At 38.2% G+C, this 72,089-nt stretch overlaps 2 long non-coding RNA genes across 2 annotated transcripts; one reads left to right on the top strand and one right to left on the bottom strand.

The window, feature by feature from the left end:
• The first annotated feature begins 5,869 nt into the window (after positions 1 to 5,869).
• LOC134168126 (uncharacterized) lies at positions 5,870 to 15,456 on the top strand. Its single transcript, XR_009966440.1, has 3 exons — positions 5,870 to 5,940; positions 14,046 to 14,146; positions 15,304 to 15,456. It is a non-coding gene; the product is annotated as an uncharacterized LOC134168126 (long non-coding RNA).
• A 4,802-nt stretch (positions 15,457 to 20,258) lies between these two features.
• On the bottom strand, positions 20,259 to 30,122 carry LOC134168127 (uncharacterized). Its single transcript, XR_009966441.1, has 3 exons — positions 28,928 to 30,122; positions 25,960 to 26,148; positions 20,259 to 23,007 (listed from the first exon to the last, which is right to left on the bottom strand). It is a non-coding gene; the product is annotated as an uncharacterized LOC134168127 (long non-coding RNA).
• Positions 30,123 to 72,089: the final 41,967 nt, after the last annotated feature.

Raw genomic sequence — 72,089 nt, forward strand, 5'->3', positions numbered from 1 at the left:
AAAGAATTTATTTTACTTAGCACAGTCTTCCAGTGAAATAAGCTCATACTAATTTAGAGGTGAATGGACATAAAAATTTATGCTGTCCTCGTTACACCCTTAGTGCCCATGGGAGCCCTGAATTATGGAGTTATAATGAAGATAATTAGAATAAGATCTATTTTAGCTGAAGGCAAAAGGCCTTAAATCTGAAGGAGTATGTTCTAGTAACCTTGAAATTGGGGTGAGGATTACAGACTGCCTACTGGCATAACAAATATCTAAACTCGTTGTTTAAAAGAGATGAAAATCACCATGGGGGTCAGTGTTCTGTCAGGCCTAGGCTTGCTTTTGGTGGGCAAGATGTGCTTGCTATTCCTTGACTCCCAATTCTGCCAGCAGCATTTCTGATGATTGCAGTGTGGGCTGGGGTTCATTCTCCTACATGATTCCTTGAAATATATCTCAGTCTCTTTCTTGATGTATGGGTGGATGAGGAACTGATGTGACTATGACTCTGAATGAATTTCCAGTAAAGATTTTTCTTACCCTTTGACCCTAAATGTTCTTGTGTAGCAAGCCTTTGCATTCCAAAAGCTGTTGCTATGCAAAACCCATTCTGAGTGTCTCTTTCTCTTCCAGGAGGGTTTGGGTTTTTTTTAAATTACTGAAGCAAATCAGCTCTGAGCAGCATAAGACTGTCTGTATTAGGGAGTGTGTCACAGAATCACAGAATCCCAAGGGTTGGAAGGGACCTCAAAAGATCATCTATTCCAACCCCCCTGCAAGAGCAGGGTAACCTAGAATACATCACACAGGAACTTGTCCGGGTGGGCCTTGAATATCTCCAATGTAGGAGACTCCACAATTCTTAAAAAAGTATACAAGTGTTTGATTTTCTCTGCGTTCATTGCCTCAGCCTTTTGCCTTTAGGAGTAGTTTTTTCTTATGTGAGATGTTAGGTACCTACTGTCCATTCTTTCCCCTTAAGTATTATATTTTGTAGGTATGCCTAAAATGCAGTTATTTTCATCTGTGCACTATGAAACATAGAATCACAGAATACCAGATTGGAAGGGACCTCGGGGATCATCTGTTCCAACCTTTCTTGGCCAAGCAGAGATGAAACCCATGTGTTCACTGAGTTGACTTACACGATGTGGTCATTTCCTTCCCAGGAACAAGACTTCAGACAGACCTTCTTTCTCTGATGTCCAACTCTAGTCATGTAACAATGGCTTTTGATTATTCCTGAGCCAAGCTGGATGCCGACGGGTGAAATCATTTGTGGCATGTTATCAACTACTTCAGTTCACTTCTGCTAAATAATGAAATCCAGTAATAAATTGAACAGACAAGCAAAATCTCTTAAACATGCTCTGGGGGCTCTACCTATTTTATTTCTTCTCTCATGATATTTCTTTTCTCTATGTGTGAGCTGCTGCCAGCACCAGCATTTGAAATCAGCCAACCAAAGAAACTCAAAAATACTGCAGTGTGTCTGATAAAGAAAACGTGTGAAGCTGATCACAGTGTTCTTGACTCCATTTTTTCTGACTTATTAACTTGGAGCTGGAACTGGAATTCCTGCAGGATTGACGCATAGTGAATTCTGGCTGTATACTGGGGCAAGATAAGTAATTTCCAAAATCTGAAAAATTGTTGGACTTTTTCTGCTATTTTTCTTTCTTTTTTTTCCATTCCTTTTTTAAATTATTATTTCCTTTCCCTTTTTTTATATTTTTTTTAATTTTTTTTAGCAAAATTTGCATCTCCAGCTTGTTGGAGGTACTGTTTTGGATAGTTCAAAATCTTAAAGGAGACAAGGTTTATCTCTCACAGATGAAGAAGAAAATCAGCATTGCATGGGAAAGCATAATCTGTAATGCAGCCTGTCACGGCATGAGCTCTTTGGCACAACATATGGCAACAGAATTACCTTTGTACTACCCAACTGTGGGATATAATTTATCCAGTCCAAGGGACTGTGGTGACAGGCAATAGATTTGCTAGCGCATGTTCAGCATGCTAAAATGCAAGGCTGTCCCTTTTTCTCTGAAATGCAGAGCTCTGTGGCACTGCAGAGCAATTCCGACTATTCCTGGCAAATCCTTGTTCTCCCCTTCTGATGTCACTTATATAGTGACACCCTGCGATAGTAATAAAAGGGGATGTGGTAATGTAACTGTTGGAGAAGAATGAAAAAAGAGTGATAAACTGCAACTTTTACAGTGTGCACTGTCAGCTAAAGAATGAAACAATTTTAGGCTTGAACATCAAGGACATGGAATGTGCTTGGAGATTTATGCGACAGCACCACTCCAGGTCATTTTATGGTATCATTGTTTCAAATACCTGGAATTAAAACAGTGTAGTACAGCATTACTTCAATAATTCTGCTCACTGGTGAATTGGGATTTTTATTTGGGAGATAAACTATCATCACTGCAAACATGACCAATAGAATTTTATGGTTGGGTTCTGGTATTTTTAAGATTATTTACTTGCCTTTTCACTTTTTGCCTACTCTAGAGGTTTAAATATGCAGACTATATTGACCTTCAGTAGGTCTATTAAAACTAAACAGAGTTGCCATCTTATTTCTTGTCAGTAAAACAAAATTCTGAGGTGCAATTTCTCTGAAAAGTCCTAAACTATCCATAAATGTGTCTCAGAAACATTGGGAAAGATCTTTAAAATTTCTCAAAGGTAGGTTCGATGTCATAGATCTAGTACTGAATGTCTAATAATAATCAGTCATCAGCTAAAATCCAAATGTGCTTTTTGCCTTGGCAGTAGTCTTTTCTACAAGCTTGGAAGATTTAATTTGAAACAATTGTACTTGGTATTCTTCATTGAGAGTACTTTAATGCCATAAAAACCATGGCTGGTTCTGTTAGTGTATAGGGGCTTGCTAGTTTTTCTGACATTGTATTTTTCATGCTTGGGAAGAGTGCTGGTCAGCCTTTTGATGAGATGGGTATTAGTAGATTTTACTAACATTGGATCTCGAGTAGAATTCTGTTGGTGGTCAGTTGAGCCCTCTCTGCTGAATAATGATTTTAGTGTTAATATGAACCATAAATAGAGTTTAATTGAGAAGCGGAATAATATGGAGCAACTGTCAAGGTGTGTTGGGGTGGAAGGGAAGGATGATAACAGAGAAGCTGATAAAGCATTCAGAAAACATCCGTGTGAGCAGCATGTCGTGGCTTGCTGCAGGCAGTGTTCTGTTCTGAATTGGGAAGAGGAGATGGAGATGGGTGTTGCTGGGGCTACTTTGAGGCTCAGAGACAGCAAGTTCAGGCAACGGAGCAGAAGGGTTTCATCTTCACACTGGGCTTCTTGCAAAATGCCCAGCTTAGTATTGACCTCCACCCTTAGGTCAGTATTGAATCAGTACTTCTGGGTTTTTAAGACAAAAATAACAACAAAAAAAGTCATTTTTTTTTTTTCTTTGTCTTCTTGAAGATGTGTTTGCAAGGACGAATTGGGTTAGTCCAGAGGAAGAGCCCTGTGACATACTTTAATTTAAGACAGGGAATTAAGAATTGCTGTCCTGCTTGAAATAATATAAGCACAAAGAATCTTAGTTTGGAAATGAGATTTATTTTTTTAGAGGGGAAGCTTTTACTTCTTATTGGAGGTGAACATTCTGTGGCAGTATTTTTGATTTAGTACACGGTGATTTTCTTTTTATGGCACTCATCATGTGGAATGCTTTAAGTCTTTTTTAAGCAGCAGATACTTTTTAAGCAGCACATACTGTGGGTTTTCTTAATCCTTGATTTTGAGATAACTTAACAATATAGAAATATTGTTGCCTTGTCAATCAATACCAGACTTGATTGTCTAATAGTCTTGATTGATGCTCAGCTTCAGGACAGATAGTATATTTTGAGAGGACAAAAAAGTTACTAACAGTTGAAGATGGATATTTCCATTTCTTAGGTCACTAGTGATGCCAATGCCAAGCAGGTTGGCAAGCATGTTCAGAGGGCTTTTAAACTTTTTTTTCCTGCAGTGATGTGAGTGATAGTAGTTCAATAGCAATTCCTTAGCTGGAGTTTGAAGTTGAGAGATTTCCAAGTGATCCTCTGTACCTACTCTGGGGGTTTTATTTTCTAATTTCTGTTAGTATTAGATCCATTCATTCTAGTGTGGCCAGAGTTAATAGTGAATTACGGTGAAGCAATTACCTAGAGAACAAGTACTTATAGTTGGTAGGTTATAAGTGGGAATAATGAGGGATAGACGAGAGCAATTCTGGCAGTGCTTATGGGTGTCAACCTGTTAGCAGAATGTAATAGTTTCAGGACACTTGGGAAACATTCAGGCTGCCATACAGCTGCTTCAAAGGGGTAATGCAGAAAAAAGTCTGTACTTCCCAGCAGTCGCTCATTCTGAGTCAGTTTGCATTCAGTCTAACCCACTGGATGGCCAGAATCTGTGTGTTAATAAATCATTTTCCTAAATTAATGTATCCTAGTTGTCGTGGTTTAAACCCAGTCAGGTAACTCGTTCACTCACTCCCCCCCTTTCTTGCCCTCCCCCTGCTCCCGGAGGGACGGAGAGGAGAATCGGAAAGAATGCAACTCCCACGGGTTGAGATAAGAACAGTTTAGTAACTAAGGTATAACACAAATCACTACTGCTACCACCAGTGATAATAATGATAAAGGAAATAACAAGGGAAGAGAATACATCATCTCACCACCAGCCAACCGATAACTCGCCCCCCCCAGCCCGACCACGCTCCGACCGATACCTCCTCCAACCCTGCAGTCTCCCAGCCCTTCCGGCTAACTCCCAGTTGCATCCTGGGCATGACGTGCTGTGGTATGGAATACCTCTTTGGTCAGTTTGGGTCAGGTGTCCTGTCTCTGCTTCCTCCTGGCTTCCCCTCCTCCCTGGCAGAGCATGAGGCTCACAAAGTCCTTGGCCAAACCAAAACATCGCTTGTTATCAGCTCTGTTCCCGAGCTGAAAGTCAAAACACTGCACTACACCAACTACCAAGAAGGGGAAAAATGACTGCTACTGCTGAACCCAGGACACTAGTGTTAAAAGCTTGGCTTCAGGACAGTCTCAACGGTATCTCTACTCTGACAGTGCTAAGTTGCTTAGCATATCTCACACTTAGTTTTAATGGGATTCATGAAGTAAATGTTCATTATTTCAGCTGAGCTAGAATACGTTAAATGTGTCCCCTGGTGTTTACTGTTACCCTTGCACTTCAGGTGCAACACCTTTGTAATTCAGAAGTTTCACCAGGATGTGAATCCCGATAGGCAAAAGATAAAGGTGTTGCGAATTTATGTGCCTTATGGAGTACCTGCTACCCACCAGGAAGGGTTTTTTTACCCTGATGCCTTCCTCTTGTATAGAGAGTTGGTCACTGGACCCAAGGGAAGTGGGAAGAACAGTGATGCCACTTAGACTACAGAATCTCCTCATTTTCCCAGACATCCTTTTTGGCCAGCAAAACCAGGGTCGGGTCATCTCACCATAGCAAGGGATTTTGGCTCTCTGATAGTCATGTGCCCACGGGATTACCAGGTCCAGCAGCTGTATTTTCATAGCTTTGTGATTACAGCACTTGCTTGGTCAGGGTCAGCCTAGTCTGTAGTACTGGATCTCTCTTTGGTGGGTTCTTTTTATCCAGGTCTTACTGTGCTAAACACACAGACCTGTAACTCCCTCCCTACATGAATAGCTGGATAATCACCCTCTGTCTGGTCTCCCTGCTCCTCTCTCCCCTTCCTTCAGTAAAACCAACCAACCAACTAGTTTTCAATGGGAGGCATAGAGACAGAAATGGTAGAACCTTTTTTTGTGGTGTTTTTTTTTTTTTCCCCTGCAGTGTATGTGTAGTCCTATTTCCAACATGTCGGATGTGAGTGTGATCAGAAGAACATGAGCAAGTTCAGATAATTCCCAGATGGCTTGGCTGTGTTCAAAGGTTTGTTCTTTTCACAGTGTTTGTGTTAAGAGGTCAAAATTTCCATCAGTTTATACTTCAGACACCTGAATCTGAGGATGTGTGTGTGTTTGCATGTGCACACACGTGTGTGGGCATAGTATGTGTTTTGTCTTGTTAAAAAAAAAGGCAATATACAGTATTCACTTAGTTGTTCAATAGCCATCAATTCACATTAGGTTGCATTCAAGGACAACAGTCTTCCTGGTTTGGTGTTTTTTTTCATCTAAATCCAGTATTTAAATAAAATACTACAATCTCGTCTTTAATCAGGAAGGCACATGGGCAACATACAGGACTATAGAGGGTGCTGTTCTGAACTTTGACTTAGCTGACCTGCAAGAGACGGTTCCATTCTCCATGCAGTTACTAGAATACCGAGTGCTGTTCCATATTTGAGTGTAGGAGCCATTGTTGAGGCAGCATCCTGCCTGCAGCTGGCTCATGTTCAGCCGGTGTGAACATTGCATAAAAGAAGCTTGCATGAGCTTGCAATATGCAATACAGAGATACCTGAAAAGCCAGCGTGATATAAAAAGGAGAGAGACCAGAAGAATTGAAAGTCTTTGGTATATTTGGAAACCAGGCCGCTCTTGTTTCAATTTCTGTCTGTAGATTGAATTTAGATATTCATATATGAAAATTGGGAAGCATTTATATCTTCTAAGCCTGCACTGTGAGATGAAAGGTTCTTCTTTAAAGAACTATTTTCCCTGTCCTGCTGCTTTTAAATAAAAGCAACCCTTTTCAGTTTATTGGCTTTTTTTCCCCTTGGTTTCCTCTAACAGATGATACCCCCTTCACACTAACTACCTGTATAATACCTGTTTGTGGTGAAAGATAGCAGTCTCAAGGGATGCACATCAATCATGTGAGACAGAGATGGGATCCTGTTATGACACACAGCTGTCAGAACATACACTCTACACATATTAAAATGAAGTCAGCTGCAAAGTGCTGTATGTACATGCATTACCCCAGAATTAATATTGGTACCCAGCAATATCTGTCTAATCACACTGCACCCTACCACTTCACTACATGGTATTGCTTTGTGTTGAGGTCTTCTTTCTGTGTTGTTAAATCAAACTAAAACAATAAATAAGCTTAAAATTGATCATTACTGCTCTGGAAACAGTTGTTTAACTCCTTCAAAGTCTGTTTACATTTGACATTTCTTGAGCAGAGTACTTTAGAGATAGATATCTTTTTGTAGATCTTCAAACTGAAACTCAAGGCAAATTCAAAAGACTGCAGCTCTTATCAGGGAACTTTGAAAACAGGATTACTCTGCTTTGGTCTGAAGTTATAGTCCTGCATTTTTGAACACTTCTAGGTGACTTTTATGGTTTTAGATCAATAAGAGCTGTATGGCTGAATCTGTGCATGCTTGTTTTGAAATTGTGCAGGCTTCAGCCTATTGCTTCTGCCTCACTATAGTGAACCATGCAGAGCAGGGCATTGAGATCTGTTGGTTTTTTCGTAGTCTCAAAATTTTAAAGCAGTTCAGGTGTTCCTGGATTATACTGTCTGCAGGCAACGTCTCCATTTGGGATGAATGTGGTAATGAATTTCTTCTGGAGATGTATTCTGTGGTTGAACCTGGAAGGCATGTCATGGGGCTTGTCCAGTTTTAATTTGAGCGCTCTGGAGTTCAGCCATGTCTTGTTGCACTAGAATAGAAAATAAGCATTTATTCCCTTACTGCTTTTTCTGAAACTGCTGCTGCTTGGTTTCCAATGAGGGAGTTAGAGAAAATGCTAAGTAAATACAGACTTAATGGGACTTTCAAGAGCCTTGTAAAGAGCACGTTTTCCTACTAATTGTTAACTTTCAGGTGCATCTCAGCCATAAATAACTTGGGAACTACAGTAAAACTCCTTGTTTATGTTTTACTCTGCCACTAACAACTAAAATATTGGCCATTTACTTGGACTGCAGTGTTCTTGCTGTCTTGCTGTCCTTCCACAAAGATGGCAGTGGTCCAGCTGAACTCATTTGCTGGAACTGTCTTTCCTATAAAGTGCTCATTCTGTACTGGTGCGTGTCACTGGGAGCTACTTGTCTTGGACCAAACTACTGTTCCCTTGCTCTAAAAAACCAATCTGGCTCTATTGAAGGAATGTGACCTCAAACTGTGCATTGGCACCAGGGCACATGCAGGGGAGAAATGCTGGCTCTGGAGCAGAACTTAAAGTCCAAACTGGGTGATTCCATTCCTTTGTATAACCAATCTTCCCCCTGCCTTACAGATGATGCCAGAACTTTAGATATCAGTTCTCAATGAAAGACTGTAAACATCTATAAACAGATGTCAGTGAAAACAAAATATTTTTAAAGTGAAAAAATGAGAACAAATACAAGCCACATAAATCACTGTTACCATCACAGATTTACGTTGATACTTTTACTATCAGGATTTTACTGAATACTGCATATTTCCTCTCAGATCAACGGGTTTACTGATTTACACCTCTGGAACAGACTTTTGATTGCAGCTTCCCCAATACTGTGAATATGTATTTGTTTCAGTAAGGACGCGGGTGTGTGTAAAGCAATGCTTTCTAAACCATTTTTATTTGTTGTGTCCAAGAAGACAAACAACTCTTGGGGATACTGTGGAGTGTCCCTTAACAAGGTTCAATATATTCCAGCTTGCATTGCTAAGCTACTCTTGTAGCCGTCCTTGGGTTGCCAGTCCTTCAGAGCTTTAGAGCCCAGAAGCTCTTTGTTACATTGAAAATATAGGTGGGCAAAATGTAATTTAATATTTTTTTATGAAAGTGTTCAGAGAGCTAATATTGCAAATGTGCAAACACGGGGAGGGAAAGGGGAGAGCCGATGAAAGGAAAGAATCGTAAATAGGCTACTCAGTAACTGTTAATTAGAGCAAAAATATTAATTAAGTATTAGGACAGCATGGTGTAAATTAGAATCTTTTACATATTTCTGCGTAGGGAATTTTGTGCATTGAAGACTTTTGTAATAGTCAAAATCTCAATAGATTTTTTTAACGTTTATTAGAACTTGCAATCCATGGTGGCCAATGTCTGGCATAGCTTGATTTTAATAGAATGAGATCTGGATTGAATTTCGTGCCATTGTCTGTTTCATAAAAGATTATACTAGAAGCATTCTTTTTAGTGTGTTTCTGAATTGTTGTAAAAAGGAAATAGTAAAAAACCCCATTACTTTCAAGCAGAAGAAAACAAATGTTTTGCCTACAGCAAGAAACATCATGAGGGTGCTTGTTAAACTATTTGCAGCATCTATAAACAATCAAAATACACTACAGCTTTCCACACAATTTTATTTTGGTCATACATTAAAGAAAAATCACTCCAAGAATAAGCTAAAATGCAGGACAGGTTTGTCAACATCTTTATGCAAATGCAGGGATACCCCACCTCTAAAACAGCTTTCAGAAATGCTTGGTCAAGGGAAAAAGGGTTCCTTAACCCTTTTCTATTTTCTGCACATGTGTGTGCTGGTATTGGTTTATCCAGCACTACTAACCCCTGAAGAATTTCATATTTTAATATATCTTAAATTTGATGTAAATAAAACTTTGAGATGATGTTGTTTACTACCTACTTTAAAGAAATCCGCTACAAGTATTTTGTACACACATTGTACACAGAATTGGCCTCAAAGCAAGTCCTTATGTTTGTCAATGTATACGTACAGTTTGACTTTGTGGAAGCCTGCTCTGCTTGATGGGAAATACAGTGTCATGTGTTCAGGCAAAGAGGACAACCACAGAGAAAAGAGCAGTTGCACTCTATTTGTGCAAAGCCATGCCTGTTATTTGCCCTCGGTTCCCTCCATCTGCCTTGGCCTGGGAGATGGACTGAGCTCTGCCTGCAGGCAGGGTATGGTCTCGCTTTGTGGGTAGTGTAAAAACTTTGGCTGGCCTTCCCTGCTGCCAGCACGGTGGCTTCTCCTCGCCTTTGGGGACAAGCTGTGTTTCACACCCTGCTGTGCCCATTGCCAGAGGTGATACAAGAACATGGAAAACCTACACTGTGTTTAAAAGGGATATATGAAATACAGCTTTGACAATCTGCCTTGCCTGAGTGAGGAATTCTGTTTAGTTCATTTATATGTTTGATTTTGAAGGAAGGGAATATTGTTGTTTAAAGGTGTTGATCGACTTCCTTTGTTAGTAGCCCTAACAGCGTTCACTGCCTGCTTCTGAAGGCCATCCTGAGCAGATTTACCCATGCTCTCCCCCAGGGAGCCGCCAAGGAGGGAGTGCAGGAAGGCAGTCTGCCTTCTCCTGTGATGATGCCTTGGCAAAAAAGATGCTGGGAGGAGAGATGCGCAGTGGGTTAGAAGGAAGGGAGGTTTTCTTCCCTGGTAGGGAGCTTCTCTGGGAAGGCAGGTACTGCTGTTAAAGCACTTGCTTCCTTTCACTGTGCTAGCAAGGGCTTCAGGAGAAATAAGGGGCATCATCTGGGACTCCAGGGCAACAGAAAGGCTTTGAATGGAAAAGGATATATTCTGCGTATGGTTTTCTAACATCTTGTTTGTTGTTACAGTTCCTGTTCAAGCCCTTCAGCCTGGATTTTGCTCATTACTAGGGTGTTTTTTTTTCTTTGCTTTTTTGTTTCTCTTTCCAAAGCCTTGCCACTTCCACCTGCCCAGGTCAGATGTGAAGCGGAGCTGCAGTATCTCTGATTTTCATGGTATATTACTGCTTTCCAAAAATTGGTATAAAACTGCAGGACTGTCTGTCCCATTTGAAAAATGTGTCTGCTGCGCTATCTGTCGAATCCTTTCTACAGTATTTTCTCCTGTAGAAAATCATTATTTCTTCAAATGACATTGAGGGAATGTTGGGTCTGACAGTGCCAAGTACACCACCCTGCCTCATTGTTGAAAAGCACCTTGAGAAAAGAGATTGATCAAGGGCAAAGAGAAAAAGTTAAAAAAGGTCCTTTTTATATTTCTGGGAAGCCTGCCTTCATCTTCCCTTCCTCCGTGCTCATTTTAGGAGGGCTCTGGTCCTTCCCTGCACAATCTGAAACAAAACTATTGTTCTTGGAAATGATAAATATGCCTCTTTCATCTCAAGTGAGGACTGGAAAATTGTAATGCACAATATAAGCTATAAAATATTAATTCACAAGAAACAAGCAGTGTGTTCCCCTGCGAGATTGAGAGATTACCATCAGGCTGAAAATCTTGCAGGATAACCAAGGCTTATTTGGGAAGGAAAAGTACTTTCAGAAGGCACATTCTATTTGCTGTCTCAACTCTTCATATGATCGATACTTGGAAATGCATTTAGTTTTATGGATGAAGTTTATTGATTAGTGAAGACTTGCCACTAAGGCCTGGAGAAGACGTCGTTCAAAAATGTTGCTACAGGCTTTCTCCTTCAATGTGTTGGCTGGATAACAAGCAAAAACTGTTACAAAAATTGCAAATGATGGTACTTGACACTAATAAGAAGCCTTATTTGGGAAAAAAAATGTGGGTAGAAATCAGTCATTAATGGTTATTATGTTTAACAGGTAGCAAGATCATCTCCAGGCTCCAAAATCTTGTGTTCCTCTGGAGCGCACGAAACTGCAGCAGTGAGCACAGAGAACATTGCCTTGTTCAGTGTCTACTGGCAAATGTATCAGAGAATCCCAGATTGCCAAATCCGGGGCTTTTCCTGAGAATGTGGGAGAGGCTCAGCTGAGGGAGGTGTTTCTGCAGGTTGTCTACAATGTATCAGAAAAGTCCAGGCTGTTGAACAGGTAAATAAAAAATTATCTTTTTTGTTTCCTGGCAAGTTAAAAAGAAAAAAAAAATAATCTTGGGAGGTTGTTACCAAACTGATTTTGCTTTTCAAATATGTTTATCATTAGGGTTTATTAAAAACAGTGGTGAAGTTGGACAGAAAAGGATGATTTGGATAAGATGTAGTAAGAACGTAATTTTAAAGATTAAAATGAAATGTTTTGTCATTTTTGGAAGAGAGTTTGCATTAGCATTCCAGTGTGAACACTTAGATGTATTTTATGTAGATGATGTATCCCAGAATAAGGGTTTGGCTCCAACTTGCGGTATGGTTGGTACCGGCTAGGTCCATAGGTTAGCCAATATTAGGTCTTCTGCAGGTTATTTCTGTCAAGAGGCAAAACTAATGATAATGCTGTTAATTTAAAAGGAAACACAGGAACAAATGTAGGAATCCGTGTCCTCTTCTCCAGAACTGACAGTCGTACATCTGTATGCTTACTCAGCCCTATTCTGTCTAATTTACAGGCAATATATCCCGTCCTGCTGTGGCTAACATATTTTAGATGTTTTTCTAAAAGGAATTTAATTTCCTGCAACCTTCCCAAACATGTTACATTCTCTCAGTATTAACTTTTCTGTATATTTAAGTAAATAAATGTGTTGGGCTTGATTCATTACAGCATAGCTTTACAGTGGTAAAATTCAGTTGTGGTGGGTGTACAGTAAAGTGAAACAAATGCTGCAAATATGCTTAGGTATGTTGATCAGAAAGGATGAAAGTTAGAGAAGCACAAGGATTTTGGCGAGTAATTATAAATATTCCAAAGCAGAAGCCTTGGATGCTGAGGCTTCTCAGTGAACTTCAATACTAACCTCGTTCTTACTTTTGACGTGTTTCATCTTTTTTGCTCAGCCTACTGCATCTGAATAATGAAATAGTGACTCTGACACTGAAGCACTGATTTACTCTTCTCAACATTTCACACATTTTCCTCAATTTTGCATCTGTTTTCTTGCTGGCAGCAATGTCTTCCATCAAAACTGTCAGTGTTTCTTAAAGCCATGAATTTAAGAAAAAAAATAGGGGAAAAAATCTGCAGAACCTCTGAAGTGAGTTTCTTTACTTCAGAAGCACTTCATCTGATAGTTTTCTATCAAGAAGATATACAGTAGAGATAGTTGAAAAAGAAAAATGGCAATTTGGGAGATCACTAGCTAACGTTACGTGCTGCCTGCTCTCAGCAAGGTGTCAGTGTTGCCAGGTACAAAGCTTTTGGGATGGAACCATTATGCTGTTTATGTTACAAGAGGACAAAAAGTGGGGAAGGGTTAGGGCTAAATTTCCATTTCTAAAATGTGCCTGTCAGGAAGCTGATGCAGGAGAGAACCAAGTGCTCTAGAAAATGCTCTTAGTTCTCTCTTGGATACAATAATATGCTGTGCTATGCTAAAAGCTTATGATTCCTTTGATTACTGGAAAGAACATATTTTAAGTAGGGTGTTCTCAACACAAACTGTAGCCGGGACACAGAACGCCACAGAAAATCATGCTGATTAACCAACGAGAGCATACCTGCAACTGGTGAACTGTGTAAAAACTTCCATTTCCTCAGCTCTGTGCAACTTTTCTTAACTCTCTTAACCTGTGAGAGTCTGCCAGACAGAAAGAAGAAACAGGAAGGATATTTGGGAAAGTTGTAATAGCTGTGAAGATCAGAGAGAATTTATGAAATATATATAATTTGAATTTTATAACCTATAAATCCTTAATGATAATATTGTTCTATGCTTCTCAGTTTAATAATCTACTATAACTTTTACAGTTCATTACAATAGAAACTAATTACACTATTCTCACATTTGTCATCAAGTAGAAGACGTGGGAAATGAAAACAGGCAGACCCTTTAGTGGCATAAATTTAGAATATATAAGTTTAAACAAGAAACTTTCAGGGTGTTGGAGTACACCTCGGTGGGTGTTCTTTTCAATTTCAGGATGTTTCTTACTGTCTCTAAGTGAGGAGAACTTTAAAAGAAGTATAAAATAGAACTCCAAAAGTAGTTTCCAAATACCTGAATTCAGGAAGTAATAATACTAATAATTTTCTTCCTTGCTTGCTAATGATAGCAAAAGGAGATACCAAATAATTCTTTGGGAAGAGAGAAACAGGGTGATTAGAGCTGATGTGGAGAAGTGGCTGTGAAAACTGGAAATACATTTCTCCAGAGAATCAGGTTCATAAATCAGAATGTCAGGCAAATATTAGGGAACTGGTCCACAACCATTCATTTGCAAACTGTATTAAAAAGTTTTGACTTGTGATGAGACATCACATTCTTCAATTCTCTAGTATTTTCAGATCACAGATGATGACAGCTGTTGTAACAGAAAATGATTAAGTAAATTGCCTGGAAATGTCATTAGAGTGTCCAGCCTCAAATGGCAGGAGAGGTGAATGGCATTTTTTAGAATGTCCATTTTCATTACTGTTATAACTTTGCTGTAGCTGAGGCTGCTCCTAATCTTATTGTGTCCTAGTTGTCATTTCAAAGTTGGCAAGAAAAGGGTCACAATTCGCACATTCTTAGATACGTATTGGTGTGGATATGTAACATTTTCTTGATCTGTACTATTAGATTGTGCTTATTTCATTTTCAGCTTGCAGCTTAGAGTTGGAAATTTGGGTTTTTTATGACCTCTGGGATTTTAAATTACTCATTTTCTCATGGGAAGGTATGTTGTCAAGTGCACCTTGAATATATGTTAATAAATTTGATGGACATTTCTTTCTATTCTCATAATCAAGAAGTGAATTTCCCTCACCTAGAAATTACATCCTTCCTAAAGAAACTAGAGACAATTGGAGATAAAAACATACTTTTGGAAATGTGAGACGTAACTGACAAATTATTGTTGAGATTCACATTGAAAAAGAAGACTCATCTTAAAAAGAGCTTCCAAATTAGTACTGAAACCTAATGCCTAAAAGAGCTATTGCAAACTGTTCCCACAAAATCTCCTGCTGCTACTATGTTTCAAGAGACAGAAAATGGAGAAGAATTAACTTCAGAGAATAACAACACTGTTTTCTGGAATAAAAAGGAAGGAGATTCTTAGTTCTTTTAAGTGTGAACTTCACTCTGCTGTTTCAGGGCAGTGTTAGTCATGTTACTTCAAATCTAATTTTGTGGAGCATAGTCACATGCACCATTTTGCCACTTAATTTTTTCCTGAAATGGCTGGCATGGATAAGATAAGGTTACTCATAAGATCATGTTCTGAGCCAACCTTACAGACCACACAGAATTTTGTACAGAAAACTACAACAATGTAAACCCAACATCATTACTCTGTGTAACCTCGCTGCCACGGCAAAGGTTTTCTTTTGTTCGAAACTGGCTGGTTTATCTTATTCTAAATTTCTGAGCTGTACACAGCCTTTCACACGTTCAATGTGAAGGTGAAAACCAGGATCTCACAAATGATCCTACCGTGCCTCTGCTCAAAGAACAGGGAGATCTATAACGGTGGCAACCAGCAAAGGGTTAGAGAAAAATCCTAAAATGTCAGAGAGACATCTCCACTGACAGATAAATTTTCCATTGCAGCTTTTGGAACCCCTTTGCTTTCAAGGAGCACCAAGCCATGGGATCACTGAAGCCCGTCCCGTTGAAAGAAGTTAGTCTGTATTTTACCCTCTTGTCAGTGTATTACTTAACTGTCAAAAGATGCTGAGTGGCCAGTGAAGTTAATTTTAGCAAATCCACAGAAGGTGAAAAACCCTGTGTATTCTATGCTTTCTATGTCATATGTTGTAAAGAATCTCCAGAGTTAGAAATGCATTTGTTATACTTTCAGAAATGAAATCTTTTGGACTGTTTAGCTGTTATCAGCTTTAGTGCCAGCAATTTTTTTCCCCTTGGTGATTTTAATAGTCATAAAATTAACATTAATGACTCCATACCCACTGAATTTCTATTACTGTTTGGATTCATTACATCTATAACATATTCAGCTCCTCAGTCATTTTTTCAGTCTCATTGGTATGGTGTAACATTTTTCCAGTAAATTGAATAGCTACCTAATCTCTCTTTGATCATTTTATAGTAAACTATGAAGTTTATTTCCAGAAAGCAGATTGTTAACTGTGAAAACCCTTAAATTATTTTATCTCTGAGAAACTATTTTTAATGCTGATTTAGTTGTCAAGTCTTATTTTTATATGATAGTTTTAAATAAGCTTTTCAACAGGTTTCCAAGCATGCGCCCCTACCTCATGTGGCTTTTGAACTAAAAATATGATGGTTGGTTTGTTTCCTGATGTTTTTCCTGGAGTACAGGAGATGCTGTATGTTCAGGAATAATGCTTCTCACTGACTTCTTATTCCGTTCTTGTTGCAAGGGCGTCTCCCTCACCCAGTTATGTTTGACCCTGGCAAACAATGGGGAAGGTGGAAAGAAAAAGCCATCTGAGGCAAAATGTACACAGTGGTTCTTTGTGTGTGGGGCTGAGAAAAGATGAGGGTACTGCAATGAAAGGCTGATGAGAAGAATATGCCACAGAGGTGCTGTAGAATGCTGAAGTGTGATTCTCTTTGTTAAAGAGACTACTTGGCTCAGCAAGAGTAAGCTTTGTATTCTTTATTCCAGAGTTGGAAGAGTTGGTTTTTTTTTTTCTCTTAAAAAGCAAAAAAAAAAGTAGTGGAGGATGGAATAGGACTACATTTTATTGATAGTTTACATTAACCAAACCTATCCATGATAACCATTTCAGTGCATCCAAGGCTGGATGCAGGTTTTCCAGCTGTCTTGCTGTTGCAAAATATTGTTCCTCCGTGAACACATTTCCTCCTCACATTCCCTTTTTCCATTAAATCAACTTTGCTGCTTCTTTGTACATCTGTACAAGAGCTCTTCAGACTGGGGCAACTGACAGTTGGTACATGCTAACCCTCAGTAAGTCTGTGTATAGGAAAGTGAAATGTACAGGTGCATCTCTAGCATTTTGAATGCTCATTTACTATGAGTGATTACCGCAATGCTGCTACCCTAATTTATATACTGATAGGCTGTAGCTATCCTAATACATCCGAGGCATGGAACAGACTGTTCTCACTATCAAGCTCACTGAAGTTGCAGAACAAATTCAAAAAAGTCAGAATATCTCCTGGGAATAGTCCCTGGTCTGAGCTAAATTCTGATATAAGATTTATTTATAACTCTACCAGAACTATTTTAGCAATTTCATAGTATAGGCAATTGAATTTCAGTCCCAGTAATTGTTTATTCCGTTGAGCTGTTAAATTTAATACTGTATGTGTAGCCCTTGGGTCTATGTGTGTGGAACCTTTCCTGTGGCAACCATTCCCAGGAGTGAAGTGTCTTTATACATGAGTCCAACAGCACAGTGGTTGTATGGATAGCAGATGTGATAAAAATGACTGAAAGGCTACAGAAATTTAAATAACTCTTACAGGTCCTGAAAATCTTGTTGATGGAACTCTAAAGCAGTTTGAAGTACTTCAGTGAATCCTACAGTTATAACTTAATAGAACTGTGGAAATACTTAGAGACTGTAGAGGAACTAGTGCGTGTTCAGTGAGTGCAGGCTGGTTTGCTGTGGCAGGAATGTCTTTTGTCTTACTTCACAGTTCCTTTACAATACAGAATCTTCGAGTACTCCTCACAGTGAAATGCACTGGGCAAGACTGTGCGTAGGAAAAAGAATGAAAAATTAATACTAAGTGACTGGGAATATTTTGTTATTATTTCTTCGTGTATTAAAAAATGTTTTAGTAACAGAAAAAAAATGGGATTTTAATATTTCCACTCAAAACTACATAACAAATATTCAGCAGCACTTCTGCCAGCAATGAAGGTGTTGTCATTCTTTGTTACAGGGTATCAGGATATCTTTTAAGCAATTTTCTGTGATGATCTGGAATAGTTCAGGTGTTGCCAACATTTTCGGTGTTAAGGTGATATACTGGAACAATTGGCTGTGGGTGCATGTAGCAATATTTCTTGCAGCCCTCTTTTGGTTTCATTTTCTAATATACCTGGAACAGTTAGTCCTTTTCTTCTCCACTCTTAGCCATCCTATCCATGTCTTAATGCGCAGTGCCATTCACTGGTAAAGCAAGCTGGTAAATTTGGGCAAAGTCCCAAACACTTACGGCATGGTGCCCTTTCTAAATGTGAATAAATCTGAAACATACTCTCTTGGAACAGAAGCCACTGCTGACTGTCTCTGTCCCATCTACTAAAATGTTAATACAGTTTGGTTGTCCTTCCTTTTTATGCGCAAGCATGTAAATTCTTTCTTCCTACATCTCTTGTTGCAATTCATGGTTTTGCTTTCACCAAGCCTGCTTCTATCAGCATTCATCTCTGTGTCATGTGTTAATTCCACACGCTAACCTTTTCTGCAGCTTGCTCTGTAACACATTTCCAAATAGGCAATACTTTGGTATTGCACATGGGCAGGAGCAACAGGCTAAAGTTTCCTCAGCTGTGCATGGTTCTTGACTGATTGTACCCTAATGCTTGGCTTTGCATTTAGTTCTCTGTTGAATCCTTTTGGAGGTCATCTGAAGTTTTATTGAGGTTATAACACGCTCCTTAAGAGGAGGCAGACTTTGCTGCTACAGACAGTGAAATAAGTAGGATCTGTCTGCTTGCCTTCTTTTGGCTAAGAGCATGATAAGACTGATTTTCTTGCTGCAATTCAGTACTGATAGTCAAGAAAAAGGGAGAGTGTTGTGGACCAGAAATCTCCATTAATTAGGCTGGAGGATGTATCACAGTAATACCAGTATCAGTATCACTCTTTGTATCAAGCAATTTCAAAGACTGAGATTGTGTTCTGAGAGCAGTAAGGGATATATGCAGGCCTATTTTGTAATACCTTGGTATTAAGATTTTAACCATGCTTGTTATTTGTGAATGTGCTGAGAAGGTGATTAATTGGTAGATTAAAAAGAACTCTTTGATCTTGGAGCATCTAATGCCTGCTGTCCCTGGAGACTGATACTGAAACAACTAACTTCTGTAAAAGTTCACCTAACACCAGACTTCCCTTATCTTTACGTGGGCCCTTTCATTAATTGAAGCAGAAAGAAATCAAATGGTTGTAATTCAGAGCCCAAAGACCCTCAGAGGTCGTAACAAGTAGCAAAGCAGTACCATGCTACAGGAAGGCTTCAGTTGTCTGCTCACCTCACTTAAACCCTGGCACAGACATAGAAATGGATTGAAACAGATGAACTCAGTAGTGAGAGTTGTCTCTATGCAGGGCAGGCATGTAAGGCACTAACACTGAAGTATGCAGCCAGCCAGCCTGGGGTTTTGAGAGGAATCTACCAGAATGATGTTTGTGAGTTCTGGTTTTAATGCAGTTGGCAGTATGCTCTCTTACAAGTCGAAAATTGCTACTCAGTTACCCATGTGAGGATGAATGTTGAACAGAAAAGACTCTGCACCTGGATACATTGTATCTGACAGTGGGGCTGATACATTGTATCTGACAGTAAATGCAGCTGGATACATTGATCTGGCAGTGGGGCTAAAGCAAATCTAGTGCTGGTAAGATGTATTAGCATGGGAATTCGAGGTGTCTGTTTCATTCATAGTTTGTACAAGTTGACAGTCAGTGTAGCTTTGGTCCTGAAATACGGGAGAAAGCTGAAAGAGAGAAGGTGATGTCACGGGTTTCATTTTCCTCTGCAAGAATGGTAACATCTGTCCAAGTTTTGATGCACAGCTGGGTGAAGTACAGCTTTCCATTGCCACAGCTGTTTGCTTAGTGAACGTGAGCTAGAGCCTTCAGTCTCTTAGCATGCTATGAACTCATGCCTTCACTAGAAGGAGACTTGAGATTTCTAAATTACTCTTTCCTAGGCTTCCTGTTGCCAGCAGGAACTTCACTTACTTTTATCATCAGAATGGTCTAATCTCAATCAGGGGTTTGTACCACTCTGCTGTGTTAAATTTTAATGGACTGGAGGGGAGGGTGGCATGGCAGCGTGTGTGTGTGTGTGTGTTTGTTAAAATGTGAATGCTCTCTAGAGCATGCTCTAAAACATGCCCTTTAAACAGACAGCTTACACAGTTCTGCATATGTATCTTATTTGCGTTTGGAACATTTGTGAACATACAGAAAAATCAAATACAGAAGGGTAAGGCCAGTGAAGCATTTTGCCAGACTAATAGCGCATTTAAGCTTTAGCCTCTTCCTGTAATGGCAAGGTGTAGTTGGCATTTGTAGGTTCATCTCCAGGCACATCACTTGTGCTTCTTGCACTGTAGATGCTTCTGGCATATCTGGCAGCTCGGTCACTGACATTTTGGTGAAAACTGTAAAGCTCCCTCTCAGAGCTCTTCCTGAAGAGATCTGGCTGAGATGTGAGAGCTAATGACTGGAGATGGGCAGGAAGCTAGATCAGATGAGATAATAGTCTTTTCTGACCTTAAAATCTTGCAGTAAAAATAACAACAATAAATCAAAATACCTCAAAGTTTCAAGTATGACTATTACAGACTAAAATTTACTTTGCTTGCTGCCACGCTGACGTTGAGTTTTAAAAGCTTACTTGGTTAATTCATAATGCTCAAAGGATTGCATATTATGAATGCTAAGTCTTACAGGTTCTGAAGACAACATAAAACTTTTCTGAATCCTAGACTTTAACTGCAGTGCTTATACCCCTGCGGTTTTGATGTTCTGAGTATTACTTCGATCACCTTTTTATATAAAGTCTGTCAATCAGCATTTAAAAATAGTTTTTGCTTAGAACATTACCTCCTGTGGCTGACTGCTTGTGCACACTGATATTAGTTCTTCATCATGGAAGTGGTCATTGGGGTGACCATCTACATAATCAGGACATTAATTTTGTATCATAATGTTTAAATCAGGTGAGAATGAGTACATGCATTTTCAAATACTAAAACTAAGTTGTGAAATAAAACCACTTTTTTTTTCCTGCATTTACTGACTACATTGCTGCGTTTTCATGTACAAAAGGCATAGGATCTTCTGTTTGCCTTTGGTCTTGCTATAAGTGATGTGCTCTCTATTTTTTATTTCTCGTTGTTTATCTTTGTGCTCTGTCTTGCAGATTCAGCAAAGATGGGCAACTGAGACTTGAAGTTGAAATAGAAAGCAATCATTATTTAGTTTTTTAACACTGAACCTTCCTGTCTTATTGATCTATAGCTCATTGATTGATTGAAATAGATCACATGCCTCCCACATCAGAAGCTGAGCTGTTGCTACCTGCTCTGGGGACAACTGTGTCCTGTTCAGGAAAGCCGTTATTGGAACAAGCTGGGATGAGTTATCACATGCATTTATTGGACATTCCAGAATGAAGGATGAAATTTTTGCCCCAGTGAAGTCAGTAGGAGTTTTAAAATAAATTTCAGTGGGGTTGTGTGTTCATAGAGGCTTCCCATTTCCAAACCCCTGGACATTCAATGTCATGCTATTGCTCTAGTATAAAGAAGAACTGTTCAGGCCCATATGAGACAGAAAACACAGATTTAAGCTGCCCAAAAGATCATTTCTATTAATCAGAATCTCTTCAACATTTATTAGGAATTAGGTCATTTTGTAGCTTGGGAGGTTAAAATTAGTTTGTCACATCTTCCATGTAGGAGCACCTCCTGCTGGACTGCCCAGCAAAAGATCAGAATACAGATGGCTTCAGAATGCCAAGACTTGGATTTAATACTCACAGAGTATTAACCCAGGACAGATAAAGATGTTTCCAAACTGAAGTTACGAGGATTTTTGTGCTTCATGGACTCCCAGGCATTCCTAGGATCTCATTAGAAATGTGTTAATAATTAATATAAATCACCCAAACCTGGATTAATAGACTGAACATTCCTTTCTGTCAGAAACACAAGCTATCTTTATAGTAGCAATCTTACCTGCTTAAGAAGCTATTTTGTTTTTTAATGGGGTTTAACCAATATCCACAGGTGAAAATTTCCAAAAGGACTTGGAAGAAGGCGAAGAACCAACTGTGTAGTTGTAGTAGTTCCATACTGTGTGTAGAAAGGTGAGTAAATACATCTGTATACAGCCATACATTTATGATGTACACTTCCTGTATTTAGCTTTGGAAAATGCAGAAGCACAATCTCCTCCATTCACATGTAGCATACTAAGCATCATTTGAGCAGTAGCTAACACTATCACACTAATAGCAAAGCAATATTTGAAGAAAATCTGTTCACTCGATTTTCATTTCATTCCAAGGTGTATGCATATATAGTGGGTATCTCAGGATTCATCTTTCACACCTTTGCAGCCTTTACTCTTATATCAAGGAAGGATTGCAAACAGGCTGTATAATCCTCATTGCTGTGATATTATTATGCCTGTACAGAGAAAAGCTTCTGAGCACATGAAACGATGTTTTCTGGGCCCTATGGTTCCCCTGCATAGCTTTATCATTATTCCTCTCAAATGTTACATTTTATGCTGCTACTTTCTGACACTGAGATTGTTATCTGGGTGAAATCAGCCCACATCCTCCTAAGGGTTAAGGAGAGGGCAAATGTGTTAGCTTAAAAGATGTTCAGTGTCAGTGCAAGCATGGAAAGCAAAGTCAGTAGGTGCAAATCACAATCACTTGTAAAGTATAAAACTCAATGCATGAGAATAGTAATGAAACATTATTTACAAAATATTAGAAATACAGATTAATTCTTTCTGTCACCTTGGTTTAAAATCTAATGAATGTACACCAAGACAAAATGGCACTTTTCCAGAAACCCATCCTGTCATGTGTTCACCCTCAAGTCTTTCACAATGATTATCTCAAGGTCCAGACTGGTGTCTGTGTCAGGCAGAGCAAGCAAAACGACAGAGACTTCCTCTATTGTTCTCTGGAAATTGCTGTGGCCTCTGCAATGTCATTTGCTCTTTCCCTTCCACTTGAACTCTCAGTTCCTTCGCCAGCACTCTGTAGCCATGTCCCATCTTCAGTAAGGGGAAGCTGTGATAATGAGGGGACAGATGGGATTTTCTTCATGAACTCTAATCTCTTTCACTTTCATTGGTGACAGGTGGTGGAATGAATTCAGTGCTAACGGGAGCTCCTGAACTACCGGGTAAAATTTAAATACCTGGCAGAGGAAAATTATCATGTGGTGAAAGTACCAGACTTTGGTTCAGGAGCTCTTCTGAAGACTTCTCTTTGATTTGTGGCATGACACTTAATCTTCTGTGCTTCATCCATAAAGTGGGGATAATATTGCCTTCTTTTCTTAGTCCAAGAGAGGGTGATGATTCACACAGGCTAGAAAGGAAAAGACATACAAAATTATAGCTTGAATTTCAAAAGGCTCATATTAATGCACTGTGCAGAGGATCTGGAGCAATATTGAATGAATTATTATTGTTTTCACGTCCTATGAGCCATCATTTCTTTTCAGCCCTTGAGCATCCCAAGTTTCTGATACAAAGTTTACTCTGAGCAAACACCTCTCAGAATTGCTTTTATTTCAGATTGAAGGAGAGAAAGGGGAATAAATGTATTAAGGAACTAATAGAAGATCAACATGAGAGAGAAGGCAGAAACCATTCTCTTTATCTCAGCCATTTTGAGTAGCTGTTTTGTCCTGTATGGAAACAGAGAACATGGGACTGCATTATTTAAACAGATGCAAATGAAACAGAGAATCAGGTGGCCCGCTTACACCTCCAGAACCAAGAAACCAGTATTTTAGCACAAATCTCCATCTCTCTCTGGGGCAGCACTGTATCACTCTTTCTCATAAAGTAAGAATTGTCTGCTGTTCATGTGTGAACTCCTGTCTTCTTTCCTTGTCAGCCAGGTGAGGTGGAGGTCTGCAAAGGGAGGAGGTGTCATTAGGAGTGCAGGGGGGCACAGGCTGATGACCCAGACCTCCCTGCCTCTAAGATGTGTGAGTGCAAGAGAAACAGGTTTGGCAGATGGCTGCTTCCTTAGTCGTGCAACAGGGTAACTTCACAACTCCACTGGGGAGGTCCCTCAGAAGAAATAGCTTATTCCTTCATGTAGAAAGTATACTGTCTTCCCCCTTCCACCCCAGTTTCCCCAGAAATGCCCTAGTTAGTAGAATTTCTTCATCCATTTAATCCAAATATTTTTTGTCCTGTTTCCTTTCACATGAAACCTGGTATCTTATGTCTCAATGTTTTCAGATGTTGGGACTGAATGGTTTGTATGCTCTTGGATATTGAAATTACTTTTCTTTCTTTCATGGTAACCCTTCCATTATCATTTGCTTTCAACTACTCTCTAAAAAAACCCTTTCACTTCAGTGCTGAAAGAACTTGCTAAATGTCATAAAATTATTTGTGAATTTCTAGTGAATTTTCTTGAGGAGAAAAGGGCAGTAAGGGTCAGAAGAATGCTGATAATACATGACTCGTCTGTGTAAGGCTTTTATAACAAAACTTGGAATCCAGTCAAAAATAGATTGCAGATAATACTCTTATTCCATGAAGTACAAAGTTAAAAAGGGGTTAGTGCTCTTGTAATCCAGCTTACTTGTGAAATTTAGGAGTATTATAAACTCTGAACAGTTTGTGACAGATGTGACATTTCAGTGGCCTTGGCACTTTCAGAATAAACTTTGCTAAAAGCCACAACGGCAGGTTTTATTTTGTGTCTCTTCCTTTCTGATACTGGGTGGAAATACACAGATATTTTTTTCTCTTTAGAAGTTTTGTCTCTGATCATCATTCAAGGACCTTTGAAACCTTATATGTAAGACCGAATTAACCAAGAATATAATTAGGAAAATCAAACATTGCTTAGTATAAAAATGAGTCTTTTTCAGTTCATTTTCTTAGCATATGCTCTCATGCAGTGGTTATGCCTTGTGCAGAATGTGGGTGCCAGGGGAAGTGACCACAAGCTGCACAAAGAACAAGTGGTATTTTCTCTTTTGTTACATCCTTCCGGTATGTAGGTTGTGATATGATGTATTAATAAAAGGAAGATGATCTCCTACCTGTAGGTAACAGGCTTTAGCCAAGGACTATGCAGTTCAAGTCTGAGGAAGCTCTGTAGTATCACAGATGGATAGAGAAAGATGCAAAATGGCTTTTGCATAACTACATGGATAGGAGGGTGCAGATGACTGTTTTCTCTTACCGTCCCCTTGTTTAGCTGAGAACTCTGCATGGTGGTTGTTCCCTTCTCACCTTAGCTTCTTAACAGTCTCTATTTCCTCTTTATTGCTATATTTTTGATAACAAAAAGGATTTTCCTGATCTGTGGGGAGTTTAGCTGCAACATTAGTTTATTAAAGCTAGAAAAATGCGAGTTTTTCTTCTTTTTATTAAACTTCTGTGGAATGGTTCTTGTCCTTGCTACTGTAAGTCTGTGTAGTGTCACATGCTATTTCATCTAATAACTCTTCATCAGCCTTGTACACACCAGCTCATTTTTAACTGCAAGCAAACCTTGTATCTGCAGTGAAGAGGATCACTTCTGCATATGCTTTAGCTCAACAAGAGAGTATACAAGAGAATAAATACATCTTAAGTATATACATTTTATTTATTTATTTTTTTTTGGCAACAGCTTTGCTGGGAAATTGCAGCATTCTGAAGCTGGTGAGGAATTTCTCCCCATGTTCATGTTATAAAAGTGGTGCTTGGGCAAAATGCACTTACATGAGAGAGGGCTTTTTCTTTGAGTACAGGCTTTCTGGTTTCGTCAGGGTCTGGGTTACTCAGTGCTGAGTGCAACACTTCTTACTGTGATCCAAACAGATACGCTGCTAGGAAGCTTTTATGTTGCAGTGTTCAAATAACAGGTCACTTCTCATTGAATGTTTCTAGCCCTAATTTTAATTAAAAATCTACACAAGATTTTCTTTTCTATTATTTTTTCTGCTTCAGGCATTTGTTGTGAGAAAGGTAGAAGATGAAGGATTTCAGATAGCCTCTCTTTGGAACAGCTTGTAAATCACTCTGTAAACTTACTTATGTTTAATGCTTTCTGATGGCAATAGCTTCAGCTTTGTAGACAGATTAGTTTTGTTTTCCCCCAGTTTTCCTCCTGTGGATCTTGGCACTTTGTCACTTGGTTAAGAATACTTACCAAGCTCATGAAGAGCAGGCAGGAGCTGCAGGAAAGCTGGCTGTGTATCAGCTGGTAGGCAAAGTGCTTGTATGAACATCCTTGTCCCCAGCTGCCTGGCTCAGCCAGTATTGCCTGTGTGAGGTAGAGGGAGGAATGAGAACTGCAGCTCACCTTCTCACACTGTTCTTGGGTGCTATTGTGCAGACCCACCACTGTCAGCCATTGTGGCTTAGCTCTGCAGACGGAGTGGGGAAGCTGTAGTGGAGACTTGGGTCCTGCCAGCCTGGTTGAGGAGGTGGTGAACACTTGCAGCCATCTTAAAATGTTGCTGATAAATCTGCCCATGTTCTCCAAGCAGATCTGTGAGCAACCCATGAAACAGCATTGCTGAAATAGTCTAAGAAATGAGTCTGTTCTAAGACTGTTCTAGGTACGTAGAGTCACACAAGATCACTGATACGCTGCAAGGTCTGCTTCTTGACATAGGTGTGTCTATGTGGTAGACAAAACCCCAAGTTGTTATACTTTGTGAAGAACACAGCTGGCCTAGCATCCAAAATGGCCATTTTAATTCATTCTAATGAATATTATGCATGAAGAAATTTTGGATATAAATGAACACATTTTATGTCCTTATAAAGTTAGTGTTACATTTGTTCTTAAAGCTTGAAAAACTTGTTTGTTTAATGTGGCATTGTTAGTTTAAAAAGCAAGCTAATAATTAATGATAGCTTTTAATGCAATAGCAAGCATCTTAGTTTTCAGGAACAGATAAAATAGTACAGATAAATGCTACCTACCTATTAATTTCTGGTTTAATATACACCAGGTTCTTGTTACCACAGTTATGTCCCTCTTCATTTCCATTTGAAGTTGAAATATTCCAATCCACTATGCTTGCTTGCTATGTCATCAGCCTGGAACAGCAGGATGTACTCTGTCCCTGGGAAGGACTCTATCTGTGGTGGGTTTACACTGAAAAATGAGAGAAAATATAGCAAAGTATGGTAAGGACAGCCCATCATATATTTCTGTACCAGAAAAAAACCCAAACAAAACACCTCTGCAAAAATCAAATGAGCCCTCTCCTTAGAGCTCACTTAGCAATTTATCAGAAAAACAAATCTTTTACATGGGAGGATTTTGGCTTTCTCATGTTTCACTGGCAGTGTTAAAGAATTACACAGGGTTTAAAACCCATGTAGGTCAGTTTAATCGACCCAGTGTCTCAAGATTTCTGTGTATCGGGTGTATTTTACTGGTACTTTCTTTAGGGTAGAACTGTATCCTAAAGAAAGGGATCAGCTTGGACAGACTGGCAAGGCTGTCATTCAAGAAGCATAAACCTTCTCCCCTGTGCAATTAGGGAGCACAGTCACTACTGACCGGCTAACCCTGCCAGTTACGCTTCATTGAGGAGTAACTTGTCAACTGTCACTTTTTAGCTTGAAAACTAGAATTCCCGAAGGCTCTTTAAGATAAGTAGCTGCTGCAAGGAGATTTGTTTCCTTCAATAAAGAACCTGCTGAAAGTCAGAGCCACGGGGTTACTGGGTCTTCGAAGGCTCTTAGGGCTCAAATCAGTCGTCAAATAGGGGTATTCCTGTACGCTTGGTCCAACAGCAGCAAGCCAAAGGTACGGTGGTGGTTCTTTGGCTCTGAGAGAGTGACAGCAGGTTGGGGGATCTTCTTACTGAAATTCATTTCGTTGTTTTCTCTTTCCTTGAAGAACAGCAGGAACAAAATAAACAGCAGCAAACACCATTCCCCGTCCTGCTTTTTGGAAGGACTCCCCTTGGCTCAGAGTCTGTGCTGCTTTAGGAGTTACAGCTCACTCCTCAGAGCTGTAGTTCTGTCTTCACTGAGCACCTCTGAAATAGTGTAGGAATTACATTACCTGTTAGCTGTAGGCTTCTCTCTGACCTCTTGTCTCAGGTGGTAGCACCAGGCATCCTCTTTTGTGATTTTACCATAGAGAGGAATTTAATCTGAGTGTTTAGTATTCTTGTATTTAAATGAGATCAGTTAACATATTTGCTTCCAGCTCCCATAGAGGAGGACCATTAACACCTCATTGCTTACAATGTATCTACAAAACTCTGTGCATATCAAGTAGTATTGGAAATTGCCTTTGCTGGCAGATTAGCCACCAGGCTGTTGTTACTGATCCTGAATTCCAGTAGGCTAACGGAAGAGTTGCATGTGTAATATAGTACATGATCAACTAATGCAGCTGGCTGGATCAGCTGTATTTTGTTCTTGAAGCACGGACTTCTCTGAAGACCTGTCTGAAATAGGCCATGATTCTGGTTTCTGAACGAGGAAAGGGTTAATGCTTTAGGGGAAGGTTCGGAAGCCAGGATTGACAATAGCCTGCTAAGGAGTGAGTTTGACAGCCAGAGAAACCACAAACGCAAGACAGTGAAACTGTAAGAGTCAATAATTGCAGGACAGTTGCCTATTTTTTAGCAATTGTCCACCAATGAATGTGAAATAAAAGTCCCCAGCACAGAGACTGTTGATAAACTTTTAAGGCAGAGACTGTAGAACAACTTCTCTAACTAGCAGTGTGTCTAATGTTTATTGCATTTGATGGTAAGCTTGGAAGTTTTGTTAATAAGATGGTCAGGAATCAGTCAAACAGAAAAAATATAGCCTGGGGGGAAAAGCACCTTTTTGTTCTCTTGTATTGGTTTGAATTTTCTCCAAGTGAGTAAGTCAAGCAGAACAGGGAGTCTTGAAAGCATTTGTTCTCTCGCTCCTCTAAACTTGGCTGCTTTGCAGTGCTAAAATCCCCAATCAGCAGCTGAAGAGGTGAGATTTAAAAACTGGATACAGTTTGAATTAAATCAGCATTTCAAAACCTGAATTTCAGTGTTTGTGTGCTAGAAATGAGAGAAGCTACTTGTACCTACTTTAAAATAGCTTGATGATGTTCCCTTCCTCCTAAGTGTTGGATTTATGTTGTATTGTTATTCTTCAAGGATATGGCACTTTTCACTTCCCAGGTGTTCTCTAGTACTTTCAGGGTTTTAAAAAGCTGTTGTTTTAGTTCTAACAATCCTCAGCTGGCTGGAATAAAAGAATGATTTTGGATCCTTTTAAGGAGAGAAAGAGAGAGGAGAGGGAAGTGTTTGTACCTTCGTGTTTCTTGATGCGTAGCATGTGTAGACCACTATACCTGTGTTGCTGGGTTTTCTCTGGCTTTCATGAGGAAGTGGAGATGTGCTGGGGAAGCATGTCATCATCTTCTGCGTTCCAGTTCAGATCTCTCATAATGTGCCGTGTGAAAAAGGAAAGGGAAAACTATAAAAACCTGAAAACATCCTTTAACTAAGTTGGTCTGAGTAAGGTGCAAACATGACTGCTCTATACCATGTTAGATGTGGTTGTATTGCCTGCTGTGACATGACTCTCAGTCGCCTGGTGCAAATTGATGCATACTCTTCATTGCTTTCCTGTCTGGACTGTATTGCGTCCTGAAACAAGCAGTTCACAGGTAAAACTGCCCTGCTGCTTTATGGAGCTGTTTTACAGAATACAATACTACACTCAAAACGTTGTTGTCATCAGAATTACCTAGATTAACCTAACATCTGTGAGGAAACGTAGCGAGGCTGACAGCTTGTTTGCTAATCATGAAATAGAATATTGTTAAAACTGGAGAATGGGTCGTCTTTGATTAGCTGGCTTAAATATATGCTATGAACAACATCTAATGCAACGATCAGTCATTTTGTGTTCGTCTGAGTAATTTTAGAAGTGAAATAAAATTGACTTTTATGGGAAACAATCATACAGGAGATAGCTCTATGCGTGTGGTTTAATTGTTGCTGCTTTTCTCTCTTTTTATGAGGTTTCAGAATATTATGCCTTTTTTACAACAATTCACTGGTGTGCTGGGGACCAAGGCTTTATGTACAAAGAAGAGTAACTGGATAAGAGCCAAAAAGAAAAACTCACACACTGTTAAATTTATAGCCTACATGAAACAGATAATTCTCTATTCTGCTTATTAACCTCTCCTGCAGTCTAGTTTGCATTCAGGAAATGAAATCCCATACTACTTAAAGGGCACTGTGTTACGCAGTGTAATAATGTTAAAATACAAGATGTGTAGCTTGGTGTCAGGAAAAAACAATAAAATCCCTCAAACCCAAAGGAATAACTGACTTGTCGTAACAAACACAGCAAGCGCATGACTTGGTTTAAGGGTCTTTTCTGGCAGCTGACAGGTCATTTCCTCCTGTCATCCCTTATGGTTACTTGCACCCTCACTTAAAAAACTTATGGCCGAATATATCTTGGTACCTACATGCAGTGCAGTTCTGAGGAGTGGTAAGCCAGCACAGGGATAATGAGTGGTGGTGTTTGGATGTTTGTTGGTGTTTTTGGTTGGTCCGGTCTGTTCAGGTAGTTTTTGTTTGCTTATAAGGTTAATAATCTTATTTTCATTTTGTAACTAAATATTCTGTACTGAGTGATATTGCCCACACATTTAATGTTTTACCAAACCTCCCTAGAATAATGTGTATTCTAAAATGTGACTGTCACGAGCCTGCTGTGATTATTTTCAAGGTAATTCTGAAAAGATTAAACTTGCTTAAAGAAAAACAAAGTAAAGGTAATGACACCTCTTCTACTTCATGACTAAAACCTGTTTGCACTTTGTATAAGAACTTCACAGTATCTTGCAAGGTGAATCAAAAAAATGATGGAGGTTTGCCAAAAGCAAACAAAATGCTTGATCACCTCATTCTGGGGCTGTGACTGTTGCTCAGGCGGCTTCCACAGTTCTGTGTAGAAGCAGACAGGTTCGTGGAGGGCACATTTCCAGGCAGAAAGGGAACTAGTAATTTATACCCCAATGAAAAATACTGAGAAGTGCACAATGAAGTATTTCATAGTTTCTTGAAGAGGAAGAATTCATTATGTTTTCTTCAATACTTATTCAGATTATTCCCTTCAACTAATTATTTGCTCAGAGATGCTTTTGCATCTTCAGTGGAAGCACACGAAATATCTCCCTGGGTGGTTATATTGGTGTTTGTTTAGGGTAGATTCCTGTTTGTCTTCCAGATGTCTTCATCTCTGCTGTTCAAGGAGAAGAAATTAAGAGTTTACTCAGGGACTTTACCTTTGTCTCATCAAAGAATGCTGACTTTACGAGGTTGAGAAAGTAACACAACAATCAGAAATGCACATTTATTAAATGTAAGTATTAGTATTCATGTGGGGTTGAGAAAAGGGAGGAGCGCTTACAGTGTTAGCAGACCAATGTCTCAAGGTTTTATGTTTCTCTCTGAACATGTTTTAATTTTCAAGGGCCCGTGGTAGAAACGTATTATTCAAAACAGGATATTGGGCAAAACTTAAGTAAGCAAAACACTACACATGTTGTAAACATTGCTTGCAAACCGTAACTGGAGTTAGAAGAAAATTGCCCCTTATATAATTGCTGGAAGGAGAAAAATAAAGAATCCTAGTCTGTTTGTTTTTATTTTCGCTCTGGAGCTTAGGAAACTGACATGGCTGTATCCCCATGCTCAACTTAAACCCCGTCTCTCTTTTTACCAGAAGGGAAAGTGTACTTACGAGGATATTTCCAGGTTTTGTGATTAGCTGATGTCCGTTGGAGGCAATACTGGAGAGAGTTGGCATTGCACAGCCAAGTACTCAAACATGGCAGCACATGCCCAGAGCACACATCCATGCAGCAGAGCTCCTGCTGCCCCTTCCAAAGCCTGTCAGAGGGTGACTTTCCCAGAGCTTGATGATGTCTGGCCTTCCCAGAGCCTGACACCATGGGTGTCCTTCCCGGAGCCTGATGGAGGCAACAGCTGTGTTGCTTCCAGCTTTTCTGGAGCTGGAGACATTTGCTGATTCACCCTTGACAGAGGGGGCATGGGGACATTTTGCGATTCCCCCTTGTCCCCTTCTTGACAGCAGATGTCTGAGAAGGGAAAGAGCAACCACTGCTTTAGTTCAGAATGAGCTGTCTGAAGGAATTGTGTTTATTTTTTCTTCTGTTGTGGCACATAAATGGAAAGGGGTTGGCAGCACTTATCGCAGTAGAAAGAGCAACACTAAAAATTACAAAAGAGGACTTGACAAACATGTAAAGTGGTTTTTAATTTCAGACACCCTGGAGCATGATGCATTTGAAAATTTTTAATTGAGAGCTTGAAGTTTGATAGATTTAATTGTGAAAGATAGTTGAAGTCCTGAGCCCAATGAGAACAAACAAGAATGTATAGCATTTTAAAGCTTTCTTTTAATGTTAGAGAGCCACCCTGTGCATAAATATGCCTTGTTTGTATCATTCGTGCTGTGACCCCTCCTTCCACAAGCGACTGAGTTCATCTCTAATTTTCAAAGCCTATATTTTTGTGTCTCGGAAGCTGTAAAATCACATATTAAAAGAACATGAGTGGGGGGATTCATAAGCCTCAGGCCAGGCGCATAACCACAGGAACCACACAGGGCTTTTGTGTCTGCCAGTATGAAGGCCAATAGCGCTCCGTGTAAGTACCGTGTGTTGTCAGCTGTCAAGTTAAAACCACTCCACTATATCCTGAACAGGGTTTTTACACATTTCTTCAGGAAAAAAAAGAGTTTGTATCATCTGTTGGTTTGGGGTTTGGGGGGGGGGAGGGTGTTGTCCTTTCTTAGGCTCGCTTTATGAATACATTTATTTCAGTAATTCTTTCAGTTTTATTCCAAGTTTCCAGCAGACAAATTTCATATATATATATCATCATCTTACTTAAATACAGGGTTTGGGGGGTGTGTGTGTGCATGTTTGTCTGTTTTTATCATACTTGCATGGTGTGCTCAAACACCACTCAGTTACACCCCTGTTTACTCAAATAGGGAGATCTACAGGGATATATATAGGGAGAATTAATCAGGTCCATCTGTGAGTTAGCAAACTTGTGTATTGCTCAGGTAAATTGTGTATGCTTCATTTAGAAGGGGTTTTTATTGTTAGGCACTGTTAGTGCCTGGTTGAAGCTTGGAGAGCTTAGTGCTGATGATGATTCTGCCTACATGCATGTCATATAGGAAAAAGTCTCCTTCATCCTGGTCCCTGAAGGTATATCTATTTAGAGGAACATTTTTAATTACTCTTTATTATGTTGCAAAACTTCCTTTCGGCTTTGTAGAGACAGTTACTGGTAGAGAAGGAATCTTAATATGGAAGCCAGGAAAAATGATCAACTCGAGCTGAGATGAGAGTTAGAAATGCTGATGTGTAAGCAGAGTGAAAGACAGGTTTCTTCCAGTGTTAGAGACTGCTGGGCCTGTTACTGCCAATGTTACCCTGCTGCCTGCGGTATCCAGAGGGTCTCCAGGTGTTAACCCAAGTAAACACCTGCTAAAATAAAACTAAGCATTGTTAGAATAGGTTTTTTTTTGCTGGCTCTTCAGTTTTCAATTGGGTATTTTCCCAGACTTGTTTGATTTGGAGCTTGGAGGTTGATTTGTTTGGGTTTTTTTTCTTCTAAGTTTTATTATCAAGTGTCTCGTCTGTTCAAAATATTGGCAGGGAGATAGTTGGAAAAATAAATACACTTATGTAACAAAGAGATAATTGGTGATAAATCATCTAAATACAAACTTTGCTCCCACTTCCCAAATACAAGCAGCTTTTTTACAGCAGAACTTCATAGTTCTACTTAACCTTGCTTTGGAATAATCTAGGAGTAAAACATTGGTAATATCCTAGCATTTTCTCAATCACAATGGGATGCTGAGCTATGTGATTTTATATGTGCATCATTTTTCTAATACATACATATGCACTCGGGGTGGGTAAAAGTTTTCTCAAATGGGTTGAAAATAACAGTCATATAATAGTAGTATCTTATTCATTTATCTGTTGTACTTTTCAGAAGATCAAAGCTTTATAATTCATTGGAAATAAGAATTGCATGGTTAAGTTAATGTAGTGGGTTTGCTCTTCCACTGAGTACAAACATCATTAGAATTGAAAGATTATTACTGAAATATGGGCTTCACAGGATAACAAGGTTTAGGGTAGCTATTTTGCATAATATTCCTTTCAAAATGTAATTACTGAAAGTAATTTTCCTATGAATAGCTTGTATGGGGCTGGTCAAAATAACAAACTTCTTCCAAAGAAGTGGAATTGTTTCACTTTCACACATCAGCTTCTGAAGGTGGGGTACAGGTTTCTTGGGTTTGTATTTCTGTTGAAAATTCAAGACATTGGGGCGAGCGGGATATATAAGAAGGAACAAGTGGAAAAGGGGGGGAACTAAAATAACTAATGAACTTCTTTGTATTCATGTGCCTTGCTGGGAAACTGCTCAGCTAGTTGTGGAGAATAACCTGTTTGCTGTGGCATTATATGGTCTTACTTCCATGGAAATGACTTTGCCATTTTTATAGAGAGAAAGGTACGTATGTTTCAGTGATTAGTTAATTATTCTCTGTTGCCATCCTGCCTTTCTTACACTGTAAGTTAATTTTCTTTTAGCTGAATAGCCAATGAAAGCAAAGAATCTATGAAAAAGTAGTGGGTGGCTGGTAACGGAAGGAAGGAGAATTTATCTTCCAGTCAGTTGCATACTGAAAAATGCAGAGTTCTCTAAAATGTTACTTAGTTTCCTGGAGCAGTTGAGCTATACTTTTTCCTTTTAATTCTGATCTAATTTTCTATACTTTCTCTAGAAGTAAGGGACTCGAGGCATTAAAGCTGGTGTTGAAGTAGTTTAAGGATTTAGGTCAGGATTACATATATATACACACCCTATATGATGTATTTTATGCCCATGAGGAAGTGATAGGTATCTTTTGGAGTTGCTGGGCTCTTGCATGAAGGAGTTGAGATTTAAAGACTTAGTACTGGTGATGCCTTGTGGGATTCCCCCCCCGCCCCCAAGCCCCTATTTTTCCTATATAAATGTTCCCTTTTAATCATAACAGCTCTCCCTCTCATCTCACTTTTCTGCCCTCTTCACATAGATGGCTAAAATTGCATCACCTTAATGACAATTTAGGGCCACTTTTTAAAGATGTCTGGTTAATATTCCTCTAATAAGAGAGTTCTTTTTTCACACATTATAAATAGCCACCAAATCCTGGCCATTAGTCATTTGTTATCTACTGGTGACATTTTCTTAGAACAGTTGGCTATTTTCATGATCATACCTGCTCATCACACATTATTTCATTATTTTGACAGTTACATTGCAGCAGGAAAGATGTTTTCTTTCTCCCCATTTCTTCTCAAAGGACAGTGGCAGCTACTCAAGCAGAAAGCTGATGTTTCTGATCTCCTGGCTTTTTATCTTTGATAAACTGGCACTTGTGGTATTTGGGGACCTTGAACAGTGGTGCATTTCTGACTTCTTCTGTAGATCATTCTTGTGTGAATGACGTGAGCTAAAGACTGAACTTCCTAAGGTATGTTTGAGAAATTCAGAAAAGCATATCTTGGATTTTTGTTATGTTTGTCATTACCAGGATTAATCATATCCACTCACACTATTTATATCTTTATGTTCCTTCAAGCAGTCAAGATCAAAGCCATTTCTAATCATTAAAAAGTCAACATACTACATCTCAAATGCATGCAGAAAGCAATGCAAATTATAAAGAAAACAAATCCTGAAAGAGCAGCACTGCAAAACTGTGCTTCCCACACATTCCTGTTTGACTGATAGTCACTTAGTATTTTATTAAGTAGCAAAGTCTAATCCCCTTTGTGAGACCTCTCCCCCTGCCCCTCCTTCAGAATATATAACATTTAAATCCATCTCTCTCTGGTGAATAAATCTATTTTTAACCTGTTTTTAGTACTAATCTCACTTAACCTGGTTTTAGTATGCACTGGGCAGAAACAATGTAATTTAAGAATTATGACATTTTTCAGTGGGAATGGGAAGGCAATAATTGATTCTTATACTTCAATAAACTATTATTGGTGAAAATATACATCACATACAAAAGAATGACACAGTAGGTGAAATACAAACTTTGCTTTTCTTACCAAACATGGCACAAAACACAAAGTGCAAGAATCATAGCAATTCGCCAGGGTTTATGTTAACTGCCTGCTTCACCTTGGAGCAATGTGTATTAGGGTATTGTTATTCCCATGGTGCTGGTGAATATTCTATTATAAATGGCTTTTCTTGCACTTCTGGATGAATGGCAGGAAGGGACCAAAGGTCTGGGCAGTCTAGGCTTTGAGGCTGCAATTGATTTGCTGTTTGCTGAATTTGCTTTATATAAATCTTAAATTCACTGTGACTATGGTACATGGTGAAAAATATTTTAAAATTAAAATAGTTCTTTAAAAAAATTTATCAAATATATCTTCACTTTAAAAGACAATCTGGTTTCTGGCTGAAGAGGTGTATTCAGTGTAAGAGAGAATCAACCCTTACTTTTGAAGACTAAAACTAAGAGGAGAGTTACACTGTACACTGCCTCTGCTGATGTGGTTGCATTTGTTATCCCAGCAGTTCCCTCTGAATGTTCTCCCTTTTGGTTCCAACACAAGCCAACAGAAGAGCCAGAATAACCAAAAGCTTAAATTTAGTCGTTTGAAGAAAACCTTGCAGATGGCAGAGGCTTTCAGATAGCCTCTCATTTGCATGCCGGGAAAGGTGTTGTCAGTGGTGTACAGTTTCTGGTATTACTTAAGCAGAACAAAGGAAACTGCAGTGTTGAAGTGTGGCTAGCTTTTCTATGAAGTATTTCATGTATTTTAATTAAAACTGTCATAAAGGTAGCTGTCAAGTGGTAAAGTAGTTATACAGAAGAAATGAAATACATATAGTTAAGCAAAGTAAAAGGAGGTGGTATTTCATAACTCCAGATTTAATCAGTGCTTTTTCCCTACAACTATGCACTTGAATATGCAAGAAAATTTTGATCTGGCACTCCTTACAAGTCTGCATATACTGACTTTCACCGCTTAATCCTGGGTTCTTTCACTGGAATGGATTTTCTAAAATGAATATTGAATCTCAAATCATGAACACTTTGGCCAAGCCAGTTGGCCTGGGTAGGACAGTTTTACGAGGTTTTTCTAACAAAAGAACATAAACAGTGCCATGTGCTGCTAAGCATAAGGTCTGAACTGAAGGAGGTTGTGTTTGGTTGAGCCCTGCAGCAGCTAAGGACCACAGAGCTGCTCATTCACCCCCCTGCCCTCAGCCAGAAGGCAGAGAGAAGAGCAAAAACAACAAAAGTCATATGTCAAGGTAAAGTCATTTTAAAAGATTAAGGAAAGATGTAAAAACCAAACTCTAAACGATTGATGCATCGGTAACGGTCACCTCCCACAAGCAGACCACTGCCCAGCCAGTATCTGAGCAACCGCTGCAATGGAAAGAGTAATGCCAGTTGTAGTGCTGGGCAGGATGCTGTCTGATGTCACATGTGATGTTACACAGCATGGACTAGCCTGTGGGTCTGCTGTGGTGGCTGTGCCACCTCCCACCTCTTGTCCATGTGTCCAATAAGTACATGTGTTTGGTTGTAAACACACCTTTGTTTGTTTACCATTTTGGTGGATAAACAAGGAACGGGTCAGGGTTTTGGAATTTTTGTGATCAGTATTTATTTCCCTACATTAAAAAATCCATATGAAGACAAAATATTCAATTGAAACCAAGACAGTATGTGAAATAAATTAGTGAAGGAAATGCGACCTGTTTGTTTAGTCTGTTCCCATTACTGCCAGCCTCCTCGGCTTTGTCCCATACCCATGACTGTAGGGAAGAATGATATTTGGCACTTAACTGATTGACAGCCATATACTCGGTTACAGGTAGATGCTATTGTTCATTCAGGTTGGGGATGTTGGATGTTGCTGAATGTTGATAACCCGGGTTTGTTCTCATTTTAAAACATGCCAGAAGATGTCATGCAGATGAGCTGCACTCAACTGCATCTGAGTCCAATTAATTGGAGTGTACTGTGTTAAAAGATTGGAATGGTTTGGATTGTACCAGTCATATCTGTAGACAAAACAAAAGCTTTCAAAGTTTCAGTTTTCAAAGGAACATTTTCTATCAGACAACAAACATTCTTTGTGATGTTGACCCTATTTTCACACACTGCGGTATTTTCAGTTTCTGATATTTTCTGTCTTTCAAAGAAAGTCAACTCTATCAAAATCAAGCCCTTGCTTCAGTTTCTGTTTCCATTTGCTCTTTACAAATGTACAATGGATCTGAAGATTTTTTTTTTTTCATCTAAATCTTTGAACTATGAGACAATTAAATCTTCCATGGTAGGAGCAGGTAGCAGGTTACATGTATAATGGTGCTCTGTTCCCTCAAGACACTGAAAAATGAGAACTTTAAGAAGAAACCACTATAGCAAAAAAGTTTGTTATTTAGGCTTTAATAACTTTCCCATTTGGTGGAATTAAGATAAAATGAAATGACTAGGAATATCCTAATTCATAGAGAGGAATTGACTGAGTAACAGAAAAATTGTGTACAGATCCTTCCCACTTAAGGTCTATTTGTCAGCCTCTGAATCAATGTGGTTGTAGTGCTTTAGATTTCTAATAGCTTTTTTTTTACTCTCTGAAGAGATGCAGCTTTTGTACCAATGTGTTTTGATGGTTCACATCTATTAATTCAGAATAATTAAGTTAAATGTGAATCCTACATGAGCATTCAAGGTCAAACTTAGAATTCTGTGAGGCATAGGACATGATAGTCTTCATTTTTCAATATAAATGAAGTCATTTGAACACAAAGCCCCAGCTTTTCATCAAAACAGTTGTCAGCAAGAGGGTCACAAGTCCCTGCAGTTGCTGACAAGGAAACTTCTGGAAGTGCCAGACCAGGTTTTGGCTATACTCTTTTACTCCAAGGCATTCCTGCTTTACAAATTTTCAGGTTTCCTTTATGCTTCTTAAAGTGGCTCCTCCTTTTCTGAGGAGTCTTTTTGTAATTCACTAGTTACTCTGTAATCTGAGTTATGCTAGGAGTAAACCTATCATTTCCTCCATCACACAGGAACTCTCACATACGCATTACATGACACACGTTTCAGGTGTTTACAAATTAAGGTAAACTTTTCACTCACTGTGGTTTTTTAAAATGATGTTTCATAGCAATTTCTTGTTGCTCATCTGAGCTACAATTTCAATTTCATGTATTGTAATGATGTATCATTGCTGTAATCAAGACGGTTTTCCCTTAACTTGATTGAAAAGTCTGTTTATTTCTATGCTGCTTTTCTTTTCTCTGTAGTTGTCTCAGGAATATTAAAAGCCTTTTGTTGTTGTTGCCATTGCGAACTGTAAAAGTAAGAGTTCGCTAAACCATTTTTGCCATTTTTGGGATGGTTTTGCATGAACAACTTGTTCACCTGCTCAAAAATTGCTGTTGCTAATTCAGTAGAATATTTTCTCAATTTCAGCACTATTATGTGCGGTACTTCATTACTTTAGGTTCTGAATTGTAGTGAGAATTTTTACACCACATAGTGAACACCAGTTACTGGCCTCAGCTTAGTGTATATATGCCTCTGTATTTCAGAGATGAGGACTTACTGTTAAAACATGTTTGACTTTACAAAGCGTGCTGCAGAAACTACAGGAACCACAGTCTTCTTTTGTCTTTTTCATTTTTCTTTTTCAATTGCAATATTAGTTTGTTTAATTTGACAAGCTCTGATGACAAAAAACTGACGCTGAAAGGCTTGAATAATAGCTCAGATGATTTTGTCCTTTTGGAAGAGAAATAGGCCAGAGACAAGCTGTCCTCTCTGGCAATCTTATTAGGAAGATTGAGAAATGAATGGAGTTATTAGAAAACCCAGTTAGAATGTATATCTGAAGAATTATGGCTGTGCCCACAGGGGTGAAAAGCAATGACTCCGTTTAGATTTTCAGAATTATGGTTTCTAGAAATGTAGCTGAGGAGTGAAGAAGACTCCATCTTCATTGTTCATCACGTAATTGGCTGGGCTACTGTCAAGGTTCACAAGTCTCCTAATGTTGTCGTTATTAGTCTCAAAATTCCAAGACAAAGGTAAGATTTTTGCTATGACATATAATCAAAAAGATATTACTTTTTCAAGATAAATAGTTCATTCTATTCCCTGATACGAATCTAATAAGCTAAGATCAAAAGGAAGCCTTTTTTTTTTTTGCTATGTTATGAGATGCTACTTCTGGAACAGAAGTCAAACATTATTCTGTTTCTTCAGGACTGCAATTCTGCAAAACTGGACCTTATCAAAGACTATCAGTTGTTCTTATTTCGTGAGTGCTTCAGAATTATTGGATTCTGATAAAAGCTCTAAGCAGCTGATGGGAAAAAATTCAGCACTGTTAGTTTTTAGAATGCTCTGACTTCCTGGTTACGTCCTCATGTCTTTATGTGTGTATATATTATGTAAAGTTTATTGTAATTAAATGAAATAGAAAATTAGGTTAAATTAAAAGGCTTAAATAGATGTTCAATGCCAGCAGACTTCTGAATGTTCTACAGTCTGATATCATTGTAGGGTGGGGGTTAACCATTTTTCTTTCTTTTCCTGACCTAATACTTATACGGAGCTGGTATATTTATTGTTTTTTTTTTTTTGTGTACTGTATTTTTTAATCAGTAAAGAACAGGTGGACAAACAACATACAATGAATTAGTGGGTTAAATCTGAAACCTGGCATATTCAAACAAGAAACAACATGACTTGGTGGATTTAATATGTATGATTTCATAGAATCATAGAATCATAGAATAGTTAGGGTTGGAAAGGACCTTAAGATCATCAAGTTCCAGCCCCCCTGTCATGGGCAGGGACACCTCACACTAAGCCATCTCACCCAAGTCCTTGTCCAACCTGGCCTTGAACACTGCCAGGGACGGAGCATTCACAACCTCCCTGGGCAACCCATTCCAGTGCCTCACCACCCTAACAGGAGAGAATTTCCTTCTTATATCCAACCTAAACTTCCCCTGTTTAAGTTTTAACCCGTTACCCCTTCTCCTGTCCGTACAGTCCCTAATGAAGAGTCGCTCCCCAGCATCCCTATAGGTTGTTCAGCTTTAATACATATCATCTATTTTTATGGTGTTATTGAAATTGTAGTTACTTTTCCTAAGGGTTTCCTGATTAAAAAAAAGTTACTGTTTCACTCAGGTGGTAGTGACCAGTGTTTAACCAGTACCTTCACACCAAAGCACCACAGAGGATGTCTATTCATCAGCATTCTGAGGTGAAGCAGCAAAAGGGTAGAGTGAGATGGAGGAAAGGCTGGCACAGGGCTACCATCTCCTGTGCAGGCCACTGTTGGCTACTTTCTCTGTCAAGAAAACAAATTCTGGACAGGGAAGCTGGTCCACGGATCACAGACTGGTCATTTCTGCCTTAGGGCTCAGCTGCAACTGCAACCATGTTTGCAAGCTAATTCCACCCTGGTGATTTCCTTATGGATCTGCTGCTGTAAAATATTAATGTAACAATAATGCAGTTACTGTTAACTAACTGTGTAGTTAACAATAGTTTGATAAAAGTTTTGGCTGAATTATCTGGTAGGCATGCCATTTTCTGACAGTGGGTTTGTGCAACTACATCCTGAGGAGCCCTTCCCTTTGGGATACTGTCAAGTCAATTGAATGGATCTCTGGGTTGTACTGATTGCTCTTGATCCATGTTCTCAGTTTATTTTACTTCTGGGACTAAAGACAAGAGTCTCTTTTCCCACTCAGAATATGTCGGTTCAGTGTCTTTGAAAGAGGCGACTTGAACATTAAAGTTCTTTTTGGTTTGTCAGGGCCAGTTTGAATAGGTCACAGTAAGAGCCATGCTCAGCAAAACCCCATTCTACTACAAGAGGGTGGTGGTGGTGGTATACAGGCCCTTGTGACTGATTTAGAAACTGACAATTTTAATTCCTGTATTAGGTATTTCCTTCTTCCTCATGCTCTGGATTCCATTCTCATGGCTTTCCCTTTCATAACAGTGAGTACAGTGGGCGAACAGTGATAGAGAATCCAGGTCCATGTTTCATCCATTATCCTGGAGGACCCATAAGGTGTTGTAATTCCTTCCTAGCCTGGGGCATCTGCCCTTGTTCTGTTTTTCTGAAGGTGTCTGCAGCAGTCTCTGCACTGCTGCTATCCACCGAGTACCCTCCGATTTGACTGGTTTCTGCTTGGTTTCTGACATTTCTTAGGTGGAACTTAAACTTCTGCTCCATGTAGTGCTTACCACACTGCTGTTGCTGCAGTTCTTTGAGGCAGTCTCCTCTGATTAAGACATCATATAATCATTAATTAATTAAGACATCATATAATGGTGCATTTTCACATTCTGAGGAAGTGAGACCTCCTGTGGGTTTGTGGTATTCATGGGAGGGAGCTGAGTCCCCTTCCAGCCCCAGGGCTATAATCCCAGGCTGAGATGTCGCAAAGTAACCAGGCTGAATCCCTTCCTTCAGCGGGGGTAAAGGAGATCCCAGCCTGTCCTGTTCTGTCCTGGCTGTCCTGTCTAATGATGGGACAAGAAACAGGCTGCCTGCAGAAGCGGTTGTGTCACCATCTCTGGAGGTATTTAAAAGATGTTCTAAGGGACATGGTTAATGTGTTGACTTGCCAGTTAATGGTGGACTCCATGTTCTTAAGGGTCTTTTCCAACCTAAATGGTTCCATGATTCTCGGGGAGCTGTGGGGATCCTGTCCAATGCCCATATCCTCTCTGAACTCCCAAACTCTTCCCCTCAACACATCTCCAACCTGGGGGAACGTTGCTCACCCAAGAGCAACTCAGGGTGCCGTGGGACCCAGGTACCCCCTGTTTTCAGCACATGGGAGGTCCCCCAATATAATGTGCTACCTACAGGGAGTTTTGGGGACCCCTCCCCAACCTCCAAATGTTTCTTGAACCCCCAAATCCCTCCAAACCCCCAAATCCCTCCCATTTATGGTAACAGGGCTACCTAGGGCATCCAGTGAGATTCAGCTGCTCTGGGATTGATGGACCCTGCATTTTCAGGAGAGGGGGAGTCCCCCAAATAAATGAGACACCCCGAGGAGTTTTGGGGACCCGCCTGAACCCCCAAAATCCCCCCAAACCCAAAGCCTGCAGCTCCAAAGCCACCCCAGCTCAGCGCAGTGGCACAGACCTGATAAAAAAGGGGTGTCCCTAAAAGTGCATTCCCCCCAGCACCTGCCCTGGGGGTCCCCCAAGATGCTCTGGGACCCTAAATCCACTGGAGTGATCCCAACATTGCTTTATGCTCAGTAATGAATTCAGGGGGCCAGAGAGGGTGGATCCCCCAAATGGGGCACCCCAATAAAGGGGCACCCCAAAACCACAATGGCCCACCAAAAGGGCCCTGGAGGCACCCAGAGGAATTGTGGTGTCCCCCAAAATCCTGGGGTACCCTGAATCTCCCTGAAGCACCACAGGAGCAGTCAGGACCCCCAAATGGGGGTCTTGGGACAGTCCAAAAGTCACCTGCACCCCTTCAATGGAGCTGGTGCAGGGCCTGGAGCACAAGGATGAGGAACGGTTGAGGACCTGGGGGTTCAGTCTGGAGAAGAGAAGGCTCAGAGGGGACCTTACTGCTCTCTACAACTGCCTGACAGGAGGATGGAGCCAGGAGGGGCCTGGTCTCTGCTCCCAAGGCACAAGGGATGGGACAAGAGGAAATGGCCTCAAGGTGCCCCAGGGGAGGTTTAGATGGAGCTGAGGAACAATTCCTTCCCCAGAGGGTGCTCAGGCATTGGAACAGGCCGCCCAGGGCAGTGCTGGAGTCACCATCCCTGGAAGTGTTGATACAGCGTGTAGACGAGGCCCTCAGTGCCATGGGTTTGTGGTGGCCTTGACAGTGCTGGGATAACAGTTGGACTGGATGAGCTTAAAGATCATTTCCAACCTGGTTGATTCTATGATTCTGTGATCTGTATGGTGTAGTTTTATGCTCTGGCTTGTCTGTAGGTTTAGCTTTCAGTATTGCATTTCATTAGTTTCCTGTGATCTCTGCATTAAATGACTGTGCTGTAAATGAGGGTGATGTCATGCACCTATCATGACAGTTAGGTGCCTGAGTGTTGGTATGAGCTTCTGTTGAAGCAGTATAAAAAAAGGTGTAGGGCATGAGGCAGGAACAGGTGACTGTAAAAATACATAAGCTTTAGTACATTCGGGGCCTGCATTCTTCCTGTTCAGAAAGGGTCAATTATCTTGCTTAATACTATGTCACTTTTTTATCTTTGGCACCTTATGTAAAAGACTTTTTTTTTTAGTTTCTGTTTAACCACAGCATTTTTTTTTTCTTCTGCTCTGTTTCTGATATCACATACAAGGTATGTTATTACAGATCGACGTCATAATTAATGGGTAAATGATAAAGTTGCATTTTATTTTGAGCGCATAGGGCCTGAATTAGAGAATTTGTCAAGCATGCTAACATCTTTTCCATTTTCAAATATGATTTTGTTGATTACTAAAAAAATACATTATTGAGGCCAGCAATAGAAACTGTTACAGTTCATGATAAGCTCCATAGTTAGTCTGTCTGCATCACTAGATTCTGAAGTGCATTGGCAGTTCTATACTCTGCTTATTATTTTTTTATGACCAGCTTAACTGTTGTTGCTAACCTAACTGCAATTTCCTTTGTACAAGGTAGGGATGCTTATACTATCAGAAAAATATTTTCATGTTTAATATATTTAAAATTTAATTTTCTATTTATTTGAGTTTATTTTGTTTCATACTTTCAGTTTCAGTTCTGTTTTGTATTTAGTTCTGGATAAATATAAAGGACAGCAAGACAAATGATCTCATGGACAAAGTAAAGCATTTTGAACGGTGTATTGCTGCAATAAGGAAGTGAAGGACAACTTCATACTAACTCTGATGTGTAAGTATCCTGCAGCTTGTTTTGAGATTTTGCATAGGTTCTAGTAACAAGATTTATGGAATTCACACAACTGCTGTTGAATATCTTGGTTTAGAAGGGCAGAATGGCAATTAAACTTAGACAATTGTTGATTATAATAGAGAGTTAAGTTGTTATAGCAACTGGAGCTCTCATCTCACCACTAAGCACAGAAAAGCACATACTAAACAAAAAAAGGGAAAAAAGACTGATCTTTTCCTTTCTCCCAATAGTCTGCAATCATAATTATCATAATTGATATTCAGAATCTTCCCTTCTGTGGCTTTTAGTTCCTTAAACATTACTGTGCAAATACAATTAATTCTGCAATCCTCAGACTTACTTCACTGTATTATTTCTTGTTTAGTTAATACTGGATTTCAGTGTTCTGTATCATTTTAACCATTTAAATAAAAATATGTAATTCTTTTAGTCCTTTTACAATTTATAGGGAGATGAGGTTTTTGTTAGTTTTCATTCCTTTTCAAGCGTTAAGGAGATGTAATGCTGCACTCTGTCATACTGTTGTTAAAGCTTGCTATATTCTGCTGATTATAAACCATAACAGGGCAAGCAGTCAAAAGCAGTTAATGGAAAAATTGAGGCAGGAGCAATTCCTCTGTAGGCAATGTATTGGATTACATTAAAAGGTATTAAAAATGCAAGTCCAAGACTTTCATTCCAGTTTATACCAGGTGATTATTTGGACTGGTTAAATTGATGTTTTTCATCAATTCATGGGTGTCTTGGGGAGTTTTCAGAGAAGATCTTAGCTGGCAATGTTCTGTGTGTGTGGCATGACTGAAAGTTAGGAAATCTTGAATATATTTCCTGTTGTGCCCCTGATCTGAGACACGACCTATGTTACGGATGAGGAAGAGCCATGGTTTGCTACCTGTGGAAACCTTGCATTTTGCAACATGTGAAATAAGCCACAAGTTTTTAGTAACATTTTCCTAGAGTGATTTCTGAATTGCTCCCTTCCTTGAATTAATGATGCTATAGAATAGGAGTATTTGCCCTCTAAGTTGGTCATCAGAAGATGTGAATCCTGGAGACTTACCAGCCACAGGGAATTGTATTTGGACTTCTGCCTTCATTTGGTTAAAAGCACGAGTATTCTGTGCTTTGTTTTACAGCAGCTGAAAAAATGTGTTGTTTTAAACTTAGAGGTCAAGGGAAGTTAGTTTTAGGTGAATGAAATTAAGAGTACTCAAGAGTTTCAATTTTCTTAATAACTCTCAATTATTTGTTTTGAATATATTTACCATTTCTAAAGAGAACAATTTTAGGTTAGAGCTATTGAGAATTGAAATGTCAACTAATAGTTTTAATTACTTGCTCATGATCCTTTCAAAGGTAGTTTGAAAGAAAATGAACACATGCTCTCCATTAAAACAGATGAGATTTAAATGTATCAAATAATGCCTACTTTCAAGGTTTAGAAATTTAATTTAGGTGAAGTGGTGAATGGACTGTTTTATAGAACCAGGTCTAGCAAAGTTGGGGTGTGCCATTAGCATACCTAGCAGCAGAAGAGTAGTTAAGCCTAATCATTAGAAATCCTTCTCATCAGAGTTTGCTATTCAGCTGTAGAAATTTGCTCCAGGCTAAAAATTAGAATCAGCAATGCCCAAAATGCTAGGGTTTAAATTGCTTTTAGGATATACACAAAACAACTACATCAGTAGTTCTCTTTTAGCTCAATATTTGATGTACTACAAACTAAGTGCTCTGAAAGTTGATTGAGAATGCTTATGGTCACTACAGTAGAGCCTGTTTTCTTATCTGCTAGAACCTATTTTTCTGTCTGCTCCAAGTTTATTTCAAGGTCTTTTATGGAGCCTTTAAATCACATCTGTACAAAATTGAAGTATTTTATTTCCCCAGATTTAGCTTTGTGGTTTCCATTTTTAATAATTTTAATTTTCTTGAAGTATGATATTCAAGGCCATCTGCTTCCTTCCCTGCTTTTTTTAAGAGAACTTTTCTGGTTTGGGCAGCTTGCCTTCAGCTGACCACGGGGTGAAATAATAGAATTGTCCTGATTTGACTGGATCCCCAAGCCAAATCCCTCTGTAGTGCAGGTGCAGCTTTGTTCAGCTTTGTGTCTGTAGCCATAATACTGTTTTGTAAAGAATCTTTCCAAAACACAATATTGTCTAATCTCAGAGATGGGAATGAAGCATAATGCAAGGAAAGATTTAGAGCTGTAAGAGTATGTAAGAAAACAATTTCTGTCTTTCAGAGGGTTTTGATGTTTTGCAGTGAGAGTGATTGGTTGGAACCCAAAAATTCCCTGGGCAAGAAAGTTCCACACTGGCTACAGCAGTGCTGCAGACCTGGGAAATGCAGGTTTTGGGCAGGCTGCCACTTTTGCTGCTAGTGAGCCAAGGTTATAACTCTGCAGGGAGCTGTGTAGGTCTCAGTAGCTTCTAAGCCAAGAGAATCCCTTATTCCTTGAGCATGGATCCCTGTGTCACTTATCATACAGACTATTGCCTCATTCTGTGTTTTTTAAGAGCTATAGGTTTTATGTACCACAAAGCTCTGTTTTCAGCACATACCTTAATCTCAGTTTCTGATTGCATCTGAGGTTATAAACCAAACATTTAAATGCAGTACAGTGAGAGGCAGGGTCAACGTAAATGACACCTACTTTGCCTTGGAAGTACAGATGAGCCAGGACACTTTGTGATGGCCACCTATAGAAATGGGATTTCACCTCTGCTTTTCTTTTGGAAACTTCAGTAGCCACTTGTACAAACTGCCTCTGAAATAAATGAGGTTCCACATAACGTAGAATCTGCCTACTCACCATCTTTCTAGTACTGGGAGTTAAATATCTAGATGTTGCAGATGCAGCTTTCTTGATAAGTTACAAGTAATTATTTTAATTAATCTCATTTAGTCACACAGCTGACAACACAATAGCTGTCAACATATGTACCATATTACAGGTAGCATCCACACTTAATACCACAGTTTTTTCCCTTTGGAGTTCTAGATCTGCATTCGTTGTGCTGTTACTTCAGTGCTATCTGCACCAGCTTCTGTTGCACTACGTTCCAAACCTCATCAAGTGGTAGTAATCAGATAAAGCATTTTAAAATGTTATTTGTAGTCTTTGTCCATGAATGTGATTATGCACACATTTATCATTAATGCTGTGATATGCTTTCAGTCTTCAAGACAATACTTGTAATACTTGGAATTTCATATGGTCAAACCTTTCCAGTTGAATGGCCAGATGTGCTGTTCTCACTCTTTGTCATTCGGAAGGCCCAATTTTGGTGGGCTAACAGAGATGTGTAATTCTCACCTAGTTCTAATCTGAGAGTTCAGATACTTTCAAAGCCACTTTCAGTGAAGCAGTGCAAGTAAGAGCTGTACTTGGTATTTCGCCTAACTGCTTTATTAACACTTTATCAGGCACTTCAGCAACCTTATCAACACCGAGACATACATGTGGATGTCCTTAGTTCTTTCACTGTGATCACCAAAAATGTGGAAGATTCTATTTTACAAAGGAGAGCACAAGTAGCTAGCTATGTAGGATAGAAATGGTAAGCTCCTTTCTTGCTAATGCTTTGATAAACTAAATAAAATGTGTTACATTGTGCTTTTACAGTGATTTCAATTTTAGAAAAAACTCTCAGTAGTTTTCACAATTATCCACATGATCTGAGTCTACAATTACTCCCTAAAGCTTAGAAGGTGTCTGGGACCATGTTTTCCACAAAAGCAAATCCTGAAGAAGGTATTCATCTCCAGCTTGAACAAGATTCTTGATTTGTGAAAGTAGCTTTGAGTGTTTCAGCCCAGCTCATTAGTTGCAGAAATGCTGCATTGTGTACACTACATGGTTTCTTAGCTGATCTAAAATAATGGTTGGTTGTTTTCTTGGGTTTGAGATGAGTCAAAATCAATCCCATGCATTTTCCTGTCTATTCCAGATGAGAAAATAAAAATTTCCTTGGTGTTTGAAGGGATAGTCCACTCTCAACCCCCAGGTATACTCCTATGCCTTTGGGCAATATGCATTCTTAAATAAGTTACTGAAGGCAGAGGTCGCAATTTCTTGTTATTCCTTTTTCATTTGCAGTTAACACCGAGAAAACAATCCTAGGAGAACTAGCTATTACATTTGTTTTGTTTTCTAGAATAAGTTAACTTGTGTTCCTGTAAAGGTTTTGATTGAAATCAGTGCAGCCACTTTCAAACCCTAAACATTGATGTCTGTGAAAACAGAGCATGTATTAGGAATTTTTTGCAGGGCTACAAAAGCTTATATAAAGGGAAGAGAGAGAATAATTAACCATAGCTTGTCCTGTTGAAGACATTGAGACCAAAGGAATGGAATTGGTTTGGTATTTTTAAATCGATTTGCTATTTTGAAAACTGTAAGCATGTAAACAAGAAATCTGAAGGATGTTCAGTAGAGTTTTATTAAGTTATTATTTTGAAATAATGTTAATTGAGTAAACAAAGCTGGTCAACTAGAGCATTATTTTATTCTGAAACACTAAAATCTGGACAGAACGGATGTTCTTTATGTTTCTGAGTATTTGAGGAGATATGCCAGTTAACTATGCTTTCTTCTGTGTAGTTAACCAGAATAATTAGCCTCTAGGAGGCAAATTCTGAGAAATATATATTTTTAGCATACTTTATAAAATAGGGTTACTGGCTAATTGTTTTATCTTTCCAGTCAGAACATAATACTCTTTAGTCATTCAGGTACAACATTTTAGATTCAGTCTTCTTTCTGATCAAGCAAAAAATTGATGCAAATCCACCAAAATTAATACCTGCCTTCCCACCAGCCAGCCACCTTTTGATATCATCTGGAAGAGCAGCTCCCCCTATTTTGCATCCTGAGGAGCTGCACTAGCCTGATCCTAATCTCCCTTTGCTGAATAGGAGACTTTCAAATCTGCCAGCTGGGATTTAGATACCTGAATTGATAGCTGTCAACTATATATACTTGTCTTATGTGAAGGGCAGTCTGCTTTAAAGTTTCTGTATGTCTCATTGCAGGAAATGCAAATCCTGCTGTAATGTTAGCAAGAACAAATGAAGAAGGAGGAAAGTGCTTCTGGCATCATGTTTTCCAGCAGGCACAAGTTAAAGGCAAGTATTTTGCTATCTTCCATGCTTGTAACTTCCATGCTTGTAACAGATGGAGTATTCATTAGGGAAGTGCGGCCTCTTGGAATCTTGCAGAGGGCTTTCGCCTTTTCCTTTATAATACTTTTCAATTTAGAGTTGGTTAAAGGTGACCGTTACTTACTTTTGTGCAGACTTTGCTTTTCTTTTTCTTCTGTATATTCATGAATTTCTCTTCTCTTGCCACCTTGATGTTATACATTGTTCTTTATAACAATGGAGACCTTTCAAATACTGTCTAATTTTTTTGTCCTCTTGAGGAAAAAATATCCTATGAAGTCTTCAGTAAAAACAGAGTAGATACATAAAGTCTCTCTGATTTTCATGCATTTTAATCATTCCAAATGTCTCAAGCATTTTATTTGAAAAGAAAAAAAACTTTGTGGGATTTTTTGGTAAGGCTAGGACAGTAATATTGTCACAGGAGGAAGTGAGGGCCTGATACATTCAATAGTGCTAAATGTCAGGCAGTTATGTTGTTTTTTATATTTTACTGTAACCTGTATAGTGTTCCCAGCGTGCAGAAAAGAAATCACAACCTTTCCCATTAAATGCCATTAAATACCATTATATTTAAAATAAATGTCATTGATTGTAAATGAACATTAGAGAATCTCGTTGATGGGATATAATTTACACTGTTTTGAATTGGAATCTGAAACCAGCACAAATCGTGAACTAATTACGCATCAGGCAGATTTATGGCATGGATTTTTCTTCATTACCAATCATTTTGAAAATTATTTTAAAAGTATTTGTCACATTAGGGGCCTGATCCTGCAGAGGCTTGCATGCAGAAATAGTAGCTCATACAACTAGATCTAAAATCAGATAGTTGGTACAAATGGAAAGCTGACCATGACTTCTTTACCAAGCTGAGTGCTCCAGTCTCAGGCAGCCTACTTGAAATAGGCTGTAACTTCTCCATTTTATGTTTGTTCTGATTATGAACAGGTAATGAAATAGTCTTTGGCAAAGCCTAGCACCTAAGCCATAGAACCTGAAATCATAACTGCTTCTTGACTGTTTAATTGTTCACCCCTCAGTAGGCCAGAGCCATTTAAGCATCTGGTTAAAACATTATTTCCTTTAAAATGTACTTAAGCATGTGTGTAACCACTTGCTGAGTAGAGAGGTAGATGGACTGTTACATCTAGGTCTCTCTGACCTTGGTACTGTGTCACAGAAGTGTCATAAAATTGGCAGGCAGTTAAAGTGAAACAGTTCAAGCAATACAAAAGAAGACTCTAAAACCTTATCATGCTGTATTGGTCCTGCTTTCCAGTCTTGCTGCATTGTGGATAAGCAATGGTATCATTAGCTAGGGTACTGAGTCAGCCAAGTATAGTATTTCCAACAAGGGGTTAGGAATAAAGCAGAACATTAAAATTTAAGAATCAAGTATTAGAGTATTACAGTTTGATTCAGTCATGCTTGGCTTATTTTATGCACCAAGAAAATGATTGCAAGTGAGATATCAAGACAATTTTCTTTATCACATTTAATTATTGCTTGATTAATATTTGATGCAGGGTTTGCAGAAAGAGATTTCTTTTTTTTTTTTTTTTAAGGCAGTAGAGCCTACTTTTGGATAATATAGGTGTTCTATCTCTTACCAATCAATAAAATATAATCCTTCTCGTTAGTGGGTGATTCTGCACTTTATTGTATCAGTGACAGTCTTTATCCTATACATCTACTATCTACATTGACCAGAGCAGAAATTACTGCTTGCACCCTGCAATTTATAATCCACTCTACCCAGCTCCTCATCAATTATATTTGCTGCAAAATGTAGTGCCACTGATAGGTATTTTATCTTAGTGCTGCATTCCCACTGCCTGCGGACTGTTGCTTTGAAGAGTCTTAAAAGCATTGCTATTTAATAGTACTAGCCAGTGCATCTGCTCTAAAATTTGTTCCAAGTTACTCAGATTCTGTTTTTAACAATACACTTTCATACATAGATAGTAAACACATTTTGTTCTGTACCAATTTATTCTAAAGTGAACCGTTCCTGAATTCTTAGTGAGACTATGTTAAAATGTAGAATTCTGTGAAAAAATTGCTCACAATGTGAAAAGATAGTATTTTTCCTTTAAATTACTGTAATAGAGTTTTATGTAATTAAAATGTAAGCTAAATGCTGCGTGCTTTAAAGAGGACATTGTGACCATTTTTCTATTAGTGTGTTTCTGGCAGAAAGGTGTCTTTCTAAATCCTTACTCGGTGAGAAGTTCTCACAGACTAAATAAAAGTACACCAATGGATGATCACGACCCATGTAATAATCATCTCATAACCCCATTTTCACAGGCAAAGCTCCCCTAAAAGGTGCAATGAATTATTCATGTATGTGGTGATCTATAAATGTGTTAAAGCCAATGTAAAAGTACACTTGTATGTCTTAAATAAGTTTCCTTAAAATAAAAATTTAAACATGGACAGTAAGTGAACTCATTCAAATTTACACACTCTTGAGGTTTGTGTGTGTTCTGGAAGATTTTATATTTGGCTGTTAAGTATTGGTTAAAGTGCAGTGTATATATGATGCCATCTGGTCTGGTTCTGTGTTCCTCTCATAATGGCTGTATTGTGGACTGTATGGCTGTGTGGGTCTTGAGGTTCTACAGACTGATAAATCCCACGTTCTTGTATCTATACACCTTTTGGTAAGTGAAACCTTTGGCACGTTTTGCATCTCAAGATCTTGATTATGTGGTTTTGAGGGTTTGGTTTTGTTTCTTCGTTTGGTTTTTTTTCCATATGCTTGCCAGAGCTTTTTGTATTCTGGCAGCTGTCTTCTGTTTGTACATTGTTGGTTATGCTTTGGATAGGAAGATGAATTTATTCAGGGTTGCAGATTACATTTGGCATGTGGCAGAAACATCACAGATTGTTACCACATTTAGGTCTGCTAAAGCATCTAGAAATCATTTTGGGTATTGACCAAGACAGGTGAAGTGGTGTCAGGAAGAAAACTTTTTCTATCTAGGGATATATCTGCTATTATAATTTCTTAACCAATCTGTTTTCTGACTTACATGACTTTGGTAATGGCATAAACGAAAATGAAAGAAATCTTTAGAAGAGATGAGTTTTGAACACTGGGTAGCTATTCTCTTGATTATGTAGGTCAGTCATTTTTGTAGATGCAGCATGAGATGTAGCTCCATTTATCCCTACACAGCGCATGATATTTTATGTATTTTATCTTTCAGGTATCATTATCTCACCAGATATGAACTGTAATGTATTGCTGGCTTTGACTAGGTTTTCTTGAAGTATAGTAACCAAATCTGGGATCAGCAAAAACTTGGATGGATTTCAAATATCAGTATCATTAAAAGAAGTTAGGTAAGAATAATGCATAATGGGAGAGGGGTAGGGACAGGAATGGTAAGACCAATAATTTAAGTATGGAAGAGACTGCTCAAAGAGCATGCAGTTTGAAATCTAGAACCATGAGCCAAAGTGTGAAGAAGAAATATGTATATTTTTTAAGCAGAAATTAATAACGTGGTGGTGTAATAGCAAAGAAATAATCTTTATGTTAAAACCTGATACGAAAACATAGCAAACTGCAGGTCTCTATTGGTGTAAATAGCACTGAGATTGTACTATTCCTGCAGTCTGTCAGCTTTTGTGACTGTTAATTACCAGTCAAAGAGGTGCAGGCAATGCCTGAGTGAGCATACAACAAATAACAATTGTACTGAGTATCAAGTTCTGTTTTGATAGGAACCATGTTTATTTTTTGTCTAGGGAAACATCTGTGCAACCCTCTCTATACTTTCCTGTTCTATGCAGCAGTAGCTGTTGTACTAGCAGCAGCAAGAGCAGAAGTAAGCAGGACATGAAAACTCCAGCTTTGGATTTAGTCTTTTTTTATGACAACTTTGGGGTGTTGTATTGCTTTCTGTGAATCAAGTGAATTACTTTTATGTGTGGTCATTTTTGGGAAGATGAATCCTGAGTAAATGTGTGTGCAAATAATTTCAAGCAGCAGAAAATTTTCACCATGAAAAAGTTGAACCACAGTAGTGATTATTAGGGTCATACACACATCAGTTCTATGTTAATACTCTGTCCTCCTCCTTTCTTTGTGAGCAACCAGTAGGTGGTAAGTAATCTCTTTTTAAGCTATCTTCCCCTCAATATGTCAGAGGAATTATTTGAAATAATTATGAAAGAGACATAGAATATAAATGTCAGACTAGATGTAGATGGGAAAATATTACTACAGAGGAATTTTGCAATATGTTGGAAATGTCATTTACGGTTCTGTTTTAATGAATGGCTAATTAGTTGGCTGAACATCGGCTCACTTCTTAATGGAATCTTAGTGGATTAACTACATGCCTCATTCATATTATCCTACAGAAAATTTCTGTCTTCTTATAATGAATAATCTTTTTGCAGGATGCCAGTATGAAAAAGGACAGGCTCTTCTAATGTAGAGATTTTGTGCTTTTGTTCACTCTTAAATGAGCATGGATTCTGATTTAAAATACTTAAATACCTATTTTGGTGCTCTTCATATACTTCTTTCTGCAGAAACAAGCCATGTTGCTTTGGATACTAATCCTAACACCTGCATTTTCTGCATTGTTCATATTTTGTGTTTTTTTGTTTGGTCATTTTTTTTTTTTATAATTATATATTTTGACATTTATTTCATTGGTTTGCATGGTCTTATTAGTTTGTCTCTTGACATCACTTAGGAGATTCCACTTGCAGAGGTCCTAGTTCCTTTGTTGAAATGGCCACTCCTGTGACACATAGCTGTGTTTGCCAGATGTCTCACCCAGGATCCAGGGCTCCATTATTTACTAATGTGGTAGGTGAAGGCAAGAACATGCCATTCTGCTTAGCCACTTGTATTGTATCCAGAAAACTGTGATTTTTCTAATGCTCACACATACTGTTTGGACAAAACTGTTGGCTTATGGCAGTCAAACCTTTTAGTCTTGTTTCATATCCCTGCTATCAACTGACAAATTGCATTCCTGAGCTTTCATGTTCATCTGGTATATGGCTTATATGGCTTATGGCTGGTATATATGCAGATACATACTTTACAGTTGTCCACGTTCAGATAGAAAAGAGTAGGAGTGTTACATAAAATTAAGTACTTCTTGCCTTAAAAATCTCCCAACATAAATGCCTAAGATTGTCTCTAGATTTAAATGCTGATTTCAAAGTCTTTGTATTTTAAATCCTATAAAACTTTAAAAATCTTAGGATACCGATTTTTGACTCCCCCTAAAAAGGAACGTTGAAGACCCAGTTCACCTCTTTGCTTTTCCTTATATATGAACATGTTCCTGTAGGAAATTTGTTTATTTCCATAAAAGCTCTTAACATGCAAACTGTAGTACTTTTTGCCTTTCTTAGTGTATATTGCATCTTTGTTACAGATAATATCTTACACGTACTGTTATGTGTTTTCCAAAACCTGTTTCTAATTGGGCAGATGGCTGTCAAGGCATATTAAAAAAAAAATAAATAATAAAATCTGTTTAACATTTAGCTCTGCTGTTTGCCCTAAAGCTGTAATTACTTAGGTATTTTTTTCATGTCACCAGCTGATAAACTCCTGCTATTAGGTTATAGCTTACAGAAAACCCTCTTGTCTGAGGCACTATGCTTCTTGCTTATGTTACATTCACATTTGTATGTTGCTAGGATGAGCAGGTACATTTCTAAAACAGAAGAATGTATGATATACAGTATGAATAAAGACAACTTACCATTGTTATGTCTTTACATTGAACCAGGAATTAACCTACTTCCTGAAGTCTTTCTTGACATATCAGAATCTAGTTATTAAAAGAAAGAAGAGTAAATACCTCAATTTTTCGTGTGGCTATTTCAGAGAATTCTGGTACAGTTGTGAGTAAAAAAAGTAAGTATCAATATTATGTGTCTGTGTTAATATGAATAAACCTATGTCTGTTAGTTTTACTTGAAAAAAAAAACAAACAAGACCAAAATTAAACCCAAATCTTCTAATTTTCAAAATCAGCACTGGACAAATCATCTGCTTGCTACATTATACCCTTTAGTAGCATTATGTGCTTAGAAAAAACAAAGTTTCAGCTAAAATAACTTGGATTTATAACGGGTTTTCATTTTATTCTGTTTACCATGTAGCAAAACGTTACTTGCAGTGAAATTTGGTATCTCAGCTGAGCTATTATATTCAACTGTAATTAGAATAACCTGTCAGCACGAATTACTGTACATTGGTTTTAGAGACCTGTTTGGGTACAGCCGTTTCTTACCAAAGCAGAAACAGCAATTCACTGTCTAACTTTGTACATTCACAAAATACACTTAGTGTAAAATTAATTAGGTCATTAGAAACCTATTATCTTGCCTCAAAGGAACTGATTTTAGAAGTAAGCGTGTTTTTTGTAAAAGATGGCATCTTTGCATTCAAACCTAGTTGTGTGATTCATTCTTGAGGTTTTATTCTTGCTTTTCTTTCTTCATCAAACTAGAGAGGAATATAAACAGGTTTTAAGTAATTCTCAGTATTGTGGTGTATGCTAAGGAATTAAAACTAACTTTAAAGGCTATCATTCAATGGCATTACTCTTATAGTATCCAGTAACTTACATTCCCAAGATGATCTGGAACTTGATCCTCTCCTATAGTGGCCACATGAAGCCCAGAAGATTCTGGTATTTGAAAAAACTGTCTTGATATCTGAGGGAAACAAACCACACTTCTGTGAAAAAGGAAGGCTGTGTTATGCAGCTGAGGAAGGAACAGTTTGCCTGTTCAAAAGGTAGAGACCTTCCAAGCTGCTTAAGCAATTTGGGCTCCTTGGTTTCATCTATTTTGATAGGACCAAATGCTCTCATATGGGGACGTGTTAAAGCCTGGACTAACAATCTGAGCTAAATGTCTTGAGTGAATGCCGAGTTTAATTCACAGACGAACAGCTGTGGTTTAGAATGCACTTCCTTTTTTTTTTTTTTCTTTTTGAATAATTGTCAAGGGCAGCTGTTCTTTTCTCTTCTTTAGCTATTTTTGAGCTCTGCTTACTCCTCCCACCCCCAAATTATGAACTGCCTGTTAAAGATTCATAGTTAATCCAATCTTGAATATTTTGAAGCTCCTGCTGACTAGTAATGATGAAGCAGGAATGACTCCTGTCTTTTAGGTAAACACTCTGACAGGGGCATCTTTCAGCTGTATCACCCCCATAAGGCCTATGGCTATTTCTGAACTCCTGCTTTCAGGACCAGGTGATGCTGTACCTATTGCTCCCATGCAGTTTATTCTTCCTGTGCTTATGGCTATCAGCTGAATCTTTTACTGACCAATTCATTCAAATACACCCCTTCACTCTATCTCAGTGTGACCCTCATCCTGTCTGTTTCCTAAACAGAATATCTGTAAGGAAAGAAGAAATTGTCTATAATGAACCAGCCTTCCATATGTGCATGTGCTTTTCGTGCCCTGAAATGCTTTTCTCTCCACCCCTCAAAGTGGGGAAATCTGTGTAGACCCTTTTCCTCCACAGATGTCCTGCAGGCAATTTAACCAATTTCACTTCTCACTGGAATTTTTATTTAGTACATTTCCCTGTGCTTTCTTTAAAGCCACCTGCCTAGCTTTCCCTCTCTTTTGGAGACTTCCCTGCCGGGAGTCTGAATGCTGCTGATCATACAGGCAAGATTCAGTTCAGAAAAACACAGCAAGCATAATTTACCTTTTAGCTTCCAGTCCACGTGTTGTGTCAAGGTTTTGTTTTTGCTTTCAGTGAATGCACAAGCTTGCCACAGAGATTGGTTTTGCTGTTTTTAAAACATAGGAAATTTTCTTTTCACCTTTTATATTCTAAACTTTTAGCACAGAACCCTAATAGAGAAATCCAACAGGCATGCTTAATGTGACAAAGTTATTTTACAATTAGACTACAATATGTCAAGACACTGTATTAGATAAAGGAGAAAAATAGCCACACTTCATCTGTTGACCTTTGTTCTGAGACAGTAAACCAGAAGTAAAAACCATCAGGCTTAAGAACTGTCCTGAAGGGCCTGCTTCAAGCACTTCTCCAATAAATACTGCTTTTTAGCTTGTGGCTTACATGGACTTACAAGCATAAGGCATCTTCCTTTTTGAGTAAAGAGACTAGAACTTTCTAAGAGAAACCTGGAGAAAGTTGGATTGATCACATCTTAGTCCTTAGATATTCATTAAAGGTATGATAATACACACCTGTATTTTAATATACTTGGTTTGAGACTACATTGGGTGTTCAAATACTGAAATAAATCTTAACTCCAGTACATGTACAAATGCTTCACATTGTGAACGCACATAATATTGATACAATCAACACTTTGGCCTCTTCTGAGCATTTTAAGGGTAAGATGCAGGAGACTGGCAGTGACTTTACAGTTTTGCAGTGTCAGTTTATCTGACCATAATATTCATCTGATAGTTTACAAGCTAAAATATTATTTCTGCAGAATAGTCAGAATACAGTTAATTAGCAAAGTGCTGACCAGGCACAAATCCAGATCCCTGTAAAATATTGAGATGACAGTAAGCTGATCCTGCAAGTTTGCTTTGTTTTTAATTGTCTACTTATGGCAGGCTTGCCCAATATTGATGCATACACACGATGCAGACAACCAGTAGGCATTCTAATACCTCCTTCCTGATGTAAAGTCTGATGTAAACTTAACTTTGCAGAAAAACAGCTGCAAATCCAGTTTGAGCCAATGTTGTGTTTGTTTTTTGTTGTTTGTTTTTTTTTAAGATAACCTTGGCAAAAGGTCTTAGATAGCTGAATTGATTCCGCTAATCTCAGGAAGGCAGAAGACCATTGCAATTTTGCTTTGTCCTTTCAAAAAAACAACAGATTTTGCTGACTGGCCTCTGCTCCTACCTTGCAGTAATTGATGGCAAATACAAAGCTAATTCCTTATTACACAGTATTTTCTGGGGGCTAATGGGCAAACTGTCGAATACAAAATCGTAAGCCAATAAGGTGGTACCTAGGAGAATAAAGATCTGTAATTCATATTCTCCATGGCTGCATTTTTGCTTTATGTCTCTTCTGTGTTCTCTTTGATGTAGATTCATAAACCAAATTCTTACCCCTCTTACCATAGTGGAGAACAGTTGAAAATATGAATGCAGAGCTCATTTATTGTTTCTTACTCTTGATTCTCTCCCATTTGTTTTTCCTTTTTATTGGCAGCTTCATTTTCAAATTAGGATAATAGCATCATATTCTTTCTCTAATTGTGTATATTTAAGACTCTTTGTCTTGGGGGCTTTGTGTTAGCATAAAGAAATCTGGTGGAAATTGAGTGTTCTGTTATATCATCATGGGCAAGCTTGGTATTCTGAAACTAATGTGCTTTTATTACAATGGCTCCTCACCCCTCCTTATATCCTATCTTCTTTCGAAAAACAATTATAACAATAACAAAACCAGAAAAACACAGCAAGAAGATAGCAAGCAAGGCTCTGAAGACTTAGCATCTTGAGTGACTCTTGAGTTTTATGTCCATGTATTTAGAAGGGTATGTCTGCTATTGCAAAGAAGTTAGGTGAGCTCCTTAGAGAACCTGAATGGTGCTACCTGCCACTTGTTTCAGAATGTTATTCCTAAGGCACTAAGTTTCCTTTGGAAGTTTTATGTACAGAAAGGGTACCAGTTCAATTTTGTGTTTCATGTCAAGTTTGCACAGTTCTGTATTTCTAGAGTGGATAATCATATTTCACATTCTGGAGTGCAATGAGAGCTGGTTAACACATGGTTAAGTATTCTGCTACAGAGCTGTCTGCATTACATGGAACAGAAAGGAAGAAGACATAGAGTACAGTTTTGCTATTTTATTTAGCTGAATTGTATCTGGATTGGTTGATTTTGCATGGATATGAAAATTAGCAAGGAAGAGAAGGCAAAATCCATACATATTACCTTAAGAGATGAAGAAAAAGGTATAAGGGTTTGGTTTCCTTTGCTTTGGCTTTACTGCCAGATAGAAAGTGGGTCTTATATTTCTTGTGTTTTCTCCTGGTGTTCTGTAGGCTTTTCTGTTACAGGGATGGTAACATGGTATTTAAAGGAGAAAAAATAAGATAAATCTTGCAGAATGTCAATGTAAACTGCTCTTTCCTGCCTCTTAGGATGGTAAACGACCGAAGGCATGAGAACTTTGTCCTCATGCTGGACAAGAGCTGTGCGGGGAACATCTGGGCACTGCACTTCAACTTTCTAGACTGTAGAAAGACATGATATTTTAAAAATTGGAAATAACCCCTTTTATGTGACATCTGAAGCTAGGGATGTAGAGTGGAGATAGTTACATGTATAATAACTGAACCTAAACATTTAGACTGCCGCACTCCCATCTGTGTATTGTTTTATTTGTGGTGGTTTATACAGCTGTGTGAAGGAGATTGGTTTATTTGTGAATAGCAATGCTAGCAAATTAATAACATAACAGGCATGCTTCCTTTAGAAAGGAAGAGCTTTAACACAGAGAAAGTTGACTTTATTAGAATCTATTAGATGCTTTTGCAACCAGTCCCAAGGGTGGAATTTCAGACAAGCCAGAACTGTGAAGCACCTGACAAGTCATTAGGAAGGTAAGCCCCATTTCATCAGAAAAATTGTACAGCTGATAGTGAGATCACATGTGAACGGCAGCTTCACTGTTCTCAGTGATTTATGTTAAGTAAAATCTTTTTTTATTTTTGGTTGTGCAATAAATATTTCCAAGTACTGGTATGACTCGATAGGTGGCTAAAGGTTGGGTGAATAGCCATTTTGAAAGGAGTGTATGTTGCTAGAATGATTCTGGAGAGGTTCCCAACTGACTGCCCTACAGGTTGCTCTCATCAGCTGCCAGACCTCAGGCTACTTTTGTCATTTCTATCCTTATGGGTTTTTTTGTTGTTGTTGTTTGGTTTGGTTTGTTGTCTTTCTTTTTTTTTTTTACCCAGTAGAATGTGCAGATTTAGGGATTTTGTTTTATGAGCATTTCCCTTAGTGTGTTTGCTGAGTGGAAAAGGGATGAAGGTACACAAGAGCTCTTGAGGCTATTTAATAGAACCCTTAAATACTTATTTTTCAAGTTTCTGATGATTTGGATTTAGATCTGTCAACTTGACTTAAAATTAATGCTCATACTGTTTTCTTATGGAAAATAATATATTCTAGGTCATTAGGAAGTTAGCTCTTTATTCAGAGCAGCCCCTCAGAGAAGGACTTGGTCAATGAGAAAATGAACATGAGCTGACAGTGTGCACTTGCAGCCCAGAAAGCCAACCGTATCCTGGGCTGCATCAAAACGAACGTGACCAGCAGGTCGAAGGAGGTGATCCTGCCCCTCTGCTCTCGTGAGACGTCACCTGGAGTATTGTGTGCAGTTCTGGTGTCCTCAACATAAAAAGGACATGGAACTGTTGGAACAAGTCCAGAGAAGGGCCACGAGGATGATCAGGGGACTGGAGCACCTCCCGTATGAAGACAGGCTGAGAAAGTTGGGGCTGTTCAGCCTGGAGAAGAGAAGGCTTCGTGGAGACCTCATAGCAGCCTTCCAGTATCTGAAGGGGGCCTATAGGGATGCTGGAGAGGGACTCTTCATTAGAGACTGTAGTGAAAGGACAAGGGGTGATGGGTTCAAACTTAAACAGGGGAAGTTTAGATTGGATAAAAGGAAGAAGTTCTTTACTGTTAGGGTGGTGAGGTACTGGAATGGGTTGCCCAGGGAGGTTGTGAATGCTCCATCCCTGGCAGTGTTCAAAGCCAGGTTGGACAGAGCCTTGGGTGACATGGTTTAGTGGGAGGTGTCCCTGCCCATGGGAGGGGGGTTTGAACTAGATGATCTTAAGGTCCTTTCCAACCCTAACTATTCTATGATTCTATGACTCTATTCTATGTTATTTTTTTCTAACATCCTACTGAATCATTTGTCAAGTAACTTGTTACGAATGTGTGATTAGTACTTCTAAGAACAGTTTTGTGTGTCACATTTCAATAGTCCTTTTGTCCCAGTCCAGTTTCTAATGAAGTCTGTGAGAAATTATTAAATAGCTAAGGAATTGTTTGGCTTTTGAACTTTACTAACATCAGTATCTTGTATTTCCATATGGAAATTGCTCTTCAGGACTCCAGCTGAGCCATTGGGATGCCCCTTCTCATTCAAGTATGCATCTTTAAATGAGGTGAAAGCCTGCTTTTCATTTTAACCACTTGTTTTGGATAGCAGAAATGGAAATACCATACAGATATAAAAGGCTTGAACAAAACTGGTAATGAAGAAAGTGGAAGAATACTACTGGTGGCTCATTGCTGATGCAGTTTTATGGGCCTGTGTGAGAGATACCCTCTGTGAAGTTAGTCATCTTGTATGTACCCACTTCTGAAAAGATGAGTACACCTTGAAAAATGACACATCTATTGAGCAAATATCTTTTAGCATTGAATCAGTTAATGGAAGGCATCAGAATGTCTGTTTCACGTGATGATAAAGGATGAGAAAATACCAAATGTTGGACCAAAAAAAAAAAGTCTCCATTTTGTTGATCTTACCAAAATGACCAGAGCTGTCAGATTCTAAGGTTCACATTCAAGGCTCTTACAAATACTAATATACTTGAAATGTCCTAGAAATATTTAGGTAAAAAAAAACAACCAAACATTCCACAACAATGTTTATTCGTTATTTCCTGACTCCATAGTATGATTATGTTCACTGATTCTTTACTAAACAAAAGTTAATGTGCTTAGATTTAACCAAATTAGTTCACTGAAAAGTTTATCTGCTTATACCTGTCATTCTTTTATGCAAATGTAAGACAATTTCAAGAGGGATGGCTTTTTAAGCCATAGTACAGTAGGAAACACTGGTGCAAGATGTATTAGAAGATTACCTGTGGGAAATTTATTGTTTGCTATTAATTTAATTTTTCAGAGTATTGAAAATGTTTTTTTCTTAACATCTGACAAATCAACAGCTTAACAGCTTTTATTAAATGTTTTGCAGTTTGTGTAAGAAATCTTTACAGCAAGTTGTACGAAAACTTAACACTCCTTACACATGCAGTCAGCAAGGCTCAAGATAAATGGTAAAGAAAGCATTGAAGACTCAACCTCAGTTTTCATGAGGAAAGAAGTCCACAAATCTGTCTGAGTGGGGGTAAATGAGGCAGAGTTACTTTGCTTTTTGTTTTTGTTGCAGAGAAGGGGCCTGTAATAAAACAATAATTGTATTCTGTTTCTTTGAAGCATTTTGAGGATCAAAGGTAAAAAAAAAAAAAAAGTATAACAGAAGTTTCTGATAGAATGTGAGAAAAGGTGAAATCTCACAGAAAACTATGAAAGGCGAAAGACAGAAATGAGCCCAGAGTAGTATTTTTCTTTATTCTGCCTGATATTGTCCTTCAAAAGAATTGAAAGTTTTACTCTAAAGTCACAGCAAATGTGACTGATCTGATATCAGTTGTAGCAGCTGCACAATGGTACATACACACACGGATCTGAAGGTTCACAATGACAACACACAAATACCCTTCACTGGGAAACTCTTTGTATTTAAATCAGTGGTAAATACTGTTTTAAGTGAAAGCACACCAGACAAAGATAAAGGTTATAAACTATCAGTTGAGGAATATTACTCGTACTGTGTATTATTGCCAAGAAAAGAATGACTTGAACAGGTAGACAAGACAGCATGATTTAACTTCATGCTTACATCTTAGTCATATTAACTTCCTAGTGTATTGCATTCATTAGTCTTGGATGTTATCTCTAAAAATAGCACTTGAAACTGCCTATGAATTAGACTTTATGACATGAAAATGTCATTTCTGAAGTAATCAGATATTACACAGGATATGACAGTGCCCAGTGACCAAACTGGGAGCAAAACATTTGTCTTTCCCTTAGGTGTGGGTTGAATGCTAACTTTACATACAGGTTATGTTATGTACACTTAAAAGCTGGTTGGTTTTGTTAGGTTTTGTTTTGTTTTGGCTTTTTATTGATTCTGAGGTCCTGGTCCTTAAAATATCATTGAAAAGCTATCTCTAATTTTAGGGGGGGGTTCTTGTTTTTTTTTGTTTGTTTTTTTGTTTTTTTGGTTTTTATACAATAGGTTAAATTCAGGAGTGACAGAGATTGTAAATCAAGCAAGTAAATGTGTATAATTTATAGCATTGCAGAAAGGATAGGAAAGATGTTCTGAAAAGTAGCTTCTTGTGGGCATATATTATTAAAAAAAAACAAACAAACCCTAACTAAGTACTTCTTTGTGTTAAAATTTATAAAGGATGGTTAAAGCAAAGTAAAAATACATCACTGTAATAATATTACAATTGTAATATGTATATCAAGTGCTGTACATTCAGTGAAAGCAAAACATTTGCTGAAAGCCATCTAGATTGAATCCTTTATATAGTACAAATATCTTCAATAGTAAATTGATTCCTCTGGTCTAGATAGTCTGTTACTGTGTGAGTCCCAGCTCAGAGATAAAGTCTTGCTTGACGTACACAAAACTTTCTTTGTGCTGCTGAAATAACCATGTTTTAATTTTCTCTCTCTAATGTCCTGAGGAAAGCACTGATAACTGACTCATGGAACTCCGAAGTAGAGCCTATGTGATACTAAAAGTGGATGCAACATTGTTTATCTCTGTACAAGGGCAGTGTGTCACTGCTATTCCGCTTTTAGTTACAGTGATGTTACTTTTTTTCTGCCCTGATAGGACAGCTATTCCTTTTTGTTTCATTGTTTGTTCTGGTTGGGTTTAAGCCAGCAGGAACATAGAAGGAGGCTTTTTGTTATTATTTAGTCTCTAGTAAACACAGACCCGTGTCTCTGTCACTACCTGGCATTGTCCCTTTTTCTTATTGTCACTTCAATATTCTTAATGCCACATTAAAGAAACTGAATACATTTTAAATGTCTGCTTTAAGCCATGAAACCATCTAAAATGGTCTTTCGAATATAGACTAAACTGATTCATAGACAAGTTGCAGTCTACCATCAGGCTTTTTGGATTCTTGTAATTGAAAACCAGACTACAGTAATCCAGCACAACATTTAAAGACTTCTAGCTTTAAAACTAAATGTCTTTGACTAAGAGATTTTTCCTAGATGGAACAGGGCTTGTATTTTTGCTCAAAATGAATGAATACTGTTCATTTATTAAAAAAAAAAAACCAACATGTAAGTATATTAGTGGTGAACATTGTGTGCATTGAACTAAAGGTCATTGAAGGTACACAGAACTGGAGCCAAAAAAGGTGTTACCAGTGTCGTTGAGTATTACTGAGATTTTGATTTAGTTGCAAAATAAATCTGGAATTACTGATATCACTTAAGATCTGTTGACTTACTGTTCTTCACTTATACCCCTTGCATTTGGTGTTCAAGTGTGTATTTAGTGATGAGAATTCAGCGCATAGAACACCACAGCTGTTAGCAGTCCAGCAGGTTTGAAACTAGCTCTGCTGAGAGATTAGTACAATTAAGTGCATTGATTCTCCCTGGTCAAGTTCTTCACGGGAGTTAAGCTGTTTGCATTGAATACAGTGGTTAGAAACATGTAAAGTGCAGAATAAAGAATACTTCATAATATTGATGTTCAGGTTTTTTTTTTCAGCTAAGTCATAATGTGAGAAAGAAAGAGTAAAATCTCACATTCTTGTCTGTGTTACAATTTTATACATACCACGTCTAGCTCATCTGTTCTCCACTCAGGAGCCTCACATACAGCCCTGAGCCAGAGGGAATACTTTTTTTCTTTTTTGTAACAATAACTAAATAAAACTAGAAATCTGTTCACTGAAGTTTTGAAATAAGACACTTTTCGTTCTGTATTCTCTGCTTACACATATGTTGTAGGAGGAGGATTCTTTTGGCAAGTGAAAGAAGAACTGAATTTACAGTAGATTCGGTGCCTGATCCCAGGAGGTGTGCATCAGATGACTAACTACTTGCAAAGTCTCATCGCTGAGAGTGAAACTGCAGGTACCAAGATCTCCACCCTTGGAGACAAATTCTGTGGCTTCGTTGGAGTCCAACAGCACTTGGAAAAGTGACATTGCTGTTGTAATACAACTAAATATAGTGCTGTTCAATGCAGTATTTGGTTCAGTGTTTTCTGTGATAAGATTTAAAGCTGCAAAAGCTTGAAGAAAAGCTATCTGGCAAACACTTTCTCACTGAGGCTTTTTTTTTCCAAAGCTTTTGTGTCTACAGAGAGTTAAGTTAGGGTCAGTGGAGAGTTTAAAGTTAATAATTAGTTAGGGTAGGGTGAAGTAGTAAAATGCGTGATGGAGGAAATCATTGAGGACATTAGTGAAGGGCAGAGAAGTCAAATATTAAAAAAGACAAAAGTAGTAATCTATTGTAGAAAATATGATGAGAAGACATACTGTGAGAGTCCCACCTACTCATTCTTAGCTGAAAAATAATGTGTTATAATTATGCATGTCAAGTATATATGATTATGGTCACTTGCTGCTTGAAAATACTGCCAGAAGTATTTGTCTAGTGTGATCTGATAATGTACACTTAATCATAGTAACTGAATTAGAGAGAAGTTATTTTACTAATAAGTCAAGAAGTGCTCTATAGGAATTAAAGGGAAATAGAAAGCCTCTAAAAATTTGACTTGACACAGAACAACACAGCTAGTGTTATACCTTGCTATTAATTAATAACCCAAAATCTGGGCATCTTGACACCACTGAGATCAATGGTAAAAAAACTATTGTCATACTGGGAGAATAACTTTATTGAAAAAATAATTCCATGCTTTTAATCAATTTTTGCCAGATATATGGTGCTTTTAACAGTGCCTTTGCATATCTTTTTATTTCCTCTTGAATTAATACATCACACTAGAACATGTTGCCATTGTCAAAGGATACTGTATAATCAGCATGCATAGTGATACAAAGGGAATTAAGAGTATTCTCATGAAACATAATAATGCAGTGTTAGGATACCAGTCCTAGTATAGAGACATGTCAATGATGAGTGACAGGAACTCATATTGCATTAGATAGGCAGATGTTATGAATAATAGTTTACTTAGTGAGGGTAGACATTCTCTGTCTCAGGTGGGCCTGCAGGTTTCAGAAGCAGGTCTCAAATGCTTGTTTTTCTTTCTGTTGCATCTTGATTAGTGTGATGCAAACTGAAGACATTGGAGAGATTGTGCCGACTGTACTAAAGAAACTGAAGATAATCAGTGAATGCAATCATTCAGCAATTCCTCTCCCAAGTCATATTTTAAGATATTGAACCAATATACCTATGGCTTGATGGGTGAAATGGATTAAAATCCATAGTAGGTGACTGAAGAGAGATCTGGGAAAGTATTTGCATCTGATTCTTCTAGTAAAATAAAAGAAATATTTCAAATTGTGATGTCCATATGACTGTTTATTTCCCTTCATCTTCACTGTAGGATAGCTTTATGGGTTTCTCTTTCATCCTTCCTTGTGAAGTGGAAGAAACCATGACAAGAGAATTTCTAATGGCGCCCCTGCTGAAGAGTACCGTGAAGAGGACTGTATGATTTCTGACTTCTTCCAAGGTTCCCTCTTTGAGACTTCTTTTGCATCAGTAGAAAAGAGATTAAATAATATTCTGAGGAAAACTAGCTTTTGAATGTCATAGTGGTTAATAAGCGCTGATGTGTGGATAAAAAAAAAGACAATCAATAGATCTCAGCAGCAGACAAAGTTTTCTTGCTTGCATTATTCTGGCTGCAATGTACTGGATCAGAGGAACCCAGGTGTGCAAGAGTTAAATGTTACTTTCAATAAGAAATACTTATGGGAGAAAATGGAGTAACAGGAATAATGTCTGCAAGAAAACACAGCAAGAAGACAGCTTTTAGCACAGCCAGGACCACAAAGAGCATGGAGAAGATGCAGAGGCAGTCCACAGAACTAATGGAAAATAAGACTTTTTTCAGTTCTTCTAAGTAAACTGTAAAAAAATGTATTGCAACCAGAAAGCCCCTGAAAATCACTTCATGGACATCCCAAAGGAGAAGACCCCCTTCAAAGTCAGTTAACCCATTTTATTTTTGTATTTTTTTTCTCCTGTATCCTTCATTTTTTGGAATTGACAGTGGTCATTGTTCTCACATCTGTTCTGATGTGAGAAAAGATATATAATAACCTTGCTCAGGAGTTTATAAAGCCCCTTTGTAAAAATTATATGCTTGATGTTAGAAAAAGATGAAGGCAGTACCACTATTTCTGTATTGCTTTACATCAAGGAAAAATTAATTAATATTTTGATTGTAATGAATAATCTTGCTTTTCCTGTTGTCCACCCTCAAAATTAAAGATGCATTGCATCAGTGGTCGTCTTGGGGGCAAAAAAAAAAAGGATATGAATCCCTTTTGCTATTTAAACAGAGGAAGGGATTCAGCACTGAACAGAAGCTTTAAATCTGGTTTAGATGTTTTTGGTTTTTTTTATGACTCAACATTACACAGCTGGTAGAGACAGTAATAAACAACTCTGTATGTTTCAAGTATTCTACCATTTCTTCTTCTGATTATCTAAGTGTAGCTTTATTTTCCTATTCGCTTGTTGTCAGTGAATATATAGTTGTTAACAACTGATGTCTGAGGACGCCATCAGTCCAGTGGCTTGATGGTGTCAGTAAAATTTGTGCAAGATGTGAGCCCAGACCTCAGAAACTACTGTGCGGCCTCGGTGTAAGTACTCTCATTTTATCTGAGATAGTAAACCAAGAACATTTAGGGAATCTTGCTAAAAGAATAAGTAAAATGCTGAAGAAATGTTATTTACTAAAATGAGTTAAAAATCTGGAGATAAGCAGAGACTACCTCTTAGCTCTGGGATTTCATTGCCCAAACTTTGTATTGACTGGTTTTTGCTAACTGTGGTGGCAGAACTGGGTATATGGTGTTTCTCAAGGCCTTGCCAACTCATGCTGTGTTGTGTTTCTTTGCCTACAGCTAAGTTTATTGCTCCCTCTAAACCTAAAGTAAATTAAAAAATAGACTGAATGTACTCTTGGAGTAAAAAAGAAACAAGAAATAAGAACATGTAGTCTCCTAAGGTTTTCTTAATGAATGTAGAGGTAAACATTTGAACCTAAACAAAATGCTTTTCCTTTTCTATAAACGGTTAATCTGTCTCACACAAAGAATTAAAAAAATATTAAACTCTCTGTTTGAGAGCTCATACTGTGGAATTCCAGTGACCTGTAAACATTTTGTGACCTCAGAAGGCATCTCCTCTTCTTTTATGAAGAAAATTATTGCAGCTTAGAACAAGCTCTCTCATGCATGTCTGCATACAAGTAAAAATAAATTTTTGATTAGATGAATTCTGATCTAAGGCTATCAAAAAGTTTTAATTTTAGATTAAAATCTTTAGTTCTTTAGCTGAAATAACTTATATCCTTCAGGTGAAACTAGACGAACAAGAAACAGCCAACAGCCATGACTGGAATATTCAGGTTTTCTTATATCTAGGAAAAGATTCTTATCAGTTCCTGGATTCCATTTCGCTTCAGATTCAGCAGAACACTGTCATTAAAATACGCTGTTTATCTCTGCTTCTAGAAGATCCATAGATAAGACTAAGTATGGCTAAAATCAAAGATGCTGTATTTGTACGGTAGGGCATGAAACCAGTAAGTGTGACTGACTTTGGAAATATGACCTGAGTTTTGTCTTTGAATTACACTGGCATACTACCAAAAGCCAGAAGAACTAAAAAATCCATCCTTTTGAGGTATGATTACTTAAGCATTTTTCCAGAAGAAAAACGTAAATATTATAAAACTGAAAATGCAAATTTTGAAAAAAATAGAACATCTGGTGTCAATTGCTTAGATTTATTTTGCAAATTATGTTTTTCCCAGTGGCATTATATTATTTTAACTGATTTCCCAATATTTGGAAAAAATACAAACACACAGTGCATGCCAGTGATTAAAATAACTCTAATAATATAAAAATACTTCAGCATTCACACTAAGTGGTGATATTATTTGGCAGGTTAGTTATCAAAATAATATTATACTGAAATATATGTAGACATTCCTAGGCTATTCTTGTTGGAACAGACATACCAGTGAACAACCTGTGCTTGTATTTGTTGTGCCAGTAACACAGGAAAAGGTAGAAGAGTTGCTGGACTTGAAATGTAAAAATCAAGTTAGGAATGGCTTCCCAGTTTTTGGGGCCAGACTGAAAGGTGAAGCAGCATTTGAAGATATAGTTGAGGAAATTTATATGCTCTGTGGAAAATGAATCGGCTTCATTATGAAATGGAGAACTTTTTGAAATAAAGGAGTAGGCACAGGAGAAATAATCGAAGTCGAATTGCTAGCATTAAAATTAAATATAGACAAAAGAGTGAGGAAAAGCTGTTGTACGTGTAAGAGCACATCACTAAGGTTGCTGCAGTCTTTGAAGCAAATGTGTACATTTCAGCAAATGAGTCTAAGAAAACCTATTGGAAAACCTAAATTTACATCAGCTTCTGAACGTAATACACATGCTAGAAACTAGCATGCTAGAAATATACATAGTGAAACATTGCAATACCAAGGCAAGGGAAACACTGAGTAGATACTGATGGAAAGTTGAATGCAAATTAAAACTAAGAAAAATCAGATATGAAGCATGTTAGTGGGTAACATAGACTTTGTAACATATAAGGGAAACCAGTATTTGTCTGTAATACAGCTGTGAAACAGGACAGCGATAGTCAGTTCAGTGTGTTAGGGGAACACACCCCATGAGAAGGAATCTCAATAAAAAGGTTCAATTAGGTAAGACAAGAAATGTCACGGGAGGTGCAGTGCACAGATTCAATTTTCAGATTTCATGAATAACTACTTCACATGGCATAGTTTGGTAACCCATAGCAGATACAAATCTTGGCTTAGTTGATCATTGCCCAAGAAATGCTTCAAAATTAGCTACTTCTTACATTAGTAGTAGTATATTTCTATTTAATCTTCCTACAGAAACATTTTTTTTTTAAACCAGCGCATATGTAGCTTTAGAAAAGGAAACTATGTGCAAACGGGAAGTCCTGCTAAAAAGAGAGTTGAGGGGAAACCAATAGGCAGAAAGTTTTCAATTGGTAAGTAGGGTATTTAAAATACAATGTTGATAAATGTAGTGTAATTGCATTATAATGTACCAAAAAAGACTTTAGGAAATGTGTGTGTGTGTGTGTGTGTGTCTGTGTATGTGTGTGTGTGTGAAGAAATCTACCATGACTTTGATAAGGAGGTCTACAAAAGTAAGTTTTGCTTCAAGGAATTGGAATGCTATCTAAAGAATAACACTAAAGGATATAACCAGGACATCAGCAAAGAGAGGTAAACATTTTTCAAGGAGCTTGCATAATTATTTTCAATGCATCTTTGAAAATATCAATAAGAGAAAATTTTAGAGAGCTGCAAAGCCACTGTAAATGGACAGTCATCAAGGTGATCAAGGTACAAAATAACATGAACCCAACTAAGGTCTTGCCAGAAAGTTAGGCTTTTGCATGTGTATTTACTAGTGAAGAGCTCAAGGTTGTTTCAGTACTGGAACGGGGGAAACTCAAGTTTAGGTATTAATAGAAAAAGTTAATTGGCTGGACCAGATGGCATTAACTTGAGTTCTAAAGAATTTCATCTTTGAAAAATCTGTAGTCTGCAGTCTTTTCTTTTAGTCCTTCTTTGGCATGAGTAAAAGACAAAGTAGCAGATCTTTTGAAAGGAATTTTGGAATTACATATATATCTGCTATTTGTAATTGTATGCACAGTTAAAAAATTAAAGCTGATTGTACTGAAAAGATCAGTGTATCTTAGTAAAGGGAAGTTATACCTAGCAAATCATTGAAGGAATGAAAAAAATAGGCAGACTGCATATCTTTCTTGCACTATATACTTAGATTTTTTTTTAAGCTGTTCCACCAAGAACTTTTAAAGTGCATAAGCTGCCTTGAGACAAGAGGAAAGCTTTCATATGGGTGAACAATGTGTTAAAAACTACAGTAATGTCTAATAGTAGTTAAAAACTACTTAATGTCTAATATGGGCAATCAGGTTTAAGTCTTGGCTGTTGACATTCATTAGTCTACTTCCTTTTTGGGGAAGATTTATAAATACAAAAGCTTGACATATCCTTGATTTAGTTTGCTTTGAAATGGAAAACCTTTCAACATTTCAGCCGTCT

This window comes from Pezoporus occidentalis, unplaced genomic scaffold (genome assembly GCF_034315485.1).
Source record: "Pezoporus occidentalis ecotype Australia unplaced genomic scaffold, CSIRO_AGI_Poc_V1 ctg30, whole genome shotgun sequence".
Lineage (NCBI taxonomy): Eukaryota > Metazoa > Chordata > Aves > Psittaciformes > Psittacidae > Pezoporus > Pezoporus occidentalis.